This window comes from Pan paniscus, chromosome X (genome assembly GCF_029289425.2).
Source record: "Pan paniscus chromosome X, NHGRI_mPanPan1-v2.0_pri, whole genome shotgun sequence".
Classification (NCBI taxonomy): Eukaryota; Metazoa; Chordata; class Mammalia; order Primates; family Hominidae; genus Pan; species Pan paniscus.
Genome location: NC_073272.2, coordinates 42,399,234 through 42,466,629, shown reverse-complemented (window position 1 = coordinate 42,466,629; position 67,396 = coordinate 42,399,234). Strand labels below are relative to the sequence as shown.

Sequence of the window (67,396 nt, the reverse complement as noted above, 5' to 3'; positions counted from 1 at the left end):
ACTATTTCTTCATCACTCACTGCCTGAGAATTAAGCAAGTGCTATAAAATTTAGGTTTTTGTTATAGTAGTGCTCCACTTTCATGGTACCAACTGTCGTGGTAGTTAAGGCAGGCCTAGCTGCTGTAACAAAAAGGCTCTATCAAATTTAGAGGCTTAAAAAACAAAGAAGTCTGTTTCTCTCATGTCACATTGTAACCTGAGGCTTCTAGGTTTCCACATAGTCAGACAGTGATCCAGGCTTCTGACAGATCTGCCATGTTTAATATGAGAATTCCAAGGTCACTGTAGTCATTTTCATTCTAGCCAGTGGAACAGGAGAAGGAGGAATCATCCAGGGCCAGGAACTGTCTCCTAAGCAATAGACTTGTACTCATTATTTCTGCTCAAATTCTACTGATGAGAACTTAGACCTATGGTCACATTGTTGACCTAAAGAAATAAACTCAAGCAAAATTAATACAAGTAGAGAGTCTATTTGGGCCAAGGTTGAGGACTGCGGCCCAGGAAACACTGGGAAGTACTCTGTTTCGATTTTGTTACAAGTAGGATTTTAAAGGCAAAAGGAAACAAAGAGTGGGTTGATATAAAGTTGTTTGATAGGAATCTCATTGGTTTACAGAAATAACATTGATTAGTAATTAGCTATACATTGTTGAACTACAAGTTATGAGTTATGGTGTCCAGAATATGGCATTGTTAGGTTAATTTATGGCTACTTGGCATCCGTCAGTCTAGAACCCACATAGCAAGTGACTTCAAGAGGTGATTACTTATCTCAAACAGAGTGAGATGTGACTACTGTCATATTTCACTGCCTCTCTGGACTTGATAATTTAAAGGGGCTCATATTCCTCAGATAAAAAGTTTCTTTTCTTTTTCAACATCTAGTTTCAAGGTGAGGCAGGAGAATAGGGACTGGGGGCAGGGAATCTAAGGAATTCCTAGAAGTAAATTAAATGGAAAAACTCCAACTCTCTAAGACTAAGTCAGCTACGACAGGAAATATCCTCTTTATTTACATGGGGGCATACACGGAGTAAATGACTTTGTAACTTACTTCATCCTCTTCATTGACATAGGGCGTATACCAAGTAACCAGTGGAAACCTCTAGAGGGTATTTAAATCCCAGAGAATTCCATAACTAGGTCCTTGAGCTGCTTGCTTAGACCCAGTCCCATCCTGTGAAGTGTGCTTTCATTTTCAATAAATCTCTGCTTTTGTTGCTTCATTCTTCCCTTGCTTTGTTTGTGTGTATTGTCCAATTCTTTGTTAAAAACGCCAAGAACCTGGACACCCTCCACTGGTACATATTTTAGTGAGCCAGCCAGGAGATAAGCCCAAAGTTTGGGATTTATTTTTCTCCTCTTTCTTTCTGCTCTGTACAAGGGAATCTCTCTCTCTCTCTTCCTTTCCAACTCAGGACCCTTGGTGGGCAGCGCCTAAACATGGAGGCAACTGCAGGTTTCTGGCTGGGGCCACTCTCCAGTGTTGCCTGAAGGCCAAGGAGTGAAACAGGGTAGTTGCCCTGCCCAGAAAGGGGAAGGACTCTTTTCTGACTTTTCCAGTTTTGGTCCCTGATCCCTACTTGTGGAGTCGCTCCCCCGGTGGGGAACTCACACGCATTTCAGGTGACTTAAACCTTCTTTTCTTACGCTAAATTCTTCCCTTCCGCTACTCAATTGGCTAAGGACAAAGGAAACTTACCCAGCCTCCAATTCCTGTCATTACAGTTCATGGCTATCACTCTAGTGAGTGGGAAACACGGGAAAGTGTGGCCTTATCAAATTATAAGGATGCTAAAAGTCGGGATTACACCCAGGAACCAAAGGAAAGCTCATAGTAGGCCGTTGCCTCTGGAGGGAACGCATGCAAAGTGGCACCAGTGCCCACCCCACCTAAGGTTAGCGATTTCTGACACTAGAAAATTGGACCCCAAAGGGGGACACCCCAGGGGATCCTCCAGATCTCAACCTCCCCAAAGAGGATGCCCTCGGCAGAGATTCTGAGGCCTAGTACTAAGCCCTCCTTAGAATTTTCTCTCACAGTTGCAATATTGTTTGGCTCCCATATTGTTTAGAATCTGGAATTTGCTGTTGAATGGAAAGTGGGATGGAGTTGCATGTATCCAGGCTTTTGTGCTGCTGTTCTAAGCAGGGCCTGGTTTATGTGTGATGCTCTCCTTTGGTACTATTTGCCCCCAGTGTTCTTTGCAGTCTGGGGAGGTTTGGCCTTTAAAAATCAAACTGCCATGGAAACTGCTTTACCCAAAATTTTGGTTCAGAGCCTTATTGGATTATCTATTAGGGCAAACAAAGTAAAACTGTTAAGCCTGTATTGCTATCTCATGGCTAGAGTTCCAAGGTAAAAGCTATTGGATCTTCATTTGTGTGTGTGTGTATACATGTCTAGATGTGTTTAGTTGTATGTACACTTATTGTTATATATTGCATCTACCAAATTGGCTTATAAGTAAGAGTACTCATAAATTAAGTAAATAAGTCTAAGCAATTTTCAAGTTCATGTGACTTAAGTATAACTTTACTAAACAAGCTGGTTTTAAAATTATTGGTAAAATAAAAATAGAAATACCTTCAGAATTGTCAGCATACATTTTTGTCTGGATTTTATGTTTGTCTTTGCTAGGTGTTTTGAGATGTCAATGTTGGGCATAGAAGGTTATAAAGCTACTAACCCAGTCAAAACGAAATTATCTTGGTTTGCATGCCCTTTTTTTTTTTTTGACAAATGAGAGTAATTTAATGTTAGCTAAATCTTCTGAGTTACTGGCAAAAATACCTATGTATTTAACTTTGGGACTGTTACTTAGGATTAGGTGAGCACCTGATGTTCAATGGCTATTAAAAACAATGATAGTGTCTAATATTTCAGTTTATAGAAGTAATCTAGATAAACTGTTAAAAATGAAAGAATTGAGTATGGTAAATGAGATAAATGTTTTAGGCAAACTTTTTGTGTAAGTTATAATCTTGAAACTATTTTTGATGCTCATTGAATATCTAGGTAATTTCCAATAAAAAAAGGGTTGCGATATGGGGAAATATGTTTCTAAAATTATGGAAAAAGTTTAGATAATAAAATATTCCTTAAAACCTGATAGAGAATTGGAGACATTTGGCTAATTAACATTTTCATAGTTAAACCTCTTAGTCTTGATTAAAGTAAAACAAGAAATATTGTAAAGAAATGCATCATCAGTTTGGCAATTCTTTTTTTAATATAGTTAAGCATGAAGCCAGCTCCACTAAGTGTGGAGCCAAATTTCACATACATGCTTGCATTGCTTCACACTATGTTTACTGTTTTGCATGGATAGTGCTGGCACTGTAGTACTTATTGGTCATGTGCCTAGAGTGAATTTCTTGATTGCACAGGATGTATGGTGATAATGCTGGACTTAAGGATTAAGTATACTTTTGTAAATAGAAGTTGTGTCATATTTCTCTTTCTCTGCCTAATTTCTCCAAAATTTGTAAACTATTTGTGAATATTCTTAATTCATCTCAATATGTCATAATATGAAGTATTTTAAACATTTAACATATTTAATAGGCTTCCCAAAATCAAATTTCAGCTTCAAGATTGTATTTTCTGACCTCTAACTTTGAGATGCTACAGAGGGTCCCTGAAGCATCCAAAAGAGAGGTAAGCAGGATTATTTGACATGTTAAGTTACATGGGAAGCATTGTCAAAATAAAAAATAATATTTAATCTTCTTCAGGTTATATTTTAGCAAGTGATTCAAGTGAACATAAGTCCAATGTTAAGCATAGATTCATGGAGAACCAGGACAGCCACTGAAACTTTTGTTATTAAAGGTTCCAAATTAAATACATATTGGTGTGGTGACGTATAAGTTGCCAAAATCGTTTTTTGTTTTGGTGGGGGGGTGAGGTCTCACTGTGTTGCCAGGCTGGGGTGCAATGGCATGATCCCGGCTCAATGCAACCTCCACCTCCCAGGTTCAAGTGATTCTCCTGCCTCAGCCTCCTGAGTAGCTGAGATTACAGGCATGTGCCACCATACCCAGGTAATTTTTGTATTTTTAGTAGAGACAGCATTTCACCATGTTGGCCAGGCTGGTCTCGAACTCCTGACCTCAAGTGATCCACTCACCTTGGCCTCCCAAAGTGCTGGGACTACAGGTGTGAGCCACCATACGCAGCCTAAAATAGTTTATAACCAATGTTTGGTTTGTCAAATCCATATTCCTGGGAAGACAATCAAAGCTTCAGGTACATTTGGCTATCTGATGGGTGGGCCACTTAAACATTTACAAAGGGATTTCTTTCAATTGTCATTTTCTGGGTTTTTTTTTCTTGTTTTTTTTTTTTTTGAGATGGAGTCTCGCTCTGGCTGATGTTATAACAGTAGATTATTATGCTACTTTGTATTTTCACCAGGTAAACAAAGGTTTTTATGGTTCATGGAGGACAATCAACCCCTTCACAATCTCAAACCCAAAGAGTGGATCTTCTGAGAACATCTACCGTAAAGGCTACAGTTACACAACAGACTTTAAATTCTTTTGTGAAAGTTATGATAGAATTGGCTGAATAAAGAAGTATCTGTGCAGCTGCTGGCACTTGTGGCCTATGGAGAAATACATCAAATGAAAATTATAGAGATTCAGTGGTAGGGGATTAATGAGATTGCTTAGTTAAGTGAGTAGACTCTTTATCTAGCTCGTTCTTTGATCTATTTGATTTTAGATGGTTTGGATTATGGGGACCCTGGGTAAGGATCAAACTCCAAACTCTTATTATCCTCCTGATAGTCATAATAATAGTCTCCCTTGTTAGCTGTATTTTCTCAAAGGTTTTAAATGTTTGTATGCATTCTAGAGATGTCTAGAATGTCAAATTGGTCTTTCTTCAACTGGAATGACAAGAGCTGAAAGAAATGTGTGACCAGGAGGATGCTGTAACCTATGAATGACATGCTGAGTTGGGAAACCCAAAACGATGGTAACTGAGAGTGATGCTAAGGCCCTAAGTTTTGGTCACACTCTCACCCAAGTGAGAATCTGACCAAAAAGGGGCAATTTTTTTGAAACAAAATTCTGGGAGGCCATTGTTTTGTACTGAGCTCATGCATTAGGCCCCAACAAACCAAACCAAAGTGGGGTCACTTGTGCTAAGACTTTAAGGAAACACCTAGATCCTAGAACAGACCAGGTTGTCTTTCTCCTGCAAATCTCTGTAACAAACATTCCTGACAGCATAGGTATCCAACCCCTGAAGTTCCCATTAAATCTTTTTTTTGTTTTGTTTTTCCTGAGACAGAGTTTCACTCTTGTTGCCCAGGCTGGAGTGCAGTGGCACAATCTTGGCTCACTGCAACCTCCACCTCCTGGGTTCAAGCAATTCTCCTGCCTCAGCCTCCTGAGTAGCTGGGGTTACAGGCGCCTGCTACCACGCCCAGCTAATTTTTTGTATTTTTAGTAGAGATGGGGTTTCATCATGTTGGTCAGGCTGGTCTCGAACTCCTGACCTCAGGTGATCCACCCGCCTCGGCCTCCCAAAGTGCTGGGATTACAGGCATGAGCCACCGTGCCTGGCCCCCATTATATCTTTTAACCAAATTGCTTTCCTCTCGCCTGAAGACCATCAAGCTTCAGATGATCACCAGTTCCAGGTGAAGATACCACCCCTGGCCATCAAGGAGCTACCCTATCTCCACTAGACAGAGCAGGGTGAGAGTTCCCTGATCCCCAGTAGGTAGGGACTACGCTCCGAACCAGCATGAAGCAGTTGCAGAAGAAAGACGATCGGTCCCTCTGCGTCCCATGAAGATTTATAGGGATCATGTCTCTCAGGGGGGGAAATGAGGCAGGAGAATAGGGTCTGGGGTCAGGGAACCTAAGGACTTCCTAGAACTAAATTAAACGGAAAAACCCCAACTGTCTAAGACCAAGTCAGCTATGACAGGAACTATCCTCTTCATTTACATAGGTTGTACACCAAGTAAATGACATTGTAACTTTACTTCATCCTCTTCATTTACATAGTGTGTACACTCAGTAACCAATGGAAACCTCTAGAGGGAATTTAAACCCCAGAAAATTCTGTAACCAAGCCCTTGAGACGCTTGCTGAGGCCCACTCCCATCCTGTGGAGTGTGCTTTCATTTTCAAGAAATCTCTGCTTTTGTTGCTTCATTCTTTCCTTGCTTTGTTTGTGTATTTTGTCCAATTCTTTGTTCAAAACGCCAAGAACCTGGACGCCTTCCATTGGTAACAAAGGGAGACTAGGAAATTTAGTCCCTACTTGGGTAGCCATATATCAGTTACTATAATGGAGAGAATAGATTTTGGGGGACAGCCAGCAATTTCCATCACAGGATACAATTTCCAACATTTTAAAATTGAAATTTTAAAATGAAATATACATCATTTTATCAAATGTATCCAATGGTTGCTAAATTCTGTAGTGATTAATATCCACCACTAAATTCTGTAGTGGTTTAATATCCACCATTGTCGATTTTTGTAAATACTCGAACGAGCTCTTCTTTAACAGCTGGATATGTTATATTATTCCTTTCTCTCCTAGAAGTCATAATTCTATTTCACCTCCTCCACGAAATGTTATGCTAATGTAATATATTTTAGGTTTAAAAACCTTTTATTAATCATCCTATCATACTTCTATGAAAGCAAAAATATGTGTTTACATAGGTATGTGTACATAGGTATATACAAATATAGATATATTGAAAATTAAAATAAGTGTTTAATTTTCTGTGATCAAAAGGCTCCAAGTGTTAAATAATTGTTCTTCTAGATTAAGTTATCATTATAATAATTAGTCATACCCGGTTGATCAAAACTACATAAACTTATTACAGATTTTAAAAATTAATTATTAAACCTTTATTTAAAACACATTGCTTATAAGTTGGATGGGCTTTTTTAATAGTCTATGTATCCATGGATGACTAGTATTTATTGCTAAAATGAGACATGTTGAACATCAATTATCCCTATTTTTCATTTTTGTAGATGAAAGTGTTGAGAAAAATTATCCACATAAATAAGTAAATAGTAATGAAAGAAGTTTTGTTATAACAACATTACTTAATTTTTTGAACTTCTTGTCTCAAGGAGTGCAAAGAAGAGATGACTATGATCAGGGCACACACAAAGTGGAACATTTAATAGGAAACCCTTCTTCTATAACACTGGGACCCTACAGGCAGTACCACCATGTTGCCCAACAATAGAACAATAGAAAGCACCTCCATTCATACTGTAGTCTACAACATGTTCACTGAAAATGTGAATATGGTGCTTTCTGGAGTGAAACGATATGGAGCCCCCACCCAAAGAATTTATTCCTTTAACGTAAAGGTGAACAGGAAGTATACCTCAACTTCAGGGAACATTAAAGAAAATAGAATGTTTTGATTTTCTATGGAAAAAATTATAAAACTATTAGGAAATATTAAAGATCTAAATGAAATGAGAAATATACCATGTTCATGGGTTAGAAGACTAATATTGTAAAGATGTCACTTCTTCCCCAAGTGATCTATAGATTCAATGCAAACCCAATCAAAACCCCAAGAAGCATTTTGTGGAATCTGAGAAGCTGCTTCTAAAATTTATAAGGAAATGCAAATGGACAAGAATATCAAAATTACTCCCAAAGGAAAACAAGGCAAGGAGAACTGCTCTACCAGATGAAAAGTCAATATAAAGGTATAGTAATTGAGGCAGTATGGTATTGTACTACAGATAAAGAGATTAATGGAACAGAATAGAAAGCCTAGAAGTAGGCCTACACAATCACAAACACAATATACAGCAGAGGTGGTTATTTCAGATCAGTGAAAAGAGATGCATTTTTCAATAAATTGTCTGAGACAATTGGATCTCTGTGTGTAAAAGAAAAAGAAATAAATTGTATTCCTATCTCACACCACATACAAAAATCAATTCCATGTAGACTAAAGACACTGCCAAGGAAATTTACACATCTTTTTTTTTGAGACGGAGTCTCACTCTGTCGCCCAGGCTGGAGTGCAGTGGTGCGATCTCGGCTCACTGCAAGCTCCGCCTCCTGGGTTCATGCCATTCTCTTGCCTCAGCCTCTCAAGTTGCTGGGACTACAGGCACCTGCCACCACTCCCAGCTAATTTTTTGTACTTTTAGTAGAGACGGGGTTTCACCTTGTTAGCCAGGATGGTCTCGATCTCCTGAACCTGTGATCCGCCCGCCTCGGCCTCCCAAAGTGCTGGGATTACAGGCATGAGCCACTGCACCTGGCCTACACATTTTTTTTTCTCTCTTGACAGACCAGAGTAAAACATTTCTGGTTAAGGGGGGGGAATTCAAATCTCTTTTTATTCATTTATTTCAAAAATGGTGTATGCCAAAGACAAATAACAGTGTCTTGGTCACATACTGCTCCAGGCTCTGTCATAATCTCTTTGGGCTCTGTAGCCTATGTTCAAGGCTTGGCAACAGGCAGACACAGAGAGGGAAAACTATCTCTGCTGTCAATGCCAGAGCAACCATACCTAGTTCTGCTTTCCCTGCCCCACTGTTGCAGAACTTTATTCCGTAGTTCAGCTAAAACCAGGTGGTTGTCCCACAATGAGGAAAATTTAGGCACGTGGACACATTGAAGGGTGAGTAGAGCAGGATTTTATTGGGTGAAAAGGGAAAAAATGAAAAAAAAAAAAAACCCAGTAAAGTGAGATGGAGTCCTGCTGACAGGCCCCCCACCTCACAGATTGAATCCCAGGCCACCACACAGGAACTGAAGAGGCCAGACTCCTCCCCACTGCAAACAGCGTAAACTTCCCCTGGCTCCACCCTGTTCTCCCAGGGCACAGGCCAGTCGCAGGTTCTCTGGGTACCCTTTCCCTTATCTTCCTCCTGCGTCTACCACTGCTTTAGCAAGAGACAATTGATTCCACAAAGCCACATCCATATGAGTAGTGTCAAGGAAAGCAGTAATTGTTATCTCATGAGATAAAGCTATGTAGAGACAACCAGACTAGATAATTCCGCTCAATAAATATGGATGGGATCAGATCCGGCTTTTTCCACTTCCCAGATTCACTCCATAAATTCACACCTTCCCAATCTCAGAAACAGTAGAAAGGGGGCAAAGTAAAAGATCATTATGGTCTAAATTGCTAAGTGGTTTGAACTTACATTTTCAGTAGGTTGGGATTACTGCACCTGCTGTGTTCCCATCTGCCACTTTTCTCTCTGCCTTTTAACTGAAGTGATGAACTTCCGAGGAAAGAGGTGATGACTCACCCTAGAGTCCCAGGCTGTCATGTGAGGAGGCATCAGTGACTGTTGATGGGACTAGGGAACTCTGCCTCCACTTGGCTCTGCTATTCCAAAGTGGTCAGGACTGACAGCTGCTAGGCAATTCCTGCCTCAGACCCCAAGATGGGACTGCAGCAAAGTTCTAATGTGGAGATCAGCTCTTCTCCTACGTACCTCTTCCACTGCAGGGGGTTCAGTGGAATCAGCACTCACCTGATCATCTATCCCAGATGTCTGTTGTCCTTCAGCTCCATACTAACCTTCTGTGTTATACCACTAGGGCTGGAAGCCTATAGTCCACATTTCCCAGACTCCCTTGGCAGCTGGATTGCAGTTGGGTTCTGACAACAGGAGGCAGTCATGTTAGATTAGAAAGCAGTAAGAAGGCAGAAGCCATTCTATCTGTGGAGTTGCAGTGGCAGCAGTGGTCCAGGTAATATCAGCAGTAAGTATCTGCTCATGAGCTTCAATTCCTGGGTGGCAGCAACTTCCTGATATTTGACCAACACCCTCTCCCCCTGGAATAGAAACAGTTTTTGTTTGTTTGTTTGTTTTTGAGACAGAGTCTTGCTCTGTTGCCCAGGCTGGAGTGCAGTGGCATGATCTCGGCTCACTGCAACCTCCGCCTCCCAGGTTCAAGCAATTCTCCTGCCTCAGCCTCCTGAGTAGCTGGGACTACAGGCATACGCTGCCACACCTGGCTAATTTTTTTTTTTTTTTTTTGTATTTTAGTAGAGACAGGGTTTCACTGTGTTGCCCAGGATGGTCATGAACTCCTGAGTTCAGGCAATCCACCTACCTCGGCTTCCCAAAGTGCTGGGGTTACAGGTGTGAGCCACCGCACCCGGCCAATGGATGTTAATTGAGCACTTACTAAGTGCACAGCAGAGTATGGCCTGGGATATAAGGATGTTTGACATGACCTTTGACAGTCTAGAAGAGATGATTAAAAACATCTACAGATAACTAATGCAAGTTTCAGAAAAATAAATGTCATAAAAAAGGATGTATTTCTGAAACCACGAGACCTTTTCTGAACAGTCTCAGTAGGCAATAGCAACGATAATAATAGCAAGGTGCTAAGTGTCCTAGATACTTATCTCCTGCCCACTATTATATCCACTGAGAAAAAAAAAAGAAAAAAATTATCTTATAAAAAATCACTGGAAAATGGAATATATATATATAGTCATGCTCCTTGTAATGACATTTTGGTCAACAATGGACTGCATGTATGACAGTGGTGCCATAAGATTATAATGTAGCTGAAAAATTCCTATCATCTAGTGACATTGTAACCATGGTAACATCAAAGCACAAGGCATTACCTTTTCTATGTTTAGATATGTTTAGATACACAAATATGTGCCATTGTGCTACAATTACACGCAGTATTCAATAGAGCCACAGACTGTTCGGGTTTGTATCCTGGAAACCATAAGCTATACCTTATAACCTAGGTGTACAGTGGGCTATACATCTAGGTTTGTGTAAGTACCTCCATGATGTTCACACAAGGACAAAATAGCCTAATGACACATTTCTCAGAACATATACCTGTCCTTATGTGATGCATGACTATATTTATTTCATTTGCTCAGAGCGAGCCTGGAAAAAAGAAAGTTGGGGTGAATGAAATTCAGATAGACCTCAGCAAGAGTGGAAAGACACAGCTCAGCAGTATGGACCACAGTGGTAAATTTGGACATTAGAACAAAGCCCAAGGAGCTCTGTTCATTAGTTTCTTGGGGACTTGAGCTCCTTCCAACCCATGCTGCTGGCTTCCCTGAGGGTGGTGCTAGCTGGTCACAAGTCTGTAAGCTATGCCGAGTTGTCTATCCTCTGGGGTCGCTGGCTGGGAATGGTGGGAGAAAGGAGTCTTTGTACTTTAATCATGCTGTTACCCTCTCAGTGGAACATTCTGGGATTGAAACCACCATTGCAAAATTATAACTGAGACAGTGAAAGGCCTAACTAACTCCTGACCTCCAAGCTGTCCTTGTTCATTCCTGGGCGTAGGCCAAACTAACTTTGGGAGGAAGTTAGTTTATACTCTATTGTTTAAAACAAAGACGATAACAGCCCTTTCCCAAAACAAACCCCCTTCTTGCCTGGAACTAAAATGCCTTTGTAAGACTAACAAATTAGCCACAAGATTAGAAATTATGATTTAGGAGTCATGCAGCTGGAGGCTGCAATATTCTGACCCTCCCTAAATTGCTCCTGGGGATAACATCACTATTACAAAACCCAGGATCAATGCTTGAGGTATTTTGCAGACTCTGCACTAAAAAGATCAGCCGGCACCACCCTGATTGACAAACTGGCTCCTCTGATCTTGTGGCCCCCACCCAGGAACTGACTCAGCACAAGAGGACGGCTTTGACTCCCTATGATTTCATCTCTCACTCAACCAATCAGCACTCTTGTCTCACTGGCCCTCGCCACCCACCACATTATCCTTAAAAACTCTGATCCCCAAATGTGCGCGGGGAGACTGATTTGAGTAGTAATAAAACTCTGGTTTCCCGCACAGCCGGCTCTGCGTGAATTACTCTTTCTCTATTTCAATTCGTCTGTCTTGATAAATTGGCTCTGTCTAGGCAGTGGGCAAGGTGAACCCATTAGGTGGCTACAGGATGAAGGAAGAATGGAGTCTCTGTACTTTAGTCATGGTGTGACTCATCTATCTGAAACAAGTGAATTTTATTTTCAGTCCAGTGATCTATAATTTAGGGAGGGAAGGGAGAGGAAAATGGACACAGTGTAAATGTAGGAAGATTGTTGGGCTCTTATAAATTTTATCAAGAAATCAAAGTGATTAAGTACAGAGCTGAATCAGAGGGAAGCAGTAGGAGGATGCAGGGATGTCACTGGGCTCTTTTTCCAAGGCCTAGGAGGCTGCACTCAGCAGAATAGGGCATTAAACCTCCCGAGACACCTGAGAATCATCCAGGAAATCCCATTCTTGGTGAAGTTGGCATTTTCCCTCCATCCCGTAGCCTCCTCCATTTGCCATCTGATATCTGAGGTCTCCTTATGATATGGACAGAAGGCAGGAAAATACTGGGTAGAAAAGGGCAGTTCCCCAACAAAGGCCCCATCCTCAAGCCTGAAGGCCTGCGGCCCTAAACGAGGACAGGCATTTCTGTTTTTGCTCCCAAAAAGTTTCCTTTTGGCCTGCCATGCCCCCCATCCTACCCTTATGTAAACCCAAGACCTTAGAGGGCACACACACAAGTGGCTGAATGTTGGGACCAGCAGACCAGCGATGGCGGAACACTGTGGCAGAGAGAGAAAAGGAGGGACATCTGGACGCCAAGAGGATTTCGGCTGGGGGTGGTAGGAGATGATTCTGGCTGCTGAGTGGCCCGACTCCAGGGGAAGACCACCTTCCCACTCAATCTGCCCCCTTCTGGCTCCCCATCCATCCCACTGAGAGCCACCTCCATCGCTCAATAAAACCTTGTACTCATCCTTTGAGCCCACGTGTGATCCGATTCTTCCGGTACACTGGGCAAGGACTCGGGATACAGAAGGCTATCACACTGCCCCCCAGCCCTTGCAATAAGGCAGAGGGTCCATTGAGCTGATTAACACACAAGCCATCTGCAGATGGCAAAGCTGAAAGAGCTTGGTAACACATGCCCACTTGGGCTTTGGGAGTCACAGACACCCACCCCTAGATGCTGCCGTGGGCCGGAGCCCAAAAGCGCTCATGCTTGCTTCTTTATCTGCCCGTCCACATGCTCTCCCTAGGGGTTTGAGCTGCGGGGTGACCAAGCAGGCGACACCCTTGTCGCATGCGTCCTGCAAGGGGAATCTGGGAACTCTCCCGTTTCAACTGGGGCCCCATCCGGGATATTCGTCAGAAGGTGCGTACAAATGCGAAACTGTCAGATATGCCTCTTCTCTCTCTTTCCCGTGGGCAAAAGGCTGTGTTTCCCTTCAGGGAGGTTTAACCACTGCATGGGACCTGAGTAAAGACCTGGGGCAACCAAAGGCATCCCTTGCTGAACTCTGTCCCCTACCGTTCTGACAGACACCGGTCAAGACCCCCAGACTTTGATTGGTGTCTTTTCACCCACGGTTTGAAATGGCTCTTATCTCTTCCTTTATAATGTTAAGAGTTTAGCTACAGGCCGCGGCTATCATATTAAATGGAGTGAGCATTTGGCTCAGCTACCAAAGGTGCAAATCAGAACAATATGGTTTCTGTTTTTACTTCGAGGTGCGATCCCCGCCTCCACCTCGACAGCCACAGGTGCTGGCAGCACACCCCCTCCCCTCCCAGCTCGGGCACCTGGGCATGTCCACAGCATGCACAGGCCATGCCCAGTGGCCACAAGGGACAGGAGAAAATCACGGCCACTGCTGGGACCCTGCAGGGCTGGCTGGCCATCGCTTTCCACCTGTCACACCATTGTAACTCTACCTCCTCTGGCCAAGTAGTTCAGTCAGGCTTGAACTGGGAGAAAGATACAATGACTGAAGGAACCCATTTGCACTGAGCAAGGGGTTCTTCCTCCAGGTCCTTCCCCTTTTGCCCCTTAAACTGTGTCTTTTTTTTTTTTTGTCTGTTCTTTTTTAAGTGAGAGGGTTTCCCCTCTTCTGCACTCTGCTGTTGATAGGGAAAATAACAGAGGAGCAGCTCCTGCTGGCAGGGCCCATTTGAGCCTTAATCTAAACAGATACATGCAGCCCCTTAAAATACCTTTTAGTCCCAAACTCAATTCCAAGCTTCAGGCTGAGGCCCTAGAAAGGAAAACCAGATCTGAGGGATCCAAAGCCAGGCAACAGGCACAATGTAAATGGACAGGTCCAATTCCTGCCAACTGAACACCCCACCCCCGTGGAAGGAAGCCATGCTCCATGGCATAAATGAGGCCCAGGGAACTCAAAGGCTGTCAACAGCAGGGGAAGACAGAGGCACAGATCAGTGCAGATAATGCCTATTCTCTAGGCCTTCCCTGCTTCATGGGTGCATGCTGCATGGGCACTCCTGCGCAGCACCTGCCAAGGTCGCTGGGACTCGGGGATAAAAAGATGGAAGAGAAAAGGAGGATGCTAACTTTCTGTCTCCATCACACCCCGAGTTTTTCACTGAAAGAAGGAAGAGAAGTCAGGGATGCCTTTATTCCCTGTCTTTCAGAATGGGCAACCAGCTCTCTTCTCCATCCTCAGTTTATACTCCTCTGGAATGTATCCTGAACTGTTGGGACTGCTTTGATCCTCAGAATCTGGAGGAAAAACATCTCATAGCCCTCTGCACAAAGGTTTGACCAAATTATGAAGAACTGGGTTGGCCTCAGGAAGGAACCATTCATTTCTGTATCATCCAGCAGTTGGACCTTTTCTGTAGATGTGAGGACAGCTGGTCTAAGGTCCCATCTGTGCAGGCTTCCTATAACTTGCAAGGAAATCCAGACCTTTGCTGACAGTGTAGAATGGACCCAGCCCTCCTGTTTGCCATCTCAGGGAAGGCTGCAAGGGGCAAGCCCAGGGAACTAAAGATACGAATCCCAGAGGCACCTTCAGCAGAGGAGCCAGCTCCCTCCAGCCCTGTTCCTCCGGGTCCACCCCAACCTCCCTGTCCAGCTTCGGCCTCTCACTTGCCCCCTCCTAGAAATCCTTGCCTTAGACAAACCCCAGTCTCACTCTTGCCCCTCCAACAGGTGCCTAGTGAATTTGGGTCCAGTGAAGTCCAGGTCCCCTTCTCTCTACAGGACTTAAAGCAATATAACGGGGATCTTGGTAAGTTTTCAGATAACCCTGCCAGCTATATAGAGGCTTTCCACAATTTCACCCAAATATTTGAACTCTCCTGGAGAGATGTTATGTTACTTTTGAATCAAACCCTGACAGACGCTGAGAATCAGGCCACTCTGCAAGCAGCAGAGAGATTTGGGGATAAGCTTTGTATCACATATAGCATCAGGGAAGGGGGCAAACATTATCCAACTGGAAGAGAAGCAGTATCAAGGGATGACCCTAAATGGGATCCCAGTGACGAGACAGAAAACTGGAAGAGGAGACACTTTCAGGTGTGCATAATGGAGGGCTTACGTAGGACTAGAACCAAGCCTCTCAATTATACTAAGTTGTCCATGATCGACCATGGATTTGATGACAATACCACTGCCTTCCCGGAAATGCTAAGAGAGGCCTTGGTAAAGTACACCTCTTTATCTCCTGATTCACTCAATGGACAGATAATCCTAAAGGACAAGTATATTACTCAGGGAGCCCCTGATATCAGGAAGAAGCTGCAAAAACAGGTTCTGGGACCAGATAGTGCTTTAGAGAACCTCCTGAAAGTAGTCACTTCAGTCTTTTATAATAGAGATAGGGAGGCCCAGGAGAGAGAGAGGAAATACAGAAAAGAGACAGAGGCTTTAATGGCCACCAGGCAAGCCCACAAATCCCAGAATTCCCAGGGTGCACCTAATTGCTACAGATGTGGCAAGCCAGGGTATTTCAAAAAGGATTACCCAGCTGGCATGAGAAAGCCACCTTGACCCTGTCCAATCTGCAGTGGGCACCACTGGGGGGTGGACTGTTCCCAGGAATGCTGATCACTGGGTCCAGAACCAATCATCCAAATAGTCCGGGAGCAGGACTGAGGGGTCCCAGGGCCCCTTTCCCCAGCTCCGGTGGTCCAGACCACCATTACCATCCAGGCGTCCCAGGTAATTCTGGAAATCGAAGGGAGGAAAGTGGACTTCCTTTTGGACACTGGGGCTAGTCTCAGTTCTCCTCTCCAATCTGGGCCTCCTCTCCTCTCTTAGCACAACTGTGAGGGGCATCGCTGAAAGACCTTTAACCTGATATTTCTCCCAACCACTTAATTGTAGCTGGGGAGACCTTTTGTTCACCCATGCTTTTCTAATTATGCCTGAAAGCCCAATTCCTCTGCTGGGAAGGGATATCCTGGCCTGTATGGGGACCACCATCCTGAAGGCCCCTGGGCAAACTCTTTGTCTCCCCCAGTGGAGACCAATATTAACCCAGAAATTTGGGCAACTCAAGGGAAGATTGGCGGAACCACCACTGCCATACCAGTCCAGGTCCATCTTAAGGATCCCACCTCCTTTCCTAACCAGAAACAATATGCCCTGAAACCAGAGGTTAGGAAAGGGCTAGAAGCCATCATAGATAACTTGAAGATGTAAGGCATCCTCAAACCCTGCAACAGCCCTTGTAATACCCCACTATTATGGGTACAAAAACCCAATGGGGAATGGAGACTAGTTCAGCACCTCTACCTTGTTAATGAGGCTGTGGTTCCAACACACCTGGTGGTTCCCAATCCCTATACCCTGCTAGCCCAAATACCTGAGGGAGCTAAATGGTTCACAGTCCTGGACCTAAAGGATGCCTTCTTTTGCATACTGTTACACCCTGACTCCCAGTATTTGTTTGCCTTTGTGGATCCCTTTAACCAAACCACCCAGTTAACCTGGATAGTGTTACCTCAGGGGTTCTGAGACAGTCCCCACTTGTTTGGGCGGGCATTATTAAGAAACCTCTCTGAGTTCCTTTATCCTCAGGTTAAAGTTTTGCAATATTTGGATGACCTTCTCCTCTGTGCTCCAACTGAGGAAATCTCTCAGGAGAGCAGTAAGGCTCTTCTTAATTTTCTGGCTAACAGTGGATATAAAGTTTCAAAATCTAAAGCTCAGCTCTGTCAGACTTCAGTGAAGTACCTAGGCTTGGTCTTGTCAGAGGGGACCAGAACATTGGGCGAAGAGAGGATTAAACCTATCTCCTCCTTTCCTTTCCCCAAAGCCCTCAAGCAACTAAGGGGATTCTTGGGCATTACAAGATTCTGCAGAGTATGGATACCTGGGGTACGGTGAAATGGCTCATCCCCTTTATCACATAATAAAGGAGACTCAGGCAGCTAAAACTCATTGTCTAACTTGGGAACTGGAGGCTAAAAAGGTCTTCAACCAATTAAAACAAGCCTTGCTTAAGGCACTAGCCCTTAGTCTCCCCATAGGGAAAATGTTTACTCTTTATGTGTCAGAGAGAAAGGGAATGACACTGGGAGTCCTAACACAGGCCCGGGGTCTAGCCCAGCAGCCTGTAGGCTACCTGAGTGAGGAGCTCTATTTGGTAACCAAAGAATGGGTGGCTTGCCTCCGGGAAATCACTCTAGCAGCCTTGCTGGTACCAGAGGCTACTAAGTTAACCATGGGGAATAACTTAATGTGGCAGGACTACTGTCTTCTAAGGGGAGTCTCTGGCTAACAGACAACTGCCTCCTGAGGTATCAAGCTCTGTTATTAGAAGGATCTGTGGTCCAATTAAGAACCTGTCCCTCCCTAAATCTAGCCACCTTCCTCCCAGAGGAAATTGGAGAACTTGAACATGACTGCAAACAAATAGTAGCACAAACCTATGTGGCCAGAGAGGACCTCAAGGAAACCCCCTTAGAGAACCCAGACTGGATTATGTCTTTTTAAAAAATCATTTTATTTTTTCATAAGTTGTTGGGGTACAGGTGGTATTTGGTTACATGAGTAAATTCTTTAGTGGTGATTTGTGAGATCCTTGTGCACCCATCACCTAAGCAGTATACACTGCACCTTATTTGTAGTCTTTTATCTCTCGTCCCCCTCCCACCTTTCCCCCTAAGTCCCCAAAGTCCACTGTATCATTCTTATGCCTTTGCATTCTCATAGCTTAACTCCCACATATCGGTGAGAACATATGATGTTTGGTTTTGGTTTTCCATTCCTGAGTTACTTCACTTAGAATAACAGTCTCCAGTCTCATCCAGGTCATTGCAAATGCTGTTAATTCATTCCTTTTTATGGCTGAGTAGTATTTCATCGTATATATATATACACCACAGTTTCTTTATTCACCCATTGATTGACGGGCATTTAGGTTGGTTCCATGATTTTCCAATTGTGAATTGTGCTGCTATAAACATGCGTGTGCAAGTATCTTTTTCATATAATGACTTCTTTACCTCTGGGTAGATACCCAGTAGTGGGATTGCTGGATCAAATGGTAGTTCTACTTTTAGTTCTTTAAGGAATCTCCACACTGTTTCCCATAGTGGCTGTACTAGTTTACATTCCCACCAGCAGTGTAGAAGTGTTCCCTGATCACTGCATCCATGCCAACATCTACTGTTTTTTAATTTTTTGATTATGGCCATTCTTGCAGGAGTAAGATGACATCACATTGTGGTTTTGATTTGCATTTCCCTGATTATTAGTGATGTTGAGCATTTTTTCATATGTTTGTTGGCCATTTGTTTATCTTCTTTTGAGAATTGTCTATTCATGTCCTTAGCCCAGTTTTTTGTGGGATTGTTTTTTTCTTACTGATTTGTTTGAGTTCGTTGTAGATTCTGGATATTAGTCCTTTGTCAGATGTATAGATTGTGAAGATTTTTCTCCCACTCTGTGGGTTGTTTGTTTACTCTCCCGACTGTTCCTTTTGCCATGCGAAAGCTCTTCAGTTTAATTAGGTCCTAGCTATTTACCTTTGTTTTTACTGCATTTGCTTTTGGGTTCTTGGTCATAAAATCCTTGCCTAAGCCAGTGTCTAGAAAGGTTTTTCCAGTGTTATCTTCTAGACTCTTCACAGTTTCAGGTCTTAGGTTTAAGTCCTTAATCCATCTTGAGTTGATTTTTGTATAAGGTGAGAGATGAGGATCCAGTTTCATTCTCCTACGTGTAGCTAGCCAATTATCCCAGCACCATTTGTTGAAAAGGGTGTCCTTTCCCCACTTTATGTTTTTGTTTGCTTTGTTGAAGAGCAGTTGGCTGTAAGTATTTGGGTTTATTTCTGGGTTTTCTATTCTGTTCTATTGATCTATATGCCTGTTTTTATACCAGTACCATGTTTTGGTGACTATGGCCTTATAGTATAGTTTGAAATCAGGTAGTGTGATGCCTCCAGATTTGTTCTTTTTGCTTAGTCTTGCTTTGGCTATGTGGGTTCTTTTTTGGTTTCACATGAATTTTAGAATTGTTTTTTCTAACTCTGTGAAGAATGATGGTGGTATTTTGATGGGGATTGTATTGAATTTGTAATTTGCTTTTGGCAGTATGGTCATTTTCACAATATTGATTCTACCCAATGGATGTGTTTCCATTTGTTTGTGCCATCTATGATTTCTTTCAGCAATGTTTTGTGGTTTTCCTTGTAGGTCTTTCGACTCTTTTGTTAGCTACATTCCTAAGTATTTTATTTTTTTACAGCTATTGTAAAAGGGCTTGAGTTCTTGATTTGATTCTCCACTTGGTCTCTGTTGGTGTATAGAAGAACTACTGATTTGTGTACATTAATCTTGTATCCGGAAACTTTGCTGAATTCTTTTATCTGTTCTATGAGCTTTCTGTTGGAGTCCTTACGGTTTTCAAGGTAACGATCATATCGTCAGTAAACAGGGACAGTTTGACTTCCTCTTTAAAGATTTGGATGCCCATTATTTCTTTCTCTTGCCTGATTGCTCTGGCTAGGACTTCCAGTACTATGTGGAAGAGGAGTGGTGAGAGTGTGCATCCTTCTCTTGTTCCAATTCTCAGAGGGAATGCTTTCAACTTTTCTCCATTTAGTATCATGTTGGCTGTGGGTTTGTCATAGATGGCTTTTATTACATTATGGTATGTTCCTTGTATGCTGATTTTGCTGAGGGTTTTAATCATAAAGTGATGCTGGATTTTGTCAAATACTTTTTCTGCATCTATTGAAATGATCGTGTGATTTTTGTTTTTAATTCTGTTTATGTGGTGTATCACATTTATTGACTTGTGTATGTTAAACCATCCCTGCATCCCTGGTATGAAACCCACTTAATCATGGTGGATTACCTTTTTGATATGTTGTTGGATTTAGTTAGCTAGTATGTTGTTAAGGATTTTAGCATCTATGTTCATCAAGGATATTGGTCTGTAGTTTTCTTTTTTTTTTTTGAGACGGAGCCTTGCTCTGTCACCAGGCTGGAGTGCAGTGGCGCAATCTCAGCTCACTGCAACCTCCAGCTCCTGGGTTCAAGTGGTGATTCCCCTGCCTCAACCTCCCAAGTAGCTGGGACTACAGGCACGCACCACCACGCCTGGCTAATTTTTTGTATTTTAGTAGAGACGGGGACTCACCATGTTGGCCAGGATGGTCTTGATCTCCTGACCTCGTGATCTGCCCACCTCAGCCTCCCAGTGTTGGGATTACAGGCGTGAGCCACCACACCTGGCCAGTTTTCTTTTTTGGTTGTGTCCTTTCCTGGTTTTGGTATTAGGGTGATGCTGGCTTCATAGAATGAATTAGGGAGGGTTCCTTCTTTCTTTATCTTATGGAATAGTGTCAAAAGGATTGATACCAATTCTTCTTTGAATGTCTGATAGAATTCTTCTGTGAATCCTTCTGTCCTGGACAGAAAAAGTCCTGGACATTTTTTGTTGGTAATTTTTAAATTACCATTTCAATCGCTCTGCTTGTTATTGGTCTGTTCAGGGTATCTAATTCTTCCTGATTTAAGCTAGAAAGGTTGTATTTTTCCAGGAATTTATCCATCTCTTTTAGGTTTTCTGGTTTATGTGTGTAAAGGTGTTCATAGTAGCCTTGAATGATCTTTTGTATTTCAGTAGTGTCAGTTGTAATATCTCCTGTTTTGTTTCTCAGCGAGGTTATTTGGATTTTCTCTCTTCTTTTCTTGGTTAATCTTGCTAATGGTCTATCAATTTTATTTATCTTTTCAAAGAACCAGCTTTGTTTCATTTATCTTTTGTATTAGTTTTTTTAAATTTCAACTTCATTTAGTTCTGCTCTGATCTTGGTCATTTCCTTTCTTCTGCTGGTTTGGGGTTTGGTTTGTTCTTCTTTCTCTAGTTCCTTGAGGTATGACCTTAGATTGTCTGTTTATGCTCTTTCAGACTTTTTGATGTAGGTGTTTAGGACTATGAACTTTCCTCTTAGCACTGCCTTAGCTGTATCCCAGAGGTTTTGATAGGTTGTGTCATTATTGTCATTCAGTTTGAAGAATTTTTAAATTTCCATCTTGAGTTGGTTTTTGACCTTATGCTCATTCAAGAGCAGGTTATTTAATTCCATGTATTTGCATGGTGATTTTGAAGGTTCCTTTTGGAGTTGGTTTCCAGTTTCATTCCACTGTGGTCTGAGGGAGTGTTTGATATAATTTCAATTTTCTTAAATTTATTGAGACTCATTTCATGGTCTATCGTATGGTCTATCTTGGAGAAAGTTCCATGCACTGTCGAATAGAATGTGTATTCTGTGGTTGTTGGATGAAATGTTCTGTGTATGTCTGTTAAGTCCATTTGTTCCAAGGTATGGTTTAAATTCATTGTTTCTTTACTGACTTTCTGTCTTGATGACCTGTCTAGTGCTGTCAGTGGAGTATTGAAGTCCCCCACTATTATTGTATTGCTGTCTATCACATTTCTTAGGTCTATTAGTAATTGTTTTATAAATTTGGGAGCTCCAGTGTTATGTGCATGTATGTTTAGGATTGTGATATTTTCCTGTTGGACAAGGCCTTTTACCATCATATAATGTCCCTCTTTTTCTCTTTTAACTGCTATTGCTTTAAAGTTTGTTTTGTCTAATATAAGAATAGCTATCCCTGCTCACTTTTGGTGTCCATTTACATGAAATGCCTTTTTTCCACTCCTTTACTTTATGTGAGTCCTTATGTGTTAGGTGAGTCTCCTGAAGGCAGCAGATGGTTGGTGAGTTCTTTTTGTTTGTTCTGTTTTTGTTTTTTTTTTGTTGTTGTTGTTTTTGAGATGGAGTCTCGCTCTGTTGCCCAGGCTGGAGTGCAGTGGCATAATCTCGGCTCACTGCAAGCTCCGCCTCCCGGGTTCACGCCATTCTCCTGCCTCAGCCTCCTGAGTAGCTGGGACTACAGGTGCCCACCACCACACCCGGCTAATTTTTTGTATTTTTAGTAGAGATGGGATTTCACCTTGTTAGCCAGGATGGTCTCGATCTCCTGACCTTGTGATCCGTCCACCTCAGCCTCCCAAAGTGCTGGGATTACAGGCGAGAGCCACCACACCCGGCCAGTTGGTGAGTTCTTATCCATTCTGCGGTTCTGTATCTTTTAAGTGGAGCATTTAGGCCATTTACATTCAATGTTAGTATTGAAATGTGAGGTACCGTTGCATTCATCATGCTCTTTGTTGCCTGCATACTTTGTTTGTTTGTTTTGCTTTTTAACTTGTATTTTTGGTTTACAGGTCCTGTGTGATTTATGCTTTAAAGAGGTTCTGTTTTGATGTGTTTTCGGGATTTGTTTCAAGATTTAGAGCTCCTTTTAGCAGTTCTTGTAGTGGTGGCTTGGTAATGGCGAATTCTCTCAGCATTTGTTTGTCTGAAACGACTGTATCTTTCCTTCATATATGATGCCTAGTTTTGCCAGATGCAAAATTCTTGGCTGATAATTGTTTTGTTTGAGGAGGCTGAAGATAGGGCCCCAATCCCTTCTAGCTTGTAGGGTTTCTGCTGAGAAATCTCCTGTTAATCTGATAGGTTTTCCTTTACAGGTTACCTGGTGCTTCTGTCTCACAGCTCTTAAGATTATTTCCTTTGTCTTAACTTTGGATAACCTGATGACAGTGTGCCTAGGCGATGATCTTTTTGTGATGAATTTCCCAGGTGTTCCTTGTGCTTCTTGTATTTGCATGTCTAGGTCTCTAGCATGGCTGGGGAAGTTTTCCTTGATTATTCCCCCAAATATATTTTCCAAGTATTTTGAATTGTCTTCTTCCTCAGAAACACTGATTATTCTTAGGTTTGGGTGTTTAACATAATCTCAGACTTCTTGGAGGCTTTGTTCATATTTTCTTAATCTTTTTTCTTTGTCTTTGTTGGATTGGGTTAATTCAAAGACCTTGTCTTCGAGCTCTGAGTTTCTTTCCTCTACTTGTTCAATTCTATTGCTGAGACTTTCCAGAGCATTTCGCATTTCTAAAAGTGTGTCCAAAGTTTTCTGAATTTTTGATTGTTTTTTCTTTAGGCTATCTATTTCCTTGAATATTTCTCCCTTCACTTCTTGCATCATTTCTTTGGATTTCCTTGCATTGGGCTTCGCCTTTCTCTGGTCCCTCCCTGATTAGCTTAATAACTAGCCTCCTGAATTCTTTTCCAGGTAAATAGGGGATTTCTTCTTGGTTTGGATCCATTGCTGGTGAACCAGTGTAATTTTTGGGAGGTGTTGACAAGCCTTGTTTTGTTATATTACCGGGGCTGGTTTTCTGGTTCCTTCTCATTTGTGTAGGCTCTGTCAGAGGGAAGGTCTAGGGCTGAAGGCTGTTGTTCAGATTTTTTTGTCCCATGGGGTGTTCCCTTGATATAGTATTCTCCCCCTTTTCTGGGGATGTGGCTTCCTGTGGGCTGAACTCCAGTGATTGTTGTCTCTCTTCTGGGTCTAGCCACCCAGTGAGTCAATCCGGCTCCAGGCTGGTACTGGGGGTTGTCTGCACAGAGTCCTGTGATGTGAACCATCTGTGAGTCTTTCAGCCATGGATACCAGCACCTGTTCTGGTGGAGGTGGCGGAGGGTGCAATGGACTCCATGGGGGTCCTTAGCTTTGTTGGTTTAATGCTCTATTTTTGTGCTGGTTGGCTTCCTGCCAGGAGGTGGTGCTTTCCAGAAAGCATCAACTATAATAGTGTGTAGAGGGACTGGCAGTAGGCACGGCTGTAGAACTCCCAAGATTATATGTCCTTTGCCTTCTGCTACCAGGGTGGGTAGTGAAGGACCATCAGGTGGGAGCAGGGCTAGGCGTGCTCTCCTTGGCGGGTCTTGCTGCGGCTGCCATGGGGGATGGGGGTGAGATTCCCAGGTCACTGAAGTTGTGTTCCTAGGAGGATTATGGCTGCCTCTGCTGAGTCATGCAAGTTGTCAGGGAAGTGGGGGAAAGCCGGCAGTCACAGGCCCCACCCAGCTCCCACACAAACCAAAGAGCTGATCTCACTCCCACTGTGCCCCCTGCAACAGCCCCGAGTCTGTTTTACCCAGACTGGATTCTCTTTACGGACGGGAGTTCTTTTGTAGAACAAGGAACCCATAAAGCAGGGTATGCAACAGCTATATGAACGATATAGTTGAGAGTGCACCTCTCCTAGGGCACAAGTGTTCAACTAACCAAACTAATTGCCCTCAAGAGGGCGCTCAAGTTAAGCAAAGGAAAAACAGCATTTATACTCATTCTTTCTCTCTCTCTCTCTCTCTCTCTCTTTCTGACGGAGTTTCCTCTTCATTGCACTTCCAGGCTGGAGTGCAATGGTGCGATCTCAGCTCACTGCAACCTCTGCCTCCCAGGTTCAAGTGATTCTCCTGCCTCAGCCTCCCGGGTACCTGGGATTACAGGCATGCGCCACCATGCCCGGCTAATTTTGTATTTTCAGTAGAGACAGGGTTTCTCCATGTTGGTCAGGCTGGTCTTGAACTCCTGACCTCAGGTGATCCGCCTGCCTCGGCCTCCCAAAGTGCTGGGATTACAGGCGTGAATCACCGCGCCTGGCCAATTTATACTGATTCTAAGTATGCTTTCCTAGTCCTCCATGCCCATGCTACTATCTGGAAATAGAAGAACTTCCTCACAGCTAATGAGTCTCCCATTAAATACCATCAGGAAATTAATAAGACTATTTTCCTTTGTTTTCCTCCCATGGGAGCTGGCAATAATACATTGTAAAGGCCATCAAAGAGTGATGGATGAGATAGCCGAGGGAAATAGGCTGGAGGACAAAGCAGCTAAATCAGCAGCAAGGGGGCCCAGGTCTCTGATCCACTTGAAGCCCTACTGATCTGGGAGGGCCGCATCAGAGAAATAAAACCTCAATACTGTCTTGCAGAAATAGAATGGGCCACCTCTTGGGGATACATCCTGCAGTCCTCAGGATGGCTACAATCGGAGGACAATAAGCTTCATCTACCAGCTGCCAACCAATGGAAAGTACTTAAAAGCCTTCACCAGGCCTTCCACCTAGGTAAGGATAAAACCTATCAACTGGCCCAGAGATTGTTCTCAGGTAAAAATCTAATACAAAGGGTTAAACAAGTTGTTAATGGTGGCAAGATCTGCCTTAAAAACAATCTCCTTAATCGACAGCTTCTTTGGCCAGGAACTCAAAAGACAAGAGGCTACCTTGGGGAAGACTGGCAAATGGATTTCACCCATATGCCAAAGACAAGGGGCATCCAGTACCTCCTACTATAAATAGATACATTCACTAACTGGGTAGAAGCATTTCCATGTCAGACAGAGAAAGCCTCTGAGGTGATAAAAGTACTAATCAATGAGATAATTCCCTGTTTTGGACTTCCTAAGTATCTCCAGAGCAATAATGGCCCCTCGTTCAAGGTGGCTGTCACCCAGGGGGTCTCAAAGGCACTTGGTTCTACAGTACTATCTTCATTATGCCTGGACACCACAATCCCCGGGAAAGGTAGAAAAGACAAATGATATTATCAAAGGCACCTCAGGAAACCGTCTCAGGAGACTCATCTCCCCTGGACTACCCTTCTCCCCATAGCCCTGCTACATGTCAGAAACACTCCTTCAAAGCTAGGTTTGAGTCCCTTTGAAATGATGTGTGGATAGCCTTTTCTCACCAGTTATCTCTTGCTAGACCAAGAAACCTCTAATTTAACTAAGCACATAACCTCTTTGGTCCATTTCCAACAGGAACTGAAACAATTGTTGGAGGCCCAATCCCGTGAACCAGGGCCACCTCTGTTCAACCCAAGGGACCTAGTGCTAGTAAAAGTGATATCCCTTCCCTTTCTCTCTCTATAGGCCCAGGTTGGGAGGGACCCTACACTGTACTCCTTTCTACTCCTGTGGCAGTGAAGGTCACTGGAATAGACTCTTGGATTCATTATACCCAAGTAAAGACTTGGGAAGCCAACAGAGTCACCTCCGTTGACCCAGAAGAACACCCAAAGTACCAATGTGAAGAGATTGGGGACCTCAAGCTAAAAATCACAAAAGATAAGTGTTAATAATTAGCCTTCCATGGGTATCCTCTTTATAGTCTTGCCTATGCTTGCTGTTCTTACCTTTGTTCTGTTCTATACCACAGAGCACAATAATGTTTTCAGAATAATTCATATATTTCACTTCTTTCTTTTTTTTTTTTTTTGAGATGGAGTCTCACTTTGTCACCCAGGCTGGAGTGCAGTGGCATGATCTTGGCTCACTGCAACCTCCACCTCCAAGGTTCAAGCAATTCTCCTGCCTCAGCGTCCCAAGTAGCTGGGATTACAGGTGTGCGCCGCCATACCCGGCTAATTTTTGTATTTTTAGAGACGGGGTTTCACTATGTTGGCCAGGCTGGTCTTGAACTCTTGACTTTAGGTGATCCCTCTGCCTCGGCCTCCCAAAGTGCTGGGATTACAGGGGTGAGCCACAGCACCCGGCCTCACTTCTTATCTCTGTAACCCTTGGCACTAGATTCTTTCCTTATATAATACACGTTTAACCCATGGATACTTAACCTTATAAAACTTGTTTTATTCTCTCACACCTAGAAACCATCAAACTCCAAATGGTCAGGCAACCAGAGCCTCAGACAATGGCTCCACTTTGCTGGGGACCCTTAGATAGACCTCTGAGAGGAATCTGACTGCTATTTTCCCCAAAACAATGCTCCCTGTCAGCAGGAAGTAGCTAAGGTCAGTCGTCATACATATTCTAACAGCAGTTAGATGTACCTCTTCAGAGTGGGGAAATGAGATGGACAGGAGATGGGGAAATACTGGGTAGAAGAAGGTGGCTCCCCGGCAAAGACCCCACCCTCAAGCCTGAAGACCTGCGGCCCTAAATGAAGACAGGCTTTTCTGTTTTTGCACCCAAAAAGTTGCCTTTTGGACTGCCGTGTCCCCCCGCCCATCCTGCCCCTGTATAAACCCAAGACCTTAGTGGGCACACACACAAGTGGCTGAATGTTGGGACCAGCAGACCAGCGATAGTGGAACAACGCAGCAGAGAAAGAGAGAAGAGGAGTAACATCTGGATGCTGAGGGGAATTCAGCTAGGGGCGGTCGGAGAAGAATCTGGCCATTGGGTGGCCTGACTCCAGGGGAAGACCACCTTACCACTCCATCCACCCCCTTCTGACTCCCCATCCATCTCACTGAGAGCCACCTTCACCATTCAATAAAATCTTGCGCTCATCTTTCGAGCCCACGTGTGATCCGATTCTTCTGGTACACTGGGCAATAACTCAGGATACAGAAGGCTGTTACACTGCCCCCTAGTCCTTGCAATAAGGCAGAGGGTCCCTTGAGCTGCTTAACATACAAGCCACCTGCAGATGGCAAATCTGAAAGAGCTTGATAACACATGCCCACTTGGGCTTCGGGAGTTGCAGACACCCATCCCTAGAAGCTGTCTTGGGGCCGGAGCCCAAAAGTGCTCACAACGGCCTCTGCATCTGCCCAGCTGCATGCTCTCCCTAGGGGTTTGAGCTGCCAGCGACCAAGCAAGCGACACCCCATCACACATCCGCAAGGGGAATCAGGGAACTCTCCCGTTTCACTTAGATGAGGTGTTTAAATCTTTAGCTTTAAGACATCGATCGCAGTTCCAAGGATAACACAGCTGTTCCCAGCCATTTACTCTCTAGTGCAGATGAAGAGTTTACCATGGCAGACTTCAGTGAGAATAAAAGAAGAGACCAAGACACATAAAGATGTGGACCCACTTTCTCCTTGGGGAAGGTAGAGACAGTCACCTTGGGGAAAGTTTGGAGAAGGGGAAGTTGGTAATCAAAGCCAATTCCATATTTTGGTCAGGACTGGCTCTGACAACTGGGTGTGGTAGAATGGTCAATAGACCAGAAGTGCCATGGAGTTAAGGTCCCCAGAGCAGCCCTAGTCGAAAAGGGATGGGAATTTGGTGATAAATACTGCATGTGCAGCATCCATATGGGCCATTCCCCATCACCCTGTGGAAATGTGGGGAACTGCCTGCTGTGCCATGAGTAACATATCCCTTTCCTCTAAACCAGGAGTCTCCTGTCTTCTGCCAGCATCTATGAATCTGTGGCTGGCTAACTTGTTAGCTTGCAAGTACGGTAAAATCTCAGAACCTTCACACTTCTTGACATTTATATCATATAATAATATACATCCATATAATCTGTATACATATATATCTTTTCTGGAATTTCTCCAGTAAGCATTTATTCTTTTTCAAATTTTAAATGAATACATGACCCTTTATAGTTCTGGACAATAACATACCTTCCTTCTCCTTAACATGGCTTCCTTCTCCTTCCTTTTTTACTTCCCCCTTTCCCCACTGTTGTTTTTGAGGTTCACCTCTCAAATGAACTATTGGCATTCAAATTCTTGATTCAGGGTCTTTGTATTAGTCCATTTTCATACTGCAATGAAGAAATACCCGAGACGGGGTAATTTATAAAGAAAAAGAGGTTTAATGGACTCACAGTTCCAAATGTCTGGGGAGGCCTCACAATCATGGCAGAAGACAAAGGAGGAGGAAAGGCACATCTTACATGGCAGCAGGCAAGAGAGCTTGTGCAGGGGAACTGCCCTTTATAAAACCATCAGATCTCATGAGACTTATTCATTGTCATGAGAACAGCATGGGAAAACCCACCACCACCATGATTCAATTACCTCGCACTGGGTCCCTCCTATGATACGTGGGGATTATGGGAGCTACAATTCAAGTTGAGATTTGGAAGGGGACACAGCCAAACCATATCAGTCTTCTTGGATAACAAAACCAACATGTTTCACAAATGTTTGTTCAACCACCCTGCACACTCCCAATCTCAGTCTGAAAAAGAGATTAATGCAAGTTTCCACTAAATTAGAGGACTAGTGGGCAGAGTGGGGAGGTAGGGGAAAGGGAAAGGCTCAGGCTTTTTATGTACTTCCTGCTTGCAGTGGAGGGTGTGCTTTGAATAAGTCCCACCACTGCCTCCCTCACCTCCTCACCACCTTTGGATACCCTTTCCCTTTCTTTCCATTCATTTAATTCCCAAATAACATATTCATTTAATGACTCTGTAAAATGGTTTAGACCCCATGGAGAATGGAGTATAATGATGGATGTGGGATGTGGTACATTTTTCTGAACAATGAATTACAGTAATAAACAGTCATCAAATACTGAATAGGAAACACACAAAAAATTTTAATTTAAGAAAGCACTCTGGTAATAAGTGCAAATAAATAAAAGGCAGGGTCAAATTAAAATGCAAAGTAGCAGCTAGACAAAAATTATAAGGGATGAGGAAGCCAATGGGGGCCTTAAAGATAGACATCATGGAAGTTGATTCAAAATGTTTTTCTCTCATATGTGTAATAAAACATGCTATTCATATTCAAGTATTCTGCAAAATGTAATGACAGCAAATCAAATTTTAAATAATGATGCTTTATTTATTTATGTATTTATTTTTGAGACAGAGTTTCACTCTGTCACCTAGGCTAGAGTGCAGTGGCACAAACTCGGCTCACTGCCACCTCCAACTCCTGGGTTCAAGCGATTCTTGTGCCTCAGCCTCCCGAGTAGTTGGGTTTACAGGCATGCGCCACCACACCTTGCTAACTTTTGTATTTTTAGTAGAGACGGGGTTTTGCCATGTTGACGAGGCTGGTCTCGAACTTCTGGCTTCAAGTGATCTGCCAGTCTTGGCCTCCCAAAGTGCTGGGATTACAAGTGTGAGCCACTATGCCCAGCTTGATTTTAAATAATGATGCTTTTAAAAGGCAGCTGGACAAAAAAAGCAATTGGAACTTTTAAAAAACACAAATTAAAATGAACTACTGTTTTGGCATGACCGTTTACATTTTAAAGATCTTTCCCCTCCTACCTAGAAAGTCCTCTTTTTCCTCCTCAATCCTCTGTCTATTCAAACCCTACAAAGCTTTCAAAGAATTGGCTTAAATGCCCCCCTCCTCCAGAGACCCCCTCTTTACTACTTGTTTTAGCACTTAATGATAAGAGCTACCACTTAATGAGCTTTTAGTATGTGCCAAGTCCTAAACTAAATCTTCAGGGGCAATTATCTCACTAAACACAGCAATCCTTCAGGTAGCTAGCATCATTATCCTCATTTACATAGAAGGCAATTGAGGCCCTGAGAGGCTGAGTAACTTGCCCATGATCACAGTTGCAGAGTTAGGACTCGAACTCGAACCTGAGTCTTTTTAATATAGGGATCCACTATACTATACTGTCCCTACTCTCCATCCTAGAGCCTTTGAATTATTCTGTGATTGGCTCATGCGGCACCCCTCCCCTGGGATTATAAACCTCCTGAAATAGACATTCTTGAACACACTTGTCTGTGAAGTTACTATGATCATGTGTTACATTAACAGATTTTCTTTTAGATAAATAATGTGACTCATTTTTTTACCACTTACAAATTTAGGAGTTGACACTTATGTTAAAAATGATAAAACAGGACCTCATGGATATTTCTTTAACATGATTATATATTTATATATTTCCCCCCAAAGTACAGCATCTTACTTAATAATCAAATAAGGGAGGTTTTCATGCCAAAGTCAGGACTGAGATAAGAAGGCCCATTGGATCCACTAGTTTTTTGTTTGTTTGTTTTGTTTTGAGACGGAGTCTCACTCTGTCACCCAGACTGAAGTGCAGTAGTGCAATCTCAGCTCACTGCAACCTCCACCTCCCGGGTTCAAGCGATTCTTGTGCCTCAGCCTCCTGAGTAGCTGAGATTACCACCATGCCCAGCTAATTTTTGTACTTTTAGTAGAGATGGGGTTTCACCATGTTGGTCAGGCTGGTCTCAAACTCCTGACCTCAAGTGATTTGCCCTCCTCGGCCTCCTAAAGTGCTGGAATTACAGGCGTGAGCCACCGCGCCTGGTCCGGATCCACTAGTTTTAAGAATTGTATTGAAGGTATTAGCCAAAGCAATTAGAAAAAAAAATCAAGTAGAGGCATAATAAGGAGAAAGAAAGAAGTAAAATTTTATCTTTTTTGTTGCAGCTGATATTATTATATACCTGGAAAACCTAAAACAGTCAATGAACAAATTACTGCAAATAATAATCAAGAGACTGTTCATTCTCCATTGTGTGTTCTTGGCATCTTTGTCAAAAACTGACAAATAAATTGACTGTAAATGTGTGGATTTATTCTGGGCCCTATATTCTGTTCTGGTGATCTATGTGTGTTGTTTTTATGTCAGTACCATGTAGTTTTGATTACTATAGATTTGTAGTATATTTTGAAGTCAACTAGTATGATGCCTCTAGCTTTGTTATTTTTGCTCAAGATTGCTTTAGCTATTCAGGGTCTTTTGTGGTTCCATATGAATTATAGGATTTTTTAAAAATTTATGGGAAGAAATGTCGTTAGAATTTTGATAGAGATTACATTGAATTTGTAGATCACTTTGGGCAGTATGGACATTTTAACAATATTTCTTCTAATCAATAACCAGTTAGAAGAAATAATGGAAGAGAAAACACCATTTACAAGAGCAAAATAAAATAAAGTGCCTTAGTAGAAACATAACAAGAAATGTGGAAAACCTTTATGAAAAAACTATAAAACACTCCTAAAATATTTGAATAAGTAGATTACCATGTTCTTTGATAGAAAAATTTAACAACATAAAAATGTCAATTCTTTGTAAGCTAATCTACAGATTTAACACTATGTCAATATAATTTCATCAGTCTTATTTTCTGGAGCCAGAAATGTTGATTATAAAGTTTATTTAGAAGAATAAACAAGTAAGAACAGACATTCCTTAGGAAATAAAAGTGATGAGGAGGGCTAGCTCTAAGAGATATGAAAACATATTTAAAAGTTTTATAATTAAATCACTATGATATTGACATATGAATTGACAAATGGAACAGAATATAAAGCAAGCAAGAAATACATCCACACACACATGGAAATATAGTATATGATAAAAGCTTATTTCAATCATGGGGAAAAGAAACACGGTTTTTTTTGTTTTTTTCTTTTTTTTTGAGGCGGAGTTTCACTCTCGTTGCCCAGGCTGGAGTGCAGTGGCGCAATCTTGGCCCACTGCAACCTCTGCCTCCCAGGTTCAAGTGATTCTCCTGCCTCAGGCTCCCGAGTAGCTGGGATTACAGGCGTCCGCTACCACGCCTGGCTAATTTTTTGTATTTTTAGTAGAGACAGGGTTTCACCATGTTGGCTAGGCTGGTCTCGAACTCCTGACATCAGGTGATCCACCCGCCTCGGCCTCCTAAAGTGCTAGGATTACAGGCATGAGCCATCGTGCCCAGCCCAAGAAACACTTTTTAAATAAGTGGCACTGGAACAACTTGATAGCCATACAGAAAAAGATAAGATCCAATTTATTCCTTACACTGGTAAATTCCAGATAGAGAAGAATTCTCAGTGTGAAAAATGAAACTACACAAATAATAAGAGAAAATAAGGGTGAATCCCTTGAAGTCTGGGAGAGGGAAAACATTCCTAACTATGATTCAAAGTCCAGAAGCAATAAGGAAAAAGATAAATTTGATCACATAAAAATAAAAACATTTTACATGTCAGAAAACATTATACAAAAGTGAGAAGACAAATGACCAATTGGAAAAAAATATTTGCAACTTATATCATAATCAAGAAGTAAGCATCTTTAACATATAATGAACTTCTTAAATTGAGAAGAAAAGAAATAGAAAAAGTTGTAAGAGATATGTATAGACCATTCACAGAAAAAGAAATGAAAACAGCCTTTAAACATGTGAAAAGATATTCAACTTTACTTACAGTAAGAGAAATGCGAATTAAAATGATACAGAGATAATGTTTCTCACTTACAAGACTGGCAAAAATTCAAAAGTTTGACAACATATGCTGTTGGCTGGCTGATCTCCCAGAGCAATGGTCCATTTTGAGGGCTCAGCTTTGGTGTCTACTGCTGGAAGGTTGGGCATTTAGCAGAGACAGTAGTTAGATCAGCCATGATGAAAGGGAGTACATGTTGTTGGGCCCATATACAGCTTCCATCACTGCCACCATGACTACTCTGTTCACAGGAACCAGGGTGGCCGAGGAAAGAGGTTGGCTGACATACACAAGATGGATCATGCTGTGCACCTATGTGGATGCTCTCTGGTGGTCATTAATATGAAACACAAAAGTCCCCACGCTCTGTACCCTCTCCTATAGGTTCATCCATATTCCTGTTCCCCAGACCAGTGTGTGTATCTTTTGCAACCTTTTCCTAAGCTGGTGCTTACAGTTCTCTTACTCAAAGTTCATAGTTATGGACAACAGGTTCATTCTAGCTAGTTTAAGCAGAAAGAGATTGGATATGACTCAGCCAGAAATAATGCAGCCAGGAAAATGTAGTTAGTAAAAATACACCATCACCCCACGGGAAAGTTTCACCTAAAATACCACCAACATTAGAATAGGAGTTAAGTGAGCCATTTTACAGTATTTGCCTAACAGTCACGATTTCCTTTTTAGTACATTTAAAGAACATAATTAAGTATATACATCCCACTAAAGTTTCTAAATTAATGTATCATAGTTACCAACTACTCATATAAAAATTTTAATACTTATAATGTGATACCCACTACCTAGCATCATGCCTGGCACTTAATAAACAATGAATACTTGTTGAGTGACTGAATGCAGACCTTTTAAGAAAAAAAAAAAAACCTGCCTAGGAATTTCTCCACTGAAACATAGAAGATGGGTGACACAGGTGGGACCAATTCCTAGCGAGCTATAAGTTCACACCTTGTCTCAGTGAGACAGAATGGCACTGTTCACAGAGTAACTGGATTTACTCTAACTCATACTTACGAAGGAAATCATTCACATATTTCAGTATTTTTAACATACTTCCTGACTGATCTTGACATCTCAGGGTAAAGTAGAAACCCCAGCCTAGGCAGAAGTTGTGAGTTCTGGCCTTTAGAGATATAAGGTAGTGTTGTAGTCAACCAAGTTTCCTTATGGCTGTCTTCATTTCGGCTCCCCCGAAAGCAGATCTTGAGACAAAGTTTTAGAAACAAGTAGTTTATTTACGAGGTGATCCCAGGAAGTACAGTGACAGAGTGAGGAAGTGAGACAAGGAAAGGAGGGAAGCTAATAAAGGGTGTGTCAGTGGGCAAGTTATTACTTTGGGCAACTGAGGCTCAATTCCGGCAGGAGTCCTCTGAGACAGGGAGTACAAGATATCTCAGAACTGTGCCACTGGGGGTCAAAGAAGCTGGCTTACAGTAAGTCCTCCAATAACACTGTTTTATTCAACGCTGTTTTGTTATAAGGTTGATGAGAAAAAATAAAATTGATTCCTGGCTGGGGCCAGGATCTGTGTGGAGTCTGTGTGGGTTTTTTCCAGGTACTCCAGTTTCCTCCCACATCCCAAAGCTGTGCACATGAGGTGCAACTGACTTGCCTACATGGCCCCAGTCTGAGTGAGTATGGGTGTGTGAGTGCCGCCCATGATGAGATGGCTTCCTGGTCAGGGTGGGTTCCTACCTGGCGCCCTGAGCTGCTGTGATAGGCACTGGCCACCCGTGACCCTGAACTAGAATAAACAGGTTGGAAAATGAATGAATGAATGAATACAAATTATTGTCAAATAAAAATTCATAAAGTCCACAACAATCAATAAAAGATGCGGTAAAAAAGCGCTCAGTGAGCCTGCTCTCTTTATGATTGTTTGGTTTTGAACTGCGTGGTGGTATGAGATGCTCCTTACAATGTTTGCTTTGCAAACATTTATTCCTTGATTGAACCCACTATCACAACTGTCATCGCTCACTGATGTGCCAAAAATTGGGTAAATAATTATCTTACTGGTTTTTGTTAATCTTTGCTAAATTACAAGTGTTTTGGGTCTTTATTTAGAAGTTTGGTCATGTTTTGAAGACCAGAAATATGCTACAGGAACTTAACTCTTGTTTATATCAATTAGCCTATGGGAAAATTGGTTTTGTTATATGTTGCTTGCTTAAAGTGGCAGTTTCTAAGAACCTGTTGATGACATTAAGTGCGGATTTATGTATTTATTTATTCTTATCCCCCATAAGTGGAGGTCCTGAGTATTCTTCCGGAGGTTGTTAATTCCCAGACATTTTCAGCATGCTTAATCATCCAGAAGGCACAGAGAGATGCAGGAAGCCACCAGTATGCATGGGGAGTGTCCACAGTAATCTCTGGGCTGGTAAAAGGGATTAATTGTGAGACTGCAATATTATTTACTATAGTAGTCTACTTGAAAAGGTTAACGAGGCCGGGTGCAGTGGCTCATGTCTGTAATTCCAGCACTTTGGGAGGCTGAGGTGATCAGATCACCTGAGGTCAGGAGTTTGAGACCAGCCTGGCCAACATGGTGAAACCCCATCTCTACTAAAAATAGAAAAATTAGCCGGGCATGGTGGCACATGTCTGTAATGCCAGCTCGGGATTACTCAGGAGGCTGAGGTGGGAGAATCGTTTGAACTCGGGAGGCGGAGGTTGCAGTGAGTGGAGATCGCACCACTGCACTCCACCCTGGGTGACAGAGCCAGACTCTGTCTCAAAAAAAAAAAAAAAAAAGAAAAGAAAAGAAAAGAAAAGGTTAACGAGATGGTGGGAGGTGGGGAAACTAAGAAGAGTACATTGGAAAAACGCCTCTTCCTGCTGGAGCTATACTTGGGACACTGTGCTTTGGAAATTTCTTTCTTTTCCTTCTTCAACCTTTGCAGCAAAAGGAAGAAGTTGTCAAGAGCCAGGGAGATTGAAGGCTCTCTTGCCCTCTCAATGATCAACTCTAACTACTCATCCAAGAGGAAAGAACTATTTGAGGCAGAAGAAGGAGACATAAGGCAGTTTTCACTCTGAGCAAAATGTGGAAGACAAACTTTAATATTTTAACATTTAAAAGAACAAACTTTTAACTCTCCTTTGGGGATTTGGAGTTAGTTAATAAAGGTAAAAAGCTTGACATTAGTGACAAAGTTGCCATATGAAACCTAGATGTTGAATGCTTTCATACCTTTATATAGAAAAAGCCTGGAAGCATATGAATCAAACTGATAATAGCTGTCACAGCTGAGGTATGGAGAATATATTATATATATTTAATATATTTAGTGGATGTATATAACATATACATGCTTGATATATTACTTTTATAATTTATATATTATATATATATGTATTAGTCTGTTCTCACACTGCTAATAAAGACATACCCAAGACTGGGTAATATATAAAGGAAAGAGGTTTAATTGACTCACAGTTTCACATGGCTGGGGAGGCCTCACAATCATGGCAGAAGGCAAAGGAGAAGCAAAGTCACATCTTCCATGGCAGCAGGCAAAGAGAGCATGTGCTCTCATGAGACTTACTCACTATCACGAGAACAGCATGGGAAAGATCCTCCCCCATGATTCAATTACCTCCCACTGGGTCCTTCCCATGACACGTGGGAATTATGGGAGCTACAATTCAAGATGAGATTTGGGTGGAGACACAGCCAAACCATAGCAATATACATAATATATACTTGATTTTTGGTAGATGCATATACATGTATATATAGTTAGACAGCAGAAATGCTGTCTAAGAGCCAAGGCCTAGAATCAGGGACCCCAAGAGCCCATTTGGTGCTCTGGCCAAGCTGGTACCTCAGGTGTAAGACAAAGTCCTCTTTACACTTTCCTCTCTTTTTCTCAAGCAGAAGAAGTCTCTCCCTGTAGCCACCACAGCTGAGAATGTGCTGGGCCATACCTGAAGCCAGCATGTCTCTGAGTCTCACCCAAGGTCCACAGCAAGTACTGCCACTGCTGATTATTTAGGGCCCAAGCTAAACTTAAATAGTTTAGCTTAAAATGTTACTTACAGTGAATAGATATGAAAAACAAGGAGAGGCTGATTATAAGGAATGAGGTAGCAAACAAGCCCTGAATCTTAGTGGCCTGATACAGTACAACAAAAGTCTGTTTCAGTCACCCAGGTACCTATGCTGTCAGAGGCTTCAACACCTTGTATCTATACTGTCTGGAACATGCAGCCTCTTTATTCCCCCAGCAGAGGAAGAGACAGAATCACAGGTGAACTTTTCACCACCTCAGTCCAGGAATGACTCCTCCCTTCACAGAACATTGGCCAGAACAAATCACATGGCTCTGCCTATCTACAAGGGGACGAGGTGATGTTGCCATGGAGACCCTGAAGTATAAAAATGGGATTTGCAATTGTTATTTATACTCTCTGATTACAAACATGCGGGTATCTCCATAGAAAGATACAGTTACATTTGACAGAGCTTGTTTAAAAACAGTGATCACAAATATAATAAAATCTTTCTTTTTCATAAGAAGGAAAACCCATTCCTTGGAAAGTGCCAGAAAGTCAAGCTTCCATAGGACATTTTCAAAACGCTTTTCAGAGGAGCAAGATGGCTGAATAGAAGGCTCCACTGATCATCTTCCCTGTAGGAGCACCAAATTGAACAACTATCCACACACAACAGCACTTTCCTAAGAACCAAAAAGATGAGTGATCACAGTACCTGGCTTTAACTTCTTATCACTGAAAGAGGCACTGAAGAGGGTAGGAAAGACAGTCTTGAATTGCTGACACCACTTCTTCTCCATCCCCCAGAAGCAGCTGCATGGTGTGGAAAAAAGAATCTGTGGGCTTGGGAGAAGGAGAGCACAGTGATGGTGGGACTTTGCATTGGAACTCAGTGCTGCCCTGTCACAGTGGAAAGCAACACCAGGCAGAACTCAGCTGGTGCCCACAGATGGAGCATTTAGAGCAGCCCTAGCCAGAAGGGAATCACCCATCTCGGCAGTCAGAATCTGAGTTCTTTCAAGCCTCGCCACCATGCGTTAAAGTGCTCTGTGGTCCTACATAAATTTGAAAGGCAGTCTAGGCCACAAGAACTGCAATTCCTGGGCAAGTGTTGGTGCTGTGCTGGGCTTGGAGCCAGTACACTTGGGAGGCATGCGACCTAGTGAGACACCAGCCGGAGTAGCCAAGGGGGTGCTTGTGCCACCCCTCCCCTAACCCCGGGCTGCACAGCTTGCAGCTCTGGGAGAGACCCCTTCCTTTTACTTAAGAAAGGACAGGGAAGAGTAAAGAGGACATTTATTGCCACTTGGATACCAGTTCAGCCACAGTAGGAGAGGCCATGAGGCAGAGTCCTGGGGCCTCCATTCAAGGCCCCAGCTCCTGGATGACATTTCTAGACACACGCTGAGCCAGAATGGAACCTGCTGCCTTGCAGAGAAGAACCCAGTCCTGGCAGGATTAATCGCTTGCTGACTAAAAAACCCTTGGGCCCTAAATAATCAGCAGTGGCAGTACTTGCCGTGGAACTTGGGTGAGACTCAGAGACATGCTGGCTTCAGGTATGGCCCAGCACATTCTCAGCTATGGTGGCTACAGGGAGAGACTTCTTCTGCTTGAGAAAAAGAGAGGAAAGAGTAAAGAGGACTTTGTCTTACACCTGAGGTACCAGCTTGGCCAGAGCACCAAATGGGCTCTTGGGGTCCCTGATTCTAGGCCTTGGCTCTTAGACAGCATTTCTGGACCTGCCCTGGGCCAGAGGGGAGCCCACTGACCTAAAGGGAGAGTCCTAGGCTTGGCAGCATTCACCATAAACTGACTGAAGAGACCTTGGCCCTTAAGTGAACATTGGCTTTAGCCAGGTAGTACCTGCCATGGTTCTGGGGTGGTGGTGGCTACAGGGAGAGACTCCTCTGCTTGTGGAAAGTGGAGGGAAGAGTGGGAAGGACTTTGTCTTGTGGCTTGGATGCCACCTCAGCTGCAGTAGAAGAGCACCAGGTAGATTTCTAAGGTTTCTGGCTCCAGGCCCTGGCTCCCAAACAGCATCTCTGGACCTGCCCAGGGCTGGTGGGAACATGCCACTCTGAAGAGAAGGACGGAAACCTGGCTGGCTCCACCAGCTGCTGATTGTAGAACCCTAAGTCTTTGAACAAACATAGGCAGTAGTTACAGCAGGCCTTCGGTGAGACCCAGTGCTGTTCTGGCTTTGGGTCTGACCCAGCACAGTCCCAATAGTAGTGGCCACAGGGGTGCTTGTGTCACCCCTCTCCCAGTTCCAGGCAGCTCAGCACAGAGAGAGAGGCTCCATTTGTTTGGGAAAAAATAAGGGAAGAGAACAAGAATCTTTGCCTGGTAATACAAGGAATTCTTCTGGATCTTATCCAAGAACACCAAGGTGACACCTCTATGAGTCTACAAGAGCCACAGTGTTACTGGACTTGAGTTACCCCGTAATGCTGGCTGCAGTGACCAAAAACTTAGATCATAACACTCAAGTCCTTTAAATACATGGTATATTAGTCCGTTTTCACACTGCTATAAAGATATTACCAGAGACTGGGTAATTTATGATAAAAGGAGGTTTCATTGACTCACAGTTCTGCATGGCTGGGGAAGTCTCAGGAAAATTACAATCATGGCAAAAGGCGAAGGGGAAGCAAGGCACATTTTATATGGCGGCAGGAGAGAGAGAAAGTGAAGGGGGAAGCAGCAGACACTTATCAAACGACCAGATCTCTTGCGAACTCACTAACTATTATGAGAACATCATGAGGGAAACCGCCCCGTGATCCAATCACGTCACACCAGGTCCCTTCCTCAATACGTGGGGATTACAATTCAGATTAAAATTCACGATGAAACTTGGGTGGGGACAAAACCAAACCATATCATTTCACCCTGGCCCCTCCCAAATATCATGTCCTTTTCACATTTCAAAACTAATCATGCCTCCCCAACAGTACCCCAGAGTCTTCACTCATTTCAGCATTAACTCAAAAGTCCAAGTCCGAAGTCTCATTTGAGAAGAGGCAAATCCCTTCTGCCGATGAGCCTATAAAATAAAAAACAAATCAGTTACTTCCACGTGAATATATGTCACTATACATTTGTCCAAACCCATAGAATATACATTAGAGGCAGCTCTAAGGTAAACTCTGATCTGTGCATGATAATCATGTGTCAAGTGTAAGTTCGTCAATTGTAGCAAATATACCACTCTGGTGGGGGATGTTGATAATGTGGGAGTCTGTGCATGTATGGGGGAAGGGAGTATGGGAAATATTTGTACCTCCCTTTACATTTGCTCTGAATCTAAAACTGCTTAAAAAAAAAATCTCTGTTTTAAAAAGGGCAGGGGATACTAGAAGAAGAGAAATGAGATCTGGAAGGTGATAAAGGAGGGAGAAAAAGAAAACAGCTAGCTCTAAATGAGTTTTGGAGACAGGATGGAGGGTTTTGGACAGAGGATTTCTGCCACGTGCGTAAGATGTTGAAGTTAGGCATAGGAAGAGAGGGAGAAATGGTGGGGGAAAGATTTATAAAAGTTTTCCCATATAATATAAATAGAACCTCCCTTTGGAGTTTAAAAAATGTTTTACCAAAAATAAAATAAAATTAAGATGATTTATTAAAATTTAAATTACTTTTGAAATTGTTTCTCAAATGTTGAACTGTTTTCTTTGAAAACAGCACTATGTTATGACTGGGCCATGGTACAGCTCAGCTTTATGTGGGTTACATATACAATAATCATTTAAAAAATAATTTATGAAGATCCCTACTTTGCTCAGTTCTAGAGGAGTGGGCAGTATTGGATAGTTAATAGCCTGTGCCACACAGCTTCCCTGAGAATTAAGGAAATCCCTTTATAAACCTATAAACCTATGCTTTATGTCAATACTCATTCAGATGATAGATTCAACTACCAGAAATCCAGTGGTTTTCTCTAATTAAAGCACCTTGTGTTTCCTTTCTCTTTCTTCATTCGTCTTTTCTCCCCCTCTTCTCAAATAAAACCCCAAAATAGTTGTAAGTGTGAATAAGGTTTCAAACCTAGGCAGAAAATTTCACTATAAATAAATGTGGGGTTAAAATGTATGTTAAATCGAGCCAGGTGCAGTAGCTCACGCCTGTAATCCCAGCACTTTGGGAGGCCAAGGCAGGTGGATCACCTGAGGTCAGAAGTTCAAGACCAGCTTGGACAACATGGTGAAACTCCATCTCTACTAAAAATACAAAAATTAGCTGCGCGTGGTGGCATGCGCCTGTAATCCCAGCTACTGGGGAGGCTGAGGCAGGAGAATTGCTTGAACCTGGGAGGGGGAGGTTGCAGCAAGTCGAGATCGTGCTATTGCACTCCAGCCTGGGCAACAGAGCAGGACTTCATCTCAAAAAAAAAAAAATTATGTTAAATGATGCAAATTACATTCTAGATTATATATGGAAAATGCATATTACCATGCTGATGAGAGCATGGCATGTTCAATATGGCTTTTTAATATGAGTGTCAATTTTGACATTACCAGGTGTCATGCACTTAGGTCATCTTACATAAATGAAAACCATTATCAGAAATATTACCTACCTTCTAAAATTCTTCTTATACTTTATACATTCTTGTCTAATTCAGCCTTACACAGCCCACCTGAAATGACTGTTCTCGATGGTATTTCTTTTCTGTTTAAAATATCTGTGGATAGGCCAGGTGGGGTGGCTCACGCCTGTAATCCCAGCACTTTGGGAGGCTGAGGCAGGCGGATCACCTGACATCGGGAGTTTGAGACCAGCCTGACCAACATGGAGAAACCCCATCTCTACTGAAAATACAAAATTAGTCGGGCGTGGTGGCGCATGCCTGTAATCCCAGCTACTCGGGAGGCTGAGGCAGGAGAATCGCTTGAACCCAGGAGGCGGAGGTTGCAGTGAGCCGAGATCATGCCATAGCACTCCAGCCTGGGCAACAAGAGAAAACTCCGTCTCAAAATAAAGTAAAATAAAATAAAATAAAAATCTGTGGATAATACCTTGATAGCAATGAGCATATCTAGTGCCCAGATCTTAGTCTGTAGAAATTATTTCCCACTATACAGAACCAGGGCTTCTTGGAGAAATAGACGATTCTAGGCTGGAGTGGGGAAAGTATAAAGGGAACTTGGAATATCTTGTGGCACAAAATATGGAAGTGCAGTAAGTACTCACTTAACCTCACTGATACATTCTTGGAAACTGCAACTTCAAGTGAAATGGTGTACAGCAGGTCCTTGAATAACATTGTTTCATTATAACACTGATAAGGAAGGAATATGGGTTTTTTAATACTTTGTTTCACTTAAAGTCACAGTTTTCAAGAATCTATTGAAGGCCTTAAGTGAGGACTTACTGTACAAAAACAAAACTGATAAAGTCATGCCAGAAAGAAGGCAGAAGCCAGCTTAAAAGGACTCTTACTTGCTAAATATGGGACAGTTTTGAGTATTAAAATAACTAAGGACTGGAACAGATCATAACACATTAAATAAAGAATTCAAACCAACCCTATTCTTTAAAAAATTAAGAGGTAGGGAGGAGGAGAAGGGAAAGTTGTTTACAGAAGAAGGCCAACTAATTAATGCAGGATTGTTAGAATTAAAAAACCAACATTGTGCAATCACCATTGTAATAATTGATTCAGGCAAGAATCATCAATAGATGTAAAATCGTTAAGTGAAATGTTAGAGAATAATATAGTCACAGTCTCAAAGTACCACTAGTTATAATCATGAATTATAAAGGGGAAATTTACCTCTATAATGGAGAGGTCTGGTGGACACCACTTAAACCAAATGATCAAATTTAATGTCACCAATAATGGGAAAAATTGACATCACGTGCCCTCTGATGTGATGCACTAAGGACACAGATCACACATTAAATATTCCTGCCCTCTCCTCCCAAAACAGATTCTATTCATTAGGAAATAATCAAACCAAATTCAGGAATATTATGCAAAACAGCTGACCTGGACTATTCAAAAATGTCGATGTCACAAAAGGTAAAAAAAAAAAAAAGCTCAGGGATAACCTTTAAAAGACAGGAAAGAGGGCGGGGCGTGGTGGCTCACCCTGTAATCCCAGCACTTTGGGAGGCCAAGGCGGGCAGATCACCTGAGGTCAGGAGTTTGAGACCAGCCTGGCTAACATGGTGAAATTCCATCTCTACTAAAAATATAAAAATTAGCCGGGCGTGGTGGCACACGCCTGTAATCCCAGCTACTTGGGAGGCTGAGGCAGGAGAACTGCTTGAACCCAGGAGGCAGAGGTTGCAGTGAGCCGAGATGGTGCCACTGCACTCCAGCCTAGGCGACAGAGCAACACTCTGTCTCAAAAAAATAAATAAATAAAATAAGAAAGGAAAGAGATGTAACAACTAACTGTAATGTATGATTTCTAATTGGATCTGGATTTAAGAAAAACAATATAAAGGACACTATTGTTATTAGTTTTATTAGTTATTATTGTTCTTATTATTATAAGAAATAGGAATATGGAATGCTTATAACAGTACAGTATCAATGTTTAATTTCCTGAGTGTGATAAATGTATTATAGTTATGTAGAGGAATGTCTTTCTCAGTATGTATGGGTAAAATGTCAAGATGTCTGAAACTTATGTTTAAGCCTCTCGGATCTTTCACAAAAAAGTATGCATTTACACAAACACAGAAATACAGTTAAATAGAGAGAAAACAAATTTGACAAAATGTGAATAATTGGCGAATCTAGGTAAAGGGTATGTGGGTGTTCATTGTACTAGTTTTACACTTTTCTATAGGATTAAAAATTTTCAATATAAAGAAGTAGGATAAAGAAAATGACGTGAAAAATAAAAGTTTCTTAAAAGATGCTGAGCCAAAAATGTAAGAAGCAAAGTTGAAATGGGCAAAGTTAGAAGTAGAATGTGGACAGGAAGTCCAAATCTATGAATTCTCACGGCCTTATTCCTGCCAGTTGACCCTGCTGTCTCTGAACATTCTGTCATATGCCACATATTCTTCAAATCAGGAGCTAAACACTCTTCCATAACGTTAGGGTCAGAAGCTCCTGATCTTAGGTCGCAAGAAAAGATGTATGAGAAACTCATTGCTCTATAGTTTAAACTGTTTCATGTCTTCTTCCGTATAGACATGGTCTCCAGACATTTCTTGCTGAAGGGCTGACTGCATTTTATTTTCCTTGGCTGTAGGTCTGTCATAGGGATAACACAGTTCCCACAGTCTGAAAGGAGAGCTAGATGCCAGCCCCTCCAGGCATTTAAAAATGCATTTTTGAAAGTCAGAGACAAAATTTCCGATCTGGTTTGTAATGCTTCCTTCCTCTAATATTTATGTGAACCTTCCTCTTCCCCGGGCATATTCTGCGTGACTCCTCTCTCCTTCCTGGTGATTTTCCTCTATCCTGGTGACCCAGCCGAATGCCACTGCTGGTTCTTTATGTGTGTGACTCATGAGCATGTGTGTGTACTCCCTTCTCCTTCCTTTATTATTTATTCATCCATGGTAGTTACTTATTTATGTAGGTCACTTTATTTTAAAATGATAGTTTTACAAATGCTGAAGCAGATGAGCATTTATACTCTAAAGGACAGGAGAGATGAACAAGAGACACAAAATATACCACAGAGAGCTGGATTAGGAAAGAAAAAGAAATGCAGGTCTGGAATCTCGTCTTTTATTTTTTGTTGTATATATTTAAGATGTACAACATGTTTTGATATACATATACATATAGTGAAATGATGGCTACAGTCAAACAAATTTACATGTCCATTACCTTCCATAGTTACTTTTTGGTGTGTGGTGTTAAAAGAAAAACCTTAGACAAATTAAGTTTAACAGAGTTTAATTGATCAAAGAACTATTCACAGTTCAGGAAGCCAGAATAGGTTCAGAGAGTCTCCGGTGCTCCGAATGTGTGGAAGAAGAAGATTTACAGGCAGCAAAAAGAAAGCGAGGTACAGAAACAGCCAGATTGGTTACACACACGATTTGAACAGTTTGCTGCCTGTGATTAGCCAAAACTCGGTGGTTGGCACCAGAGTAGGTTATAGTTTGTTTACACATCCAGTTAGGTTACAGGTCACTCTGTGAGGAGATGCCATTAGGCTGAACTTAAAATATATCAGGTGGCAGCTTTAGGCTAAACTTAATTTAACAGCAATAATTTCTTCTCTATCATCATCTGCCTTTTCTGAGTTGTCTTAATCTGATGTTTTCATTGGCTCTTTATTAAATACCTTTGTGATGGTTTTGGACTCTACTACCTTCAAAGTGAAGTAAAGTTTGTTCACTGTGTTCAAGGAACCACAATGGCTATAGTCTTCAATTTAGCTAGCCTGGCCAAATTGAAGATTGGTGTGTGAGAGTTAGCATGGCTCAAGACTTAGCCAGGCTCATGAATGGTCAATCCATTTTAACCGAGCACCTACTATTTATCAGGCACTATGTTTGGAAGTGGAGGGAGAGATTGACTGAGACACAATGCCCTAACTCAGTGGTTCAAAATATTCCATGTAAGGTTCACACTAGCATCATCTGAAGAAGGGTATTGAAGATAAGATGATGCCACCACATGGATGTTAGTGAATGCTTTAGGAATTGTGTTCAGCTGCTAGCAATCGACACTAAATAAAGAGTGGCTTAAATAAATTGGGAGATTATTTTCTGTCTTTTGCAGGCAGAGGTAGGCAATCCACTAGTGGCATGTCAAGCCCATGAAGTCATCCAAGTCCCATGCTCCTTCTATCTCGCTGCTTTGTCCTTCTTAGCACACATTTTCCACTCTAAAGTTTGCCTCATGGTTGCCAGATGACCACTGCAACTCCAGCCATCATGTCTGCATTTCAGGCTGAAGGAAAGAGGAAGAGAGAAAAGAGAAGAGGCAACAGGACGCTTGCCAGGTGAGTCAACCTCCTTTTAAAAGAGCTTTCCCAGAACCTCCACCCAAAACTTCTGCTTACATCCCATTAAGTAGCACTTAGTCATATGGCCATCCATAACTGTAAGAGAAGATCTCAACAAAATAAGAGCTTCACAAGTACTTAGTCATTTGCAAGTACAAGTTCAGGTACTCATTATATTAGCTTACCTGTCCTCTCATTTGGTCTCTGGTACTTTTTTTTTTTTTTTTGAGACGGAGTCTCTGGGCACTCTGTCGCCCAGGCTGGAGTGCAGTGGCGCAATCTTGGCTCACTGCAAGCTCCGCCTCCCGGGTTCGCGCCATTCTCCTGCCTCAGCCTCCCGAGTAGCTGGGACTTCAGGCGCCTGCTACCGTGTGCGGCTAATTTATTTTTTATTTTTTTAGTAGAGAAGGGGTTTCACCGTGTTGGCCAGGATGGTCTCGATTTCCTGACCTTGTGATCCGCCCGCCTCGGCCTCCCAAAGTGCTGGGATTACAGGCGTGAGCCACCACGCCCGGCCAGTCCCTGGTGCTTTTAAAGTTAACTTTACTGGTTTCTGTTTATCACCCAATTGTCTAAAACAATCATCATCTTAAACTTAAAATGCATAATTGTTAAAATTCAGACCAAAGAAGAGGGATAGTTCAGCGGACACATCGAATAAGAGGGGTGAATGAATGCTAGGGCAAGGAGAAGAAAATCTCATAGACTTCTGCTGCCCCCACTCAATGGTACAAAAGACTCTTAGGTTTGTTTTTTGTTTTTTTTTTTTAATTTTGATATAAATTAACAGATTGCTTTGCATAAATGTTATGTCAATGTATACTGCTACCAGCACTGTATGAGTAATAGGCTTGGGTCATTTTAAAGAACTTTATGTTCAAAGCTCATTCAACACTTCATAAACTCACTACATTGTTTTTTGTTTGTTTGTTTGTTTCTGTTTTTGTTTTTGTTTTTTTTGAGACGGAGTCTCACTCTGTCACCCAGGCTAGAGTGCAGTGGCACGATCTCGGCTCATGGCAACCTTTGCCTCCAAGGTTCAAGTGATTCTCCCACCTCAGCCTCCCGAGTAGCTGGGATTACAGGCTCCCACCACCATGCCTGGCTAATTTTTATATTTTTAATAGAGATGGGATTTCACCATGTTGGCCAGGCTGGTCTCAAACTCCTGACCTCAGGTGATCTTCCTGCCTCGGTCTCCCAAAGTACTGGGATTACAGGCGTGAGCGGCTGCGCTTGGCCCACTACATTGCTTTCTGAGCACCTCTTACTAATATTATTGCTCTACAATTGTCCAAAACTATTTACCTCTTGCTCAGTTATCCTAATTTTTGCTTGTTGCTGTGCTCTCTCATTGCTTGATTTCATAAACATTCTTCCTTCTTTTTAAAAAGTTTTGATTGATTGAGCCCAGGAGGTCAAGGCTGCAGTGAGCCATGATTGTGCCACTGCACTCCAGCCTCAGTGGCAGAGCAAGACCCTTTCCTCTCCCCTCCTCCCCCCCAGACATTTATAATGGCTTTATTGAAATATAATTAACATGCCATACAATTTCACCCATTTAAAGTGTACAATTTGATGGCTTTTAGTATATTAAAAGTTTCACAACCATCACCACAATTTTAGAACATTTTTATCACAGCAGAAAGAAACTGTACTAATTAGCAGTCACTCCTCATTTACCCTCCAAAACCACAAGCCCTAGGCGATCACTAATCTACTTTCTGTCTCTATAGATTTGCCTATTCAGGGCATTTTATGTAAATGGAATCAATACAGTATGTGATCTTCTGCAACTGGTTTCTTTCACTTGGCATAATCTTTTCAAGTTTCATCCATGTTGTAGCATGTATGAGTACTTCATTCCTTCTTTAACGCCTAATAACATTCCATTGTATGATATATTAATATTAATACCACATTGGCAATTCAATGCAGAAAGAATAGACTATTCAACAAATGGTATTAAAATAATTGTATATCCATATACAAAAAAAGTCAACTTGGGCCTAAACCTCATCTCTTTTCCAAAAATTAACTTGAAATTTTTTTCTTTTTTTTTTCTTTTATTATTATTATACTTTTAAGTTTTAGGGTACATGTGCACAATATGCAGGTTAGTTACATATGTATACATGTGCCATGCTGGTGCGCTGCACCCACTAACTCGTCATCTAGCATTAGGTATATCTCCTAAAGCTATCCCTCCCCCCTCCCCCCACCCCACAACAGTCCCCAGAGTGTGATGTTCCCCTTCCTGTGCCCATGTGTTCTCATTGTTCAATTCCTACCTATGAGTGAGAATATGTGGTGTTTGGTTTTTTGTTCTTGTGATAGTTTACTGAGAATGATGATTTCCAATTTCATCCACGTCCCTACAAAGGACATGAACTCATCATTTTTTATGGCTGCATAGTATTCCATGGTGTATATGTGCCACATTTTCTTAATCCAGTCTATCATTGTTGGACATTTGGGTTGGTTCCAAGTCTGCTATTGTGAATAGTGCTGCAATAAACATACGTGTGCATGTGTCTTTATAGCAGCATGATTTATAGTCCTTTGGGTATATACCCAGTAATGGGATGGCTGGGTCAAATGGTATTTCTAGTTCTAGATCCCTGAGGAATCGCCACACTGACTTCCATAAGGGTTGAACTAGTTTACAGTCCCACCAACAGTGTATTAACTTGAAATTGATTCCATATCTAAATGTAAAACATAAGACTGTAAACCTTTTAGGAAGAAGCACGGGAGAAAATCATCATCATCAGTGGTTAGGCAAAGATTTCTTAGACACAACACCAAAAGTATGATCCATTTTTAAAAAAAGAACTTGTATGTCCAGTCCAGGGTATACGAAGAACCCTCAAAACCAAACAGTAAGAAAACAAACAGCCCAATTTTTAAAATGGGCAAAAACTAAAAATACAACCCAGCAATCACACTCCTGGGTATTTATCCCAGAGAAATAAAAATTTGTGTCCATACAAACCTGTACACAGATGGTCATAGCAATATTGTTTGCAATGTCCAAAACCTTGAAACTAGCAAAATGTTCCTCTATAGTTGACTAAACATACTGTGGTACATCCATACCACAGATAACTCAGCAGTTAAAAAGCAATTAACTATTAATATATGCAACAATTTGGATGGTTCTCAAGGGTATTCTGCTGTATGCTAAGTCAAAAAAAGCCAACCTCAAAATGTCACATACTATATGATTCCGTTTATGTAATATTCTCAAAGTAACAAAAGAATAGAAATGGAGGCCAGGCACGGTGGCTCACGCTTGTAATCCCAGCACTTTGGGAGGCCGAGGTCGGCAGATTACTTGAGGCCAGGAGTTCGTGACCAGCCTGGCTAACATGGTGAAACCCTGTCTGTTTTAAAAATAAAAACAATTGCTGGGCACCACCACGCTTATGCCTGTAATCCCAGCACTTTGGGAGGCCGAGGCGGGCGGATCACAAGGTCAGGAGTTTGAGACCAGCCTGACCAACATGGTGAAACTCCGTCTCTACTAAAAAAAAAAAAAAAAATTAGCCAGGCGTGGTGGTGCATGCCTGTAATCCCAGCTAAACAGGAGGCTGAGTCAGGAAAACTGCTTCAACCCAGGAGGCGGAGGTTGCAGTGAGCCGAGATTGCGCCACTGCACTCCAGCCTGGGCGACAGAGTGAGACTCCATCTCAAAAAAAAAAAAAAAATTAGCCTGGTGTGGTGGTGCACACCTGTAATCCCAGCTACTCAGGAGGCTGAGGCAGGAGAACTGCTACAACCCAGGAGGTGGAGGTTGCAGTGAGCTGAGATCACGCCACTGCACTCCAGCCTGGGCGACAGAGTGAGACTATGTCTCAAAAAAAAAAAAAAAAAAAAATTTAGCTGGGCGTGGTGGCACATGCCTGTAATCCTAGCTACTCGGGAGGCTGAGGCAGGAGAATCAATTGAACCCAGGAGGTGGAGCTTGCGGTGAGCCAAGATCATGCCATTGCACTCCAGCCTGGGCAACAAGAGTAGTCCCAGCTACTTGGGAGGCTGAGGGACAAGAATCGCTTGAACCCTGGAGGCGGAGGTTGTAGTGAGCCGAGATCATGCCACTGCACTCCAGCCTGGGCGACAGAGTGAGACTCCGTCTCAAAAACAGCAACAACTCAAAAGGCTACCTACTCTATGATTCTATTTATAAATGGAATATATATGCTATGTTTGAAAAGACAAAACTACAGTGACAGAAAACAGGTCAGTGATTTCCAAGGATTAGTAGTTGGGGGAAGGTGTGATCCTAAAGCAGGAGACAGCAAACTTTTCCTGTAGAGGGCCAGATAGTAAATAGTTTAGGCTTTGCGGGCCACATACGGTCTCTGTCACATATTCCTTACTTTTGTCTCTTGTTTTTGTTCTTTTTACAACACTTTAAAAATGTTAAAATGATTCTTAGCTTCTGGGCCCTAAGAAAACAGGCTATGGACCAGATTTGACTCAGGTGTAGTTTGCCAACTCCTGTGACAATGATAGAGTTTAAGGGAGTTGGCAGGGTGGGGAATGAGTGATGTAATTGTTCTGTATCTGACTGTGGCATGGTTACAGGAATGTATAAATGTGTTAAAATTCACAGAAGTGTATGCACACAAAAACGTCAATAATATTGTATGTTAATTAGAAAGAAAAACCCAGTAACCTATCAGATCAGTTCATCTCTGTCACAAGAGATATCAAAATTGCCTTTTCCCTAAGATTCAAGGATCAAGAAATCTTTTAAAAGATATGGCTTCTAACCAGATGTGGTGGTGCATGCCTATAGTCCCAGCTACTCTGGAGGCTGAGGTGGGAGGATCACTTGAGGCCAGGACTTTGAGGCTGCAGTGGGGCATGATGAGACCTGTGAATACCCACTGCATTCCAGCCTGAGCAACATAGTGAGACCCCATTTCTAAAAAAATAAGTTCATAAAATAAATGGAAAATATGGCTTCTATCCATTCTATTTATAAAGTTGTTTACTGCAGTAATTCCCTTGTTTAAAATGGCAGGCTTGTGTGAATGCGATGATGAACTCAGCTGTAACTTATTCGGTTACGATGACGACAACCGTTTCTTTGAGGACAGGAAAAGCAAGTGTTATTCTCTATAACAAAGAGATAAGTGTATTTATCACTTACAATAATGTCCAGTTTATTTGCTGAGCAATGATCACTTAAGCTCAAAGCAATATGTGAGTTTCAGCCTTGAAATAGCAATTTAATCTGTATTATTTTCAAATAAGGTACCTTTTAAGCATTAGAAATTATAGCTTGTGTTATAGATAATATGCCCTTTCTTAAGTTTTGCAGACTACAGGAGAGACTGACATTTATTTTATGCTCCGGATAAGAGTGTCACTGTGTCACAGCAGCTTTACTTTCCCTTAGGCCTTGGTAACTGTCAGAGAGAATACTCAGCATATTGTATAAAAACATCGAGAGAACTGACTTTTGTTGTCTGGCCAAGTGAATATGTAATGCTTCCCTAAAAATATCCTTTAAGATATTCAAAATATTTCATCTTTTGTAGTGATTCTCAGTGATAAGTGTGTGTATTTCAGGAATAGGGATGCTTTAGGAGATTTACATGGCCTAACCCCAGAATCACTGACCTGGTGAGCTCTGTGAAAAACAGTGTAGAACCCTCCATCTAGGCAGCCTTTCAAACTGCTATATTTATCAAGCATATACTTCAGGTAAACACGTGACAGATGATGAAACTCCTTCCCTACATTTTACTCTGGATACAAAGGGATTTCAAAAATAAGCATAAAACATGAAGGATAAAAAGACAATGTATTTCTGTGTCCCCATGGAATGGTGGCTTGCCAATGGCTAGCTTGGCATTTCTCTCTGTATTTCTTTAGGCACCATCTCTTTTCATCATCCCCAAGTGCTGCTCCACACTCCAAACTAAGTGGTTGTACTTATATGACAGACTGTTTTTTCTCTTTATGCCCATAAAATATGTTTGTGCAGCAAAAATTTATTGAGCACCTGCTATGTGCTGGGTAACAGCCTGTGCGTGGGATAGATAAGCAAATGAAACAAGCAGAAGTCCCTGCCTTCATAGAGCTTGCATTCCAGTGGGGGCAGATAGACAATGAACAACGAATATGATAAATAAGTAAATTATATAGTATGTTAGATACATTTGGATTGCCTAATGTATTAGGCTGTTTTTGTGTCACTATAAAGACATACCTGATGCTGGATAATTTATAAAGAAAAGAGGTTTAATTGGCTCATGGTTCTGCAGACTGTTCAAGGAACATGGTGCCAAGATCTGCTCTGGGTGAGGGCCTCAGGGAGCTTACAATTGTGGCAGAAGGTGAAGGGAGAGTCAGCATCATACGACAAGAGCAGGAGTGGTGGTGGGGAGGTGTCACACACTTTTAGATGACCAGATCTCACATGAACTGAGTGAGAACTCACTTACCACCAAGGGGATAGAGCTAAACTGTAAATAAGGGATCCACCCCCATGATCCAATCATCTCCTACCAGGCCCCACCTCCAACACTGGAAATTACATTTCAACATGAGATTTGGAAGGGACAAACATCCAAACCATGTCACCTAAGGTACTGGTTAGCTGTCTTTGCTAAATTGCTGATAAGTTATAAGTTATTACATATCCCGTCTCTCTTTTGCATCATCAGTTTTACCCTCTCTACTGGACTGTTGCATCAGTGTACCCACAAAGAAGCTATTATATCTCTAACCTTAAAAGGACGCCGATATGATTTGGCTGTGCCCCACCCAAATTTCATCTTCAATTGTAGTTCCCATAATCCCCACGTGTCTTGGGAAGGACCCGGTGGGAGGTAATTGAATCATGGGGATGGTTACCCTCATGCTGTTTTTGTGATAGTGAGTGAGTTCTCACGAGTTCTGATGGTTTTATAAGGGGCTTTTCCCCCTTTTGCTCGGCACTTCTCCTTCCTGCCACCATGTGAAGAAGGATGTTTTTGCTTCCCCTTCTGACATGATTGTAAGTTTTCTGAGGCCTCCCCAGCCATGCTGAACTGTGAGTCAATTAAATGTCTTTCCTTTATAAATTACCCAGTCTCAGGTATGTCTTTATTAGCAGCATGAGAACAGACTAATACAAACGCCCTCTCTTGATTCATTCTGTTCTCATCACAGCAGTAAGGGTGATCCTGTTACAATCATAAGTCAGATGATGATACTCCTCCAAACCTTCCCATGTCTCTCCAGCCCACTCACAGTCAAGTTCTAAGACCTTGCAATGGGCTGGGCATGAGCTGCCCTCAAGTACCTGTCTGACCTCATCACTCCAGCCAACTGGCCTGCTTGTAATTCATCCAACACACTGGACAAGCCCCTGTCTCAAGATTTTGGCATTTACTCTTCCCGGAATGCTCTTTCTCCAGAATATCCTCACGTCCTTCAGCTACTACCTAATGTCACCTTTGTATTAATATCCGTACCACCACCACTGCCACTCCTGCCCAAACATCCTATTTCCCTTCCTGGCTTTATTGTTTTCTCTTTAGTACTTAACATTATTGACATAGCTCTTTTTATATCTGTATCTGTATTCTATAACTTTACTTATTGATCCTGTTTCAATTGGCTTTTCCTACCAGAATATAATCTTACGCAGGCAGGAATTTTTACCTATTTTATTTAGTCTCAGTATTTAGAATCATCCCTGGCATATAGTAGATGCTAAGTAAGTATTTTAAATGAATCATGTTGCCTACTCTAATTGTGTTTGAACAGGGAGCTGTTGGCTGAATATTATGCTTTAAGGACTATACTGGTCACTGGGCAAATTTTGTTTTTGTTTTTCTTTTTATTTATTTATTTACTTATTTATTTTAAGTTCCGGGGTACATGTACAGGATGTGCAGGTTTGTTACATAGGAAAATGTGTGCCATGGTGGTTTGCTGCACCTATCAACCCATCACCTAGGTATTAAGCTCAGCATGCATTAGCTATTTTTCCTAATGCTCTCCCTCCCCACAACCCACCCCTGACAGGCCCCCAGAGTATTGTTCCCCTCCCAGTGTCCATGTGTTCTCATTGTTCAGTTCCCAGTTATAAGTGAGAACATGTAGTGTTTTTTTTGTTTGTTTGTTTGTTTGTTTGTTTGTTTTTGAAATAGTCTCCCAGGCTGGAGTGTAGTGGCGCAATTTCGGCTTGTGGCAAACTCCACCTCCCACGTTCAAGCAATTCTCCTGCCTCAGCCTCCCAAGTAGCTGAGACTACAGGCATATGCCATCACGCCCGGCTAATTTTTATATTTTTAGTAGAGACGGGGTTTCACCATGTTGGCCAGACTGGTCTCCAACTCCTGACCTTAAGGTGATCCACCCGCCTCAGCCTCCCAAAGTGCTGGTATTACAGGCATGGGACACTGTGCCTGGCCAGCAAATATTTTTGACAAGTTATTTCTTCCACATCCTTCAATCCCAGCCTTTGAACACTATCAATGGGTATAACTCTAAACAATAAAATATAACATTGTCAGATCCTCATTCAATGTGTTTATAGGAGTTGTGAATGTGGGCTCCTCCTTCTTCAGACTGGAGAATTTGATAATGTTGGGTTTTGTATGTTTTGTTCTTAGGTATGTATTATTCTTTCTCCTGTCAGTAATTCCTTTGTGATCTGTTTCCTTTCTTGTTTCATTCTTCTCCTTCCCCGGTTCTCCACCCTAGAAATTTGAGAGACAGGCTGATATCCAGAAAAACAAATCTTTCACTGTAATCTCCTTTTCAGCGTTATCTCATTTGAATAGATTCAAGTAAAATAAGCTAAGTATTTCTTAGATACAGATATTAGTAGGCATACAATTTTATTCATCAAACTCTGCTTACTATAAATCTCTCTCTGTTGACAACATGTACAAATTAAGTTGGAAGGATAAAGAAAGAAGCAGGGGAGGATTCTGGAACTAGCATCTGTGTTCCTCAAATATCAGAATTGCTTGATGGTGTTAATGAGGCACTTGCCTATTAATTTTAAGTCTGATTTTCAATTTATTTGGACATCATCACTCTGCAATGTATTTTTAATTTTCCTTATCAAAACTTTTAATTAGTCTTCCCCAAATTTTAAAGCAAAGCCAGCTATTATGGCATTTAATTGGAATATTACAGATAGTCAGAAAGATATTTGAAACTAAGTTGATTCAAAAATTAAGATTTAGCTGGGAACGGTAGCTCATACCTGTAACCCCTCCCTGCTACTTAGGAGGCTGAGGTAGGAGGATCACTTGAGGCCAGGAGTTCAAGACCAGCCTGGGCAACATAGTGAGACCCCATCTCTAATTTTTTCTTTTTTTTATTAGCTAAGTGTGGTGCGATGTGCCTGTAGTCCCAGCTACTCAGGAGACTGGGGTGGGAGGATTGATTGAGCCCAGGAGTTCCAGGCTGCAGTGAGCTATGGTTGTGCCACTATGCCCCAGGCTGGGAAACATAGTGAGACCCTGTCCCTAAATAGATACATACATAAATAAAAATTAAGATTTGATTTCTAATGCATTTACATTAAAATATTTGATAAGTATGTGAGTTTGCTTCTGTGGGTCCTAAATAAAATATAATGACTTGAGAAGTATATCTGCTGCTTTTTATCATGGAAGCTCAGTAATCAACACAAATGCTTTCTGGTAATCCTTATTGTTTTAGTTACTGTAATTTTTAAAAAGTTATTCTCAGCTAATGAATTGAAGTTACACTTCCACATTTGGACACCATTAAATTACTAAGAGTACTAGGACTTTTAAAAGGTTTAAAATGCATGATTTTAAACATTTGAGGATTTTAAGACAAAAATATAAAGTTATTTGTGGAGAAATTTAAGATGTTACATGATGGCTGAAATAAAAGTCTTGGGATAAGAATAGTGTGTGTGGAGGAGGGCTTGAAATATCCAAAAGACCAACATTTTACTTTTTAAAATGGAAATTTCCTGATTTAGTGACTGAGGATTCTAATCACATGGCATGCCAGATTTTAAAATATTTATTTTTAAAATCAATGACCGGGCATAGTGGCTCACGCCTGTAATCCCAGCACTTGGGGAGGCCGAGGCAGGTGACTCACTTGAGGTCAGGAGTTTGAGACCAGCCTGGCCAACATAGTGAAACCCGTCTGTACTAAAAATACAAAAATTAGCCAGGCATGGTGGCACATGCCTGTAGTCCCAGCTACCCCGGAGGCTGAGGCAGGAGAATCGCTTGAACCTGGGAGGCGGAGGTTGCAGTGAGCCAAGATCATACCACTGAACTCCAGTCTGGGCGACAGAGCAAGACTCCCTCTCAAAATAAAATAAAATAAAAAGTATCCACTGAGACCCTCTAGATGACTTTTACTGGTTTCAAATTTGTTGGACTTCACTAATTTTGTTGAGTAACACTTGTACTTAGGTCATGAACATTCACTTATTTTATTTGTCTACTGATGGCAGTTGTGAGTAAAATCCACTCTCAAGGTCTCCCTCCTTGAACAGAGAATCTACTATAATAACAGGTCTCATTATCTCACCATGATAAAAACGTCAAGCATTTTCTTTGAAGGACTCAAATTACATCTCTTGCAACACCAGTGCATCAGTTCATTAATCTCCTTTCTTCCCCACCCATAACTACCTGCATGCAATATGATTCCAGGTTCTCTAATGTAATGCAATTTTTTATTAAATTTAGAAAACACAAATTAGTAAGTTAAAGTAGTAGTTGAAGTAATAGAGGTGAAGTGTCACCTTTTTTGTTGTTGTTGTTGTTGTTGTTGTTGTTTGTTTACTCCTTTCCATTCCCAATTATTTCTGCCACCTGGTGCAAAGATGTGATCTAACAAAGGTGATTCCCCCTCCCCCGACACACACCTATAATAGTCCCAGGGGTTGCCATACCTCACTTTTGTTCTTTGGTTTCCCATTTTCATGTTCAACTTATCCAGCTGTTAGCTTTCTTTTAAAGTAACAGTTATTTGTACAACGAAGCTAGACAATAAATTGTTTTCCTCAAAACACAAAATATGGGCCTGTTCCCTGTGCTGTGAGACTATCACTTCACCAGAGGGGTCAATTTGTGTGTACTTCGGGTGACAAGATTTGCGGTCACCCAGCCAAAAACTTCTTTGTCTCTTTGGATGACTTAAAAACTCTACCCCAAGATGTCTTTCGTGGGGATGCCCCAAAGTTTTATTTGTTTTACTGTAGGGTTGCCTGCCCAGCACCCCCAGTTTCTCTCTGAGAGTGGAAATGGCCAATTTGGGCCTGCAGTTGCTGAACTTTTCCATGGCTCTGCTAGGCTGGGTGGGCCTTGTGGCCTGCACCGCCATCCCGCAGTGGCAGATGAGCTCATGTGTGGGCAACAGCATCATCACAGCCCAGGCCATGTACAAGGGACTGTGGATGGACTACATCATGCAGAGCATGGGCTTGATGAGCTGTGAAATGTATGACTTGGTGCTCACCCTGCCAGCAGCCATGCAGGACCTTTGAGCCCTAATGGTGGCATACCTGGTGCTGGGCTTCCTGACCATATGTGTGTGGCCACGATGGGCATGAAGTGCATGTGTTGTGGGGGAAATGACAAAGTGAAGAAGGCCTGTATAGCTGATATGGTTTGGCTCTGTGTCCCCACCCAAATCTCATCTCGAATTGTAATCCTCACATGTTGAGGGAGGGAAATGACTGGATTATGGGGGCAGTTTCCCCCACACTCTTCTCATGATAGTGAGTGAATTCTCACAAGATCTGATGGTTTTTTGTTTGTTTGTTTTTTGAGATGGAGTTTTGCTCTTGTTGCCCAGGTTGGAGTGCAATGGCATGGTCTCAGATCACTGCAACCTCCATCTCCCATGTTCAAGCGATTCTCCTGCCTCTGCCTCCCAAGTAGCTGGGATTACAGGCATCCCCCATCACACTCAGCTAATTTTTGTATTTTTAGTAGACACGGGGTTTTACCATGTTGGCCAGGCTGGTCTGGAACTCCTGAACTCAGGTGATCCACCCACCTCAGCCTCCCAAAGTACTGGGATTACAGGCATAAGCCACTGTGCCTGGCCCTGATGGTTTTAGAAATGGTAGTTTTTCCTGCTCTCTCACATGCTTCCTGTCTCCTGCCGCCATGTGAAGAAGGTCTTTGCTTCCCCTTCCACCATGATTGTAAGTTTCCTGAGGCCTCCACAGTCATGCTAAACTGTGAGTCAATTAAACCTCTCTCCTTTATAAATTACCTAGTCTTGGGTATTTCTTTATAGCAGTATAGGCATGATTAGAGGTGTCATTTTCATCATGGCAGGTCTTGCTGACTTGGTAGCTTTCTTCTGGTATGGCCATCAGATTGTCACGGACTTTTACAACCCCTTGATCCCCTTGAATATTAGGTATGAGTCTGGTCCTGCTATCTTTATTGGCTGGGCAGAGTCTTCTCTGAGCCCCCTAGGAGGTGTACTATTCTCTTGCTCTTGTTCTGGGAATAAGAGCAAAACTGGGTACTGTGTACCTCACTCTTACTCTAAGTCCAACTCTGCCAAGGAGTACATGTGAGCTGGGACACCTTTGCCCCAGCCTGACAGGCTACGGGTGTATCTAAATGCCTGAAAAGACCTGGGGCAGAGCTTAGCCTGTGGGCAGGGTGCAGGATAAAAGCCTCCTGGTCACTCCATCCCTGCACACCAGGTACTGTTCTCTGGGGGGTGGGGTGGGAGACACAAAAAGAGAGGAGAGTGCACATTTTGTATAGTAATAAAAAATAAGTTTTGGAGAGTAAAAAGATATATATGAGCAAGTAGGGATGGACCAGTGATAGCTACAATACCTATGGTATTGGCATCTGTACAGAAACATGCTTAGGGAAGCAACAGGGCATCTCACTGACCTGGGAACAACAAAATAACCAAAAGGTACTCACTGAAAGTTCAGAGAGCCAAAGTGAGAACAGGAACTAAAACTGTAGAGGTAAACCTCCATAGCAATGGTCTGCAATAAGATATAAGAGATCTAAAATAGTCTGGGTCATATAAGCTCTTAGAACTAACCAGCCAAAGCATCCTTTGAGGATAAAGATCCACACTGAGGAGACTTGCTGATCAATCTAAAGTGACAATAGAGACAAAAGAAAGAACAGGGCCAGAAAAAGTAGGGGAGGGGAACAGAGTCTGGAGATCTCAGAAATTAAGCCACCATATTTTTTGACATTTCACAAAAACAACAGGAGAGCTCTAGTCATAAAGTTATAAAATCTATATTTCCCTTGTAAAAGTTCAGGAAAATGAAATTCACGTGGAAATGAACATAATAGAATAAAGGGCAAAAGCCATGTGATCATCTCAATAGACACAGAAAAATACAAATTCATAATACAAATTCTCAACAAACTTAGAAGGGAACTTCTTCAACCTTCAACCTGATAAAGAGTATCCACAAAAACCACAAGTGTTTTGTTTTGTTTTTACAATATTTTTTTTTGTATTTAGCATCTCTCTCAACTTTGTAGAGAGAACAGGCAGAAGAACTAGAATTGAAGCTTGGAGAACAAACTTGGGATTCCAAAACGGGCTAGAGGCAGTATATGTTAGGATCTTGGCAGCAGCCAAAATGGACTATTTTTTGGCCAGGGAAGTCATTTGTAGGGACCTTAAGGTTGGGGTACAGAATGAGTTGGAACGAGGGTGTCCAAAGATTCATATACACCAGGCCGACAGGATGAACAGCATTGGGGAATCTGAGTACCGTGTCTGTATTTCTCAGGCCAGCACTAGTCTTGACTTCACCCTCTGGTATTGATGGTTGTTGAGTTTCTTGTTTTTGCTGAATATGCTCGCATTTTGCTTTCTTAAGTTTTGCTCTGTGGTTTTCGAACCAGACCTCCAGTACTGTTGGATGTATGTCAATTTTCGAAGCCCACTGAAGGCTGGGGTTTGGGTATAGGTTCTCATTAAAAAAGATGTTCAAATCTTCCAGTAGCTTCTCAGTGAACATGGTTCATTTCCTGCGTGAATGCGTCTGGTGCTTGCCTTTGGGAAGATCCTCTGAGTCTGACATCTTCTAATCCAGATGTGCTCCTGTATTCAGGTCCAGTGATAAGAACTAGCAGAGACTGAATCCGGACTTAAATAGCTTACTCCACAGCCACACCCGATTCCCACCCCCTTCCAACTGTTTTTGCCCTATCTGCCTCCAATCTGATCCCTGGATCCTCCAGAGCCCCCTGGATTTCTCCTAATTCTGTCTCACATCATACCTAATCATGAAAGACTGCATGTTTGCCTCCAAGACTAGGAAGAAGGCAAGAATACCCACTCTTGCCACTTCTATTCAACATTGTACTGGAGGTTCTAGTGTAATCAAGCAAAAAAATTAAAAATCATCGCTGGGCGCAGTGGCTCACGCCTGTAATCCCAGCACTTTGGGAGGCCAAGGCGGGTGGATCACAGGGTCAGGAGATCGAGACCATCCTGGCTAACATGGTGAAACCCCATCTCTATTAAAAATGCAAAAAATTAGCCAGGTGTGGTGGCGGGTGCCTGTAGTCCCAGCTACTCGGGAGGCTGAGGCAGTAGAATGGCATGAACCCGGGAGGCGGAGCTTGCAGTGAGCTGAGATCACGCCACTGCACTCCAGCCTGGGCAACAGAGCAAGACTCTGTCTCAAAAAAAAAAAAAAAATTAAAAAACATGTAGATTGTAAAAAAGTAAAACTGTCTTTATTTGCTAATGACATGATCATCATGTAGAAAATCCTAAGGAATTTATACACACACACACACACACAACTATTAGAACTAATAAGTTCAGCAAAGTGATGAGATACTGTCAGTATACAAAAATCAATTGTATTACTATGAGCAATAAAAATTCCAAAAGTGAAATTAAAAAATAACTCCATTTATGATTGTATTAAAAAGAATAAAACACTTAAGAATAAATTTAACAAAATAAGTGTAAGACATGTACACTGAAAATTTAAAAATACTGATGAGGGAAATTAAAGAAGACCTAAATATGTGGAGAGACATCCCATGATCATGGATTGGAAAACTCAGTAATATGGCAATTCTCTCCAAATTGATTTGTAGATTAACACAATGTCTATCAAAATTCCAACAGATTTTTTTTGAGGAAATTGACAAATTGATTGCTGGGAGACAATTCTCCATGAATATTTCACAGCTCCACACAGTCCAGGTCTTCTGAACAAAGAGCATGTTTGAATGGCAAAGGCCTTGGAAGCCAGAGATTTCGAGCTGTGTATACCCAGTAGACATTTGCTTACATTTCAGGATAATAAACCTAGAGGCCTTCCACTCCCCTCTCCAGTGAAGATTTGTTTATATTCAAGAGAAAAGATAAAGTCATTATCTCTCCCTTCCTAAAGGGGAGGATGGGCAGATGTGCCAGCAAACCTTACATAACTTCAGAGCCTCCTAATTTGGGGATTTTTTTTCCTATGGTGAAACCCATTGTTTATGCAGGTAAACATCTGGCTCTCATTTGTGTTGCCCTGTGGAGAACTGGGGCATGGAGAATTAGGCACTAGTGAGATGGTACTCTGGATGCTGCTTTTGCCATGAGTTATAAACCATCTGTCCTTAACACAGGGGTCTGATATCTTCTGTCAGCATATATATGTGAAACTGTTCACAAACTAATTTGTTAGTTTGCAAGTAGGGTGAAATCTCAGACCCTTCACAGTTTCTGACTTCATACTGATCCTGAAATTAAATGAAATAGATCCAGTATATCCAAAACAATTTTGAAAATGAAGAACGAAGTTGGAGGACTTTTACCTCTCAATTTCAAAACTTATTACAAAGCTCAGTTTTCAATACAGTGTTGTGCTGGCATAAAGACAGACATACAGATCAAAGGTACAGAATTGAGAATCTAGAACTAAACCTTTACATTTATGGTCAATCGGCTTTTGACAAAAGTGCAAGGCATTTCAATGGGGAAAGGACAGATAGTCTTTTCAACAAATAGTGCTGAGAAAATTGGATATCTACATGCATACCATACTCAAAAATTAACTCAAAATGGAATAGAGACCTAAATATAAAAGGTTAAGCTAAAAAACTTGTAACAGGAAACAGGAGAGAGCAATAATGGCAGAATAGGAGGTTCCCTCGCTCATATCCTCCCACAACAAGAATTCTGTACCCATCCACAGACAAAAGTGTCTTTGTGGGATCCTTGGGATACAGTTAGGAAGTTGTGCAACCCAGTGGAGCCCAAGACCTAGGAGGGTCATTTTGAGAGTGCAGACCCATACCTAGGTGGCAGACCAGCTGACTGCTATCCTGGCTTCATACCTGGAAATAGCCCTGTTCTTCTAAGGGTTTGGCTACAACACCATTTGGCCTTGAGCCTGCTACCAAAACCATTTGCCAAGGGTCTGGGAGGAATCAGGCACACTAGTGCCTCAACACACAGGCCTGCCAACATTGGTCTAGGTAGTATACCCAAAAGCTATCCTGTAACTCGGCCCCAGCCCTTCTCAATAGTGGTCCCAGATTAGTACTACTTGCACAAGGACCCAGAGGGAAATTTGCCCATATGTGCCGCTGGGACAGGCTTGCTGGCCTCCATCCCATAGTAGATCCTGAAGGGGCCCTGTCTCAGCTCCAGCTCCTCTCTGCCACAGCCCAGGAGTATTCCCACCCACGCAGAGAACTGCTGGGAGACTAGCCTGTCTGAGCCACTGTGACAGGCTTGCCAGCTTCCTTCCCACAGCAGATCCTGAAGGGGCGCGGAAGCTTGACTCTAGCCCAGTCTGGGAACAAACCCAAAAGCACAGAGAACTGCTGCGAGACGTGACTGTCTATGTCACCAGGACAGGCTTGCCAGCCTACATCCCATAGCAGACCCTGAAAAGGCTCTGTCTCAGCTTCAGTCCAGAGCTATTCCACCTATGCAGGAAACTGCTGGGAGACACACTGGGACAGGCTTGCCAAACTCTGTCTCCTAGTGGTTCTTAAAGGAGCCCTGAAGCGCAGCTCCAGCCCCTCTCAGCTGCAGTCCTGGAGCAATCCTTCCCACATAGGGAACTGTTGGGAGTCTTGCCTGATGGTGCCACCAGGTTGGGCTTGCCAATATCAGTCACACAGCAGTTTCTGAAATAGCACTGAAGCTCAGTTTCAGCCCCTCCCAGCTGTGGTCTGGGAACAGTTCTGCCCAGCTGGGATCCCGCCAGGAGATGTGCCCTTCTGAGTCCCTGGATCTTGGTCCTGGAGGGAGGCATGTCTCGCGGTGTCCCTGAAGGCTGATTCCTTGACCTCGGTCTCATTGTGGATCTTGAAACAGCCCTATAAATAGACTCCAGCCCTTCTCAATTGCAGTCTGATAGCAGGTCTGCTCACCCAGAAGCCCACCGGGAGACACACCCACCCCTGACCCTGGAGACAGGACTGAAGATCTCGATCTCAGCTGCGGACCCTGAAACAATCCTGTGTCTCTGTTCTAGCCCCTCTCAGCCATGGACCAGAGCAATATGGCCAGCCTAGGGACTCATCCAGTGATCCAACAGCAGCTCTCTCAGAATCACAGAGGAAGCCACACCCATCAGTGCACCTGGTAACAGGCCTGCCATCTGTGAATCCTGAAGTGGATCCTCATCCTAGCACCAGCCCCACAGACCAAGATCCTGGAAATAGTCCACTCCACTAGGGAACCATATAGGACCCATGCCCACTAACTTTGGTCTCCACTGCAGACCCGGCACCAGCAACATGATCTAGATTCAACCCTACTCAACTGGGATCCTGGAGGCAATCTCATCAACCCAGATACCTGATATGGTTTGGATTTGCACCCCCACCAAATCTCATATCAAATTGTAATCCCCAGTGTTGGAGGTGGGGCCTGGTGGGAGGTGGTTGGATTATGGGTGTGGATTTCTCATGAATGGTTTAGCACATCCCCCTTTGTACCGTCCTCATGGTCTTGATAGAGTTCTCATGAGATCTGGTTGTTAAAAGTGTACAGCACCTCCTCCCTCTCTCTATTGCTCCTTGCTCCCACCATGTGAGACACCTCATACCCCCTTTGCCTTCTGCCATGATTGGAAGCTTCCTGAGGCCTCCCCAGAAGCAGAAGCCACTATGCTTCCTGTACAGCCTGCAGAACCGTGAGCCAACTATACCTCTTTTCTTTATAAATTACCCAGTCTCAGATATTTCTTTATAGCAATGTGAGAATGGACTCATACAATACCTAACAGGAGAACACTTTAACTTGCCAAAATGTATCTGTAAAGACTGAAAGAAGGGTTTGCTCCTTCAAATGCAAGGCTACACGGACATCACCAAAGGAAGTTGTAACAACAAATGCCTACATCAAAAAAAAAAAAAAAAAAAAGAAATCTCAAATAAACAGCCTAACCTTATGCCTCAAGGAACTAGAAAAAGAAGAACGAACTAAGCCCAAAATCAGTAGAAGGAAAGAAATAATAAAGATCAGAGCAGAAATAAATGAAATAGTGGCTAAAAAGATGATAGAAAACATCAACCAAACTAAAAGTTGGTTCTTTGAAAATGTAAACAAAATTGACAAACCTTTAGCCAGACCAACTAAGAAAAAAAGAGAGAAGACTAAAATAAAGAAAATCAGAAATAAGAGAGAAGATATTACTGATGTCACAGAAATACAAAGGACCATAAGAGACTGTTATGTGCAGTTATATGCCAAAAATTTGGTTAACCTAGAAGAAATGGATAAATTCCTAGAAACATACACCTAACAAGACTACAAGACTGAATCAAGAAGAAACAGAAAATATGAACAAACCAATAATAAGCAATGAGATTGACTCAATAATAAGACATCTCCCATCAAAGAAAAGCCCAGGACCAGATGGCTTCACAGTCGAATTCTACTAAATATTTAAATAACTAATACAAATCCTCCTCACACTTTTTCCCAAAAAAATGAAGAAGAGGAAATACTTCCAGACTGATTCTATGAGGCCAGCATTACCGATGCCAAAGTCAGGCAATAGCACTACCAAAAAAGAAAATTCCAGGCCAATATCCCTGATGAACATAGATGCAAAAATCCTAAACAAAATATGAGCAAACCAAATTAAACAGCATATTAAAAGGATAATTCACCGTGATCAAATGAGATTTATCCCTGGGATTCAAGGATGGTTCAACATTTGCAAATCAATGAATGTGATAAACCATAATAACAGAATGAAGGACAAAAACTATACAATCACCTCAATAGATGCAGAAAGGAAAAACATTTGAGAAAATTCAACATCCTTTCGTGATAAAAACTCTCAACAAATTAGGCATAGAAGGAACGTACCTAAACACAATAAAGGCCATATATGAAAAGCCCACCACTAACATACTCAACAGTGAAAAGTTGAAAGCTTTTCCTCTAAGATCAGGAACAAGACAAGGATGCCCACTCTCACCACTTCCATTCAACATAGTACTGGAAATCCTAGCTTGAGCAATGAGGCAAGAGAAAGAAATAAAATACAGCCAAATTGGAAAGGAAGAAGTTAAATTGCCCCTGTTTGCAGACAACATAATCTTACATATAGAAAACCCAAAAAACTCATGCCAAAACTGTTAGAACGAATAAATGAATTCAGTAAAGTTGCAGTATACCAAATCAACATGCAAAAATCAGTAGCCTTTCCTTACACTAAAAATAAACTATATGAAAAAGAAATTAAGAAAATTTGATGCTATCCACAATAGCATCAAAAAATTGAATATTTAGGAGTAAATTTAACCAAGGAGGTGAAAGGTCTGTGCACTAAAGACTATAAAACATTGATGAAAGAAATAGAAAAGATACAAATAAATGAAAAAGTATCCCATGTTCATGTATTGGAAGAATTAATATTGTTAAAAAATGTCCATACTACCCAAAGCAATCTATGGGTTCAGTTAAATCTCTATCAAAATTACAATGTCATTTTTCACAGAACTAGAAAAAGCAATCCTAAAATTTGTATGGAACCACAAAAGACCCTGCATAGCCAAAGCAATCTTGAGCAAAAAAACTGGAGCCCAAAGCTCAAAAGCAAAAGCTGAAGGCATCATACTACCTGGCTTCAAAATCTATTACAAAGCTGTAGTAATCAAAACAGCATGGTACTGGCATTAAAAAAGATGCATTGACCAATAGAACAGAATAGAGCCCAAAAATAACCCCAAGCACTTACAATCAATTGATTTTTGACAAAGGTGCCAAGAACACACAATGAGAAAGGACAATCTCTTCAATAAGGAGTGTTGGGAAAACTGGACATCCACATGCAAAATGAGCTTGGACTCTTATACCATGTACAAAAATCAACTCAAAGCAGATTAAAGACTTAAACATAAAGCTTGAAACTGTAAAACTACTGGAAGAAAACATGGGGGAAAATGCTCCACAACATGGGGGAAATGCTCCACAATAGCCCCAAAAGCAAAGGCAACAAAAGCAAAAATAAACAAATGGGATTGGATCAAATTAAAAAGCTTCCACACAGCAAAGGAAACCATTAATAGGATGAAGAGACAACTCAAGGACTGGGAGAAAATATTTGCAAACCATACATCTACCAAGAAACTAATATCCAAAATAAGGAACTCAAACAACTCAATAGCAAGAAAAAAAAACAACCTAGTTAAAACACGGACCAATGACTTGACATTTCTCAAAAACAGATATACCAATGTTCAACAGATATATGAAAAACACTTATCATCCCTAATCATCAGGGAAATGTAAATTAAAAGCACAATGGAAATATCATCTTACACCCGAATGTGAGGTGATATGATAGAATATCATGAAATCTATAATAGAATAGGTGATAATAGAATTATTATCAGAAAAACAAAAGATAATAAGTGTTAACAAGGGTGTAGAGAAAAGGGAATGCTTGTACACTGTTGGTGGAAATATAAATTAATATAGCCATTATGAAAAATATTATGGAATTTCCTCAAAAAGCCCCACAATAAATAGAACTACCATATGATCCAGCAATCCCACTACTGGGATTAAAAGGAATCCAATCCTGGCTAACACAGTGAAACCCTGTCTCTACTAAAAATACAAAAAAATTAGCCAGGCGTGGTGGTGAGCGCCTGTAGTCCCAGCTACTCGGGAGGCTGAGGCAGGAGAATGGCGTGAACCCAGGAGGTGGAGCTTGCAGTGAGCCAGGATCGTGCCACTTCACTCCAGCCTGGGTGACAGAGAGAGACTCTGTCTCAAAAAAAAGGAATCCAAAGGAATTAAAATCAGTATGTCAAAGTGATATCTGTACTCCCATGTTCATTGCAGCATTATTCACAGAGGGTAAGATTTGAAAGCAAGGTAAGTGTCCATCAA

The 67,396-nt window shown here is 42.0% G+C and overlaps 1 protein-coding gene and 1 pseudogene across 1 annotated transcript; one reads left to right on the top strand and one right to left on the bottom strand.

Annotated features, from left to right (window-relative positions):
* The first annotated feature begins 57,308 nt into the window (after positions 1 to 57,308).
* Positions 57,309 to 58,601, top strand: LOC100986319 (claudin-7-like; annotated as a pseudogene).
* Positions 58,602 to 59,551: 950 nt separating this feature from the next.
* On the bottom strand, positions 59,552 to 60,881 carry LOC100986656 (divergent paired-related homeobox-like). Its single transcript, XM_014343404.4, has one exon. It carries the CDS (start codon positions 60,033 to 60,035, stop codon positions 59,613 to 59,615), a length of 423 nt encoding a protein of 140 aa, XP_014198890.1. The 5' UTR covers positions 60,036 to 60,881; the 3' UTR covers positions 59,552 to 59,612.
* Between the last annotated feature and the right edge of the window lie 6,515 nt (positions 60,882 to 67,396).

What these genes read in the sequence shown, in the direction of transcription:
- LOC100986656 (XM_014343404.4), bottom strand. Translation starts at nt 60,035, where the DNA reads ATGTTCACTGAGAAGCTACTGGAAGATTTGAACATCTTTTTTAATGAG.